Source organism: Pteronotus mesoamericanus, unplaced genomic scaffold (genome assembly GCF_021234165.1).
Source record: "Pteronotus mesoamericanus isolate MK-2021 breed Mesoamerican mustached bat unplaced genomic scaffold, CSHL_Meso_final contig_263, whole genome shotgun sequence".
Classification (NCBI taxonomy): Eukaryota; Metazoa; Chordata; class Mammalia; order Chiroptera; family Mormoopidae; genus Pteronotus; species Pteronotus mesoamericanus.
The window spans coordinates 21732-82679 of record NW_026555112.1 but is presented as its reverse complement, the minus strand read 5'-3'; the positions used below and the strand labels follow the sequence as shown (position 1 = coordinate 82679).

At 56.8% G+C, this 60948-nt stretch overlaps 8 protein-coding genes across 9 annotated transcripts in view; all 8 read left to right on the top strand.

Moving 5' to 3' along the window:
- Positions 1–672: 672 nt before the first annotated feature.
- Positions 673–3715, top strand: LOC129071245 (galectin-1-like). The gene is made up of 4 exons (XM_054574416.1): positions 673–733; positions 1878–1957; positions 3118–3289; positions 3560–3715. Exons 1-4 carry the CDS (start codon positions 722–724, stop codon positions 3704–3706), a joined length of 411 nt encoding a protein of 136 aa, XP_054430391.1. The 5' UTR covers positions 673–721; the 3' UTR covers positions 3707–3715.
- A 1378-nt stretch (positions 3716–5093) lies between these two features.
- LOC129071298 (galectin-1-like) lies at positions 5094–6633 on the top strand. Its single transcript, XM_054574493.1, has 3 exons — positions 5094–5110; positions 6044–6215; positions 6487–6633. The coding sequence occupies exons 1-3, from the start codon at positions 5094–5096 to the stop codon at positions 6631–6633; spliced, it is 336 nt and encodes a 111-aa protein (XP_054430468.1).
- A 359-nt stretch (positions 6634–6992) lies between these two features.
- Positions 6993–9563, top strand: LOC129071297 (galectin-1-like). Its single transcript, XM_054574492.1, has 3 exons — positions 6993–7099; positions 8974–9145; positions 9417–9563. Exons 1-3 carry the CDS (start codon positions 6993–6995, stop codon positions 9561–9563), a joined length of 426 nt encoding a protein of 141 aa, XP_054430467.1.
- A 2344-nt stretch (positions 9564–11907) lies between these two features.
- LOC129071295 (galectin-1-like) lies at positions 11908–17465 on the top strand. The gene is made up of 6 exons (XM_054574491.1): positions 11908–11992; positions 12192–12267; positions 14429–14495; positions 15641–15720; positions 16881–17052; positions 17319–17465. Exons 1-6 carry the CDS (start codon positions 11908–11910, stop codon positions 17463–17465), a joined length of 627 nt encoding a protein of 208 aa, XP_054430466.1.
- A 7599-nt stretch (positions 17466–25064) lies between these two features.
- Positions 25065–28406, top strand: LOC129071244 (galectin-1-like). The gene is made up of 4 exons (XM_054574415.1): positions 25065–25150; positions 26267–26346; positions 27766–27937; positions 28214–28406. The coding sequence occupies exons 1-4, from the start codon at positions 25139–25141 to the stop codon at positions 28358–28360; spliced, it is 411 nt and encodes a 136-aa protein (XP_054430390.1). The 5' UTR covers positions 25065–25138; the 3' UTR covers positions 28361–28406.
- Positions 28407–33847: 5441 nt separating this feature from the next.
- Positions 33848–37021, top strand: LOC129071294 (galectin-1-like). The gene is made up of 5 exons (XM_054574490.1): positions 33848–33859; positions 34259–34346; positions 34918–35083; positions 36432–36603; positions 36875–37021. The coding sequence occupies exons 1-5, from the start codon at positions 33848–33850 to the stop codon at positions 37019–37021; spliced, it is 585 nt and encodes a 194-aa protein (XP_054430465.1).
- Positions 37022–42309: 5288 nt separating this feature from the next.
- On the top strand, positions 42310–47367 carry NOL12 (nucleolar protein 12). 2 transcript variants are annotated; one of them, XM_054574414.1, is made up of 6 exons: positions 42310–42464; positions 43970–44075; positions 44348–44396; positions 44920–45062; positions 46256–46353; positions 46796–47360. In XM_054574414.1, exons 1-6 carry the CDS (start codon positions 42382–42384, stop codon positions 46959–46961), a joined length of 645 nt encoding a protein of 214 aa, XP_054430389.1. In that variant the 5' UTR covers positions 42310–42381; the 3' UTR covers positions 46962–47360. The 2 variants fall into 2 exon arrangements, with proteins under 2 accessions (XP_054430389.1, XP_054430386.1); XM_054574411.1 differs by lacking the exon at positions 42310–42464 and adding an exon at positions 42563–42636 and having other exon boundaries at positions 46796–47367.
- A 5851-nt stretch (positions 47368–53218) lies between these two features.
- The window catches only part of LOC129071293 (TRIO and F-actin-binding protein-like), a gene marked incomplete at its 3' end in the record, with an annotated part of 25483 nt that continues 17753 nt past the window's right edge, over positions 53219–60948 (top strand). The window contains exons 1-4 of the mRNA XM_054574489.1: positions 53219–53367; positions 58089–58228; positions 59539–59734; positions 60774–60942. Of these exons, the coding sequence (XP_054430464.1) occupies positions 53254–53367; positions 58089–58228; positions 59539–59734; positions 60774–60942 (619 nt within the window). The remainder of the gene's footprint in view (positions 53368–58088; positions 58229–59538; positions 59735–60773; positions 60943–60948) is intronic.

Here is a 60948-nt window from a genome sequence, read left to right as displayed (position 1 = left end):
CTTGGAAGACCCCATCAGGCCCCCCACTGGGGCCGAGGCCTGAGCCCTGAACCATGGCAGCAGCCTCAGACTTGGCGCCCGGCCCATCCTCTCTTTACCCTTAGTGAGAAGCATGCTCAGCTGCCAGTTGTGCTTCCCGATGAGGCCTTGAGGGGCCGGGGCTTTGTGGTTGGTGGCCCTGGGCCCTCTGCATAGGCCCCCAGAGGGACTCACTCCGGGGCCCTGTCAGGGTGCAGCTTCAGGACCCCGGCTCTAATTCCCGGGATGGCCCTCACCCCCTCGACGGTCATCCCTGGGCACGTCCTGAGCTCAGACTTCAGGCCCTAAGCCCCTTCCCACCGACTCGTGGGCCTAGCTCACCCTCCAACTCTTTTCCATTGGTTTTACCAGTCCTGGCCACAGCACAAGTATTCTTTTTTTCTTTTTAAGGGGGTGTGAGAGAGATGGAGGAGAATGAGAGAGGGAGCCAGGAACCTGGGGGAGGGGCTACGAAGCAATGGACCAGGGGTCACTAATCTATTGGTCAGGTCAACCCCAGAGCTGCCTCCAGAATTCCATTGATTCCGCCTCCAGCCCTGTCCTGACTTACAATTGGCTGAGCTTTCAGGGGCGGGACCTGCCTGGGTCTGGTCCAGTTTAAAGGGCCCATTGCCCTTCTCTCAGGTGAAATCTTAAGACAGCTGGTTGCTCAGCCCACAGGACCCTTCTCCTGTCCTAAGTCATGGCTCAGGCGGTGAGTGTGGGGACCCAGCCCCAAGGCTCTGGGTGGCGTAGGGGGTGACAGGCGAGTAGAGTGGGGGACAGATGCAGCTCTAGGTTCTACTCCTGGCGGTGTAGACTTGGGCAAGCATCTTCTCTCTCCTGGGCCTTAGTGACCACATCTCTAAGATGGGCGTAGGCACCGTGGTCCCCCAAGGCTTTCTCTGGGTTAAGAACTGTCTGGATTCCTCCAGGGTCTGCCAGCAGTTAGCTGTACCAAGGACTGACATTCTGCAGCTCTCTGAAAAGCTTGAGGGGGAAGGCTGTGCCCAGCTGGGGCGGGGCCATTCCGGTGACTCGGGCCACAGTCCCTTCCCTCTCTCCTCCACCCCAGGGAGCCTCCTGCCCCCTCCCCCATACTGCTGTCCCCAGTCACCGGGCCTGGCACTCACCCTGTGCTCTGGAGAGCTGTGGAACCTGCCAGGGCCTGAGACAGCCTGCCTGGGAGGGGTCTGCCTGGGTTAGTGCGTGGAGGGTGGTTCTGTCCAGGCTGGTCGGGTGGGGACGTGGCCTTTCTGCTGAGGGGGACAGAAGGAGGCAGGAATCTTCCTCAGGCCCCGAAGGAACGGGTTCAAGTTTCAGGCAGAAGGAAGGACTCACGTGCAGTTTACCTGTGCATTCAATCTTGTGGACCCAGGCAGCCACGCTGCCGATTCCGGCCGAGCCACTCTCCCTTCTGTGGAGGGGCCTGGCCCTGCACGGGGTCCCCCGCCCCTCTCTGCAGAAGGGCTGGACGGGGATAGGCCCCTTCCTCTCCAGCAGAGGGGATGACACCTCCATTCACCTTTTCTTTGCCATCATCTCCCTCACTCACAAAGAGTCTCCTTCTCTCCATCCATTACCTGGGGTAACAGGGCACTCTGAATCCCAGATCTCCAAGCCGAACCAAGAAAACTTTTAATCTTGGCTTCTGGAACCTCACTCATGTTACAGAGGGGAAACTGACAAGGTTGTGAGTAGGGACTTGACCGGGACAACACAGAGAAAGAAAGGCTAGAACTTTCCCCCGGGTTCCCCAGGGCTTGTCCAGGTCGGAGGGTCCAGGGTGGGGGCGACCCCACCCAACTTCAAAGTCACTGCCTCCAGGAAACCTCCTGGGTGGGGTCTTCTCCATACAGGGTGTGGCCTTCAACAACATTAAACTCCATCCAGGGCAGAGCGTTCGAGTGCAGTTGGAGGTGGACCGCAACCCTGAACAGTAAGGGGGCCAAGGCGGGATTAGCGGGGAAGGCGGGCTGCGGAGGCTGGGCTCGGGGCCCCAGGGTCCTTCCGGAGGTCCAGTAGCGGTCGCAGCCTGGCTGGCCAGGCCCCACTCCTCCCTGACTCTCAGGCGGTGGGTGGCAGAACTTATTCCGGCAGCCGCGAAAGCTACTTTTTCTGTAGGAGCCTCTTCCTCTGCGGAATCTGGATGCCCCTACACCATTATTATTCCCCTCTCCTCCCCTCCACGCTGGAGCCTCTGAAAGTAAACCAGCTGTGGCCCCATCACCTACCTCAGCTTGCGCCTGCCTCTCAGCTGAGGGTGGGACCCGAGGCTGCCAGGAGAGCTGGGAGAGGGAATGGGAGGGCTTGCCGTGCCTGAGGCTGTCTCTCCGAGGCCTCTTCTCTGAGGTTCCTCTTCTCCGGTTTCTTGACTCACTCAACCTTTCACTCCATTGGTCCTTCCTTCACTCATCATTCAGCTGGCCCGTCTGTTTTCTCAGCAGCGCTGGGACTGACATTGGACTAGTCAACCAATGGCATTGAGCCTCGGTTACTCAGGAAACCAAAATATTGGGGAGGGGTCTTGTGTGGAGTGTGCGAGAGGCTGGCTCTGTGAGGAGGAGCTGGAGGGCTGGCATTTTCAAGGAGCCACACCCTCCATGCACTATTCATTTCATTCTTTACAAATCCTCAGGGGCAAGGATTGCTGTGACCTCCACTTAGCAAAGTGTTATGATTCGTTATTCCCGCCACAGTGTTGAGAACCTATGGCCTGTGCTGCATCACGCGGGGCACCGCAGCTACACGGATATACAAGGCAGACTGAACCCTTGCACTCACAGAAGTCACCATCTGGAGGTGACCTCCGACTCTGACCAAGGGGCCTGGGCAAACACTACTGTCTACAAGGGTATTGGCTGTGCAGTCGAGATCCTTCATGTGCAGTCCACAGTGTACACATGAGGAAACTGCGACCCAGACAGGGCCAGGGACACAGCAAGGCAGCGGCAGGGCCAAGCGCTAAAATCAGGTTTCTGTCTCCCAGCTCAGCGAGTTCTCCCAGACAGGGGCTGCACTGAACGGCACAGACCGGTTAGGGGGAGGGCCTGCTTCTGGCGGAGGAGGCCTCAGCCGCTCCCACCTGATACCCGCTAGGTGGGCGGTGAACTTGGGCAAAGATATTGACAACCTGTGCCTGCACTTCAATCCTCGCTTCAAGGAACTGGCGGGCGTCGACGCCATTGTGTGCAACAGCCGGAGAGCAGGCGCCTGGGAGCAGGAGCAGTGGGAGCCTGTCTTCCCGTTCGAGCCCGGAAGCGTGGTAGAGGTGAGTGGGGAGAGGGGCAGGGCGCTGGGTGGTCTGGAGCAGAACTGGGCTTAGCATCTAGAGATTTAGGTCCCACCTTTACCTTCAACGCTGCCACATCCCCTCCCTCCATCACCTGCTGTGTCTTCTTCTTCCCAGCCCCATTCGCTTCACCAATGAGGAAGGGCTTTCGGGGTACAGGAGGGAAGGGCTCGGGAGGGCCCGTGGCTGTGGCTACGCTGTGGCTCCCACGTTGGGGAACACTGCTCACCGCCCTTCTCCGTCCCCAAGGTGTGCATCACCTTCGACAAGGCAGAGCTGACCATCAAGCTGCCAGATGGACACACATTCAAGTTTCCGAACCGTCTCAACATGGAGACCGTCGATTACGTGGGAGCAGGAGGTGACATCGAGATCAAGTCTGTGTCCTTTGAATGAAGCCAGTCAACAACCCATAGGCCCTAATAAAGGCAGCTGCCTCTGAACCGGCCTCATTTGTGTGTGTGTGTCTGTGAGAGGGACGGTGCCCCAACCCCCCAGCTCTGCCCCTTCCTTCACTTCTATTCACGTCCCTGAGGCACACCCACTGAGTGCCAGTGACATCTTCTTCCCCTGCATCTCCTGGGCCAGGAAGAGAGCTCAGTGCCCAGGAGGGCGCTTGGTCACCACTAAATGAGCCCTAGTCCCTGCCCTCAAACCGCTCCCAACCCGGAGGGCCCCAGCACACGGTAGCTGCTCCAAGGGTGCTGAAGAAACGTCACCCGGGGCAGAGGCAAGGACAGGCTGACTCATGCCATGGCGCCCGGGGCAGCACAGACACAAGAGTCACTGGGCCCCTCATTTGTTGTCATGAACCGGAAGGAGCTCGTCCCGACCCCCCGACGGAGGCGCGGGGCTCCCGCGGTGTGGCCTCGTGAGCAGGAGCTGACCTGAGCCTCGGTTGTGCGTGCGCGTGAGGGGACTCGGGGCGCGTGGCCTGCCGTGAGGGTTAAGTGAGATGTGTGGAGGAGGCCACGTTTCGTTGGCGACCCGTGGGAAACACTAGACAGTGGTGTCTCCTTCCTGCCGCACTACCTCTGGAGACGTTGCTACCCCAGTGTGAAGAGGAGGACGCAGGTTCTGAGTGACGGCGTGATGCCCTGGCCTGTCCCGGACTCAGCCGAGCCTGGGGAGGGGGGCCTGGAAAATCTCACTCTGCACGACAGCCAGGCGGCGGCGGCCGGCGCACCCTGGGGAGGCCTCTCTGTCTCCAACCGTCATCTCTTCATCTGAAAATGAGGGTCATTATTCACACGTCGGCCATCTCGGGGGGAAGACTGCCACCCCAGTGGGGCCCCGAGGGAGCCCGTGTCTGTGAGAGAGCCACGGAGGGTGGGGCACGCTTGCCAGGGCTCCGGTGACCCTCTCCCAGTCGCCCGGCTCTCCTAAGCCTCCGCAGCCACCAGCCAGAGGGAAAGCACTTCGCGGTCTGGCTGCGAGGGGCGAGGGATGCCCTCTGCCGGGCTGTGGAAAAGGGTCCGCCCCCTGCCCTTCTCTGGCCCTCAGAGTTCACCCGCATTGATTCTCCCGACACCGGCCGGACACCCACAACACACCAGAAACGGACTGTACCCAGCCCGAGGAAGGCCCGGGAAATGCAAGAACAAGACCAATGTGCATGGAGGAAGGAAACAGCTCAGATTAGACCCATGTTTGACTCCCACTCTATCGCGGTTTGCCCTCAGACCAGTTACTCAACCTCTCTGACCCTCAGTTTCTTCACATATGAATTTGCATCAATGCTGGTATCGATCCTGTGGGGTTGTTGCAAGGCTCAACTGAACTAATGCAGAAGAACCCGTGGTGCGTGCCACACAGTAAGGGCTCTGTGAATGCTGGGGTCCTTAGCCCCTTATTTTTAAACTTGATTTTAGAGAGGGCGGGTCGGGGGGAACGGAGAGAGAGAAACATTGATTTGTTGTTCCACCTATGTATGAATGCTTTGCTTGATTCTTATATGTGACCTAAAACCGACAAATTTGCAGTATTGGGACGATGCTGGAAACAACTGAGCCTGCCCACCCAGGGCTCCTGCGCCTCTCTTAAGACTCACTTACCGGTGAACGAGCCCTGACTGGTGTGGCTCAGCTGGTAGGTGTCCTTCCCCCAAGCAAGTGGTTGCAGCTTGGTTTTTGGTCATGCTCCTGCCCGCATTGCAGGCTGAGAGGCAGCTGACGGATGTTTCTCTCCCTCTCATTTCCCCCTCTTCCCCTCTCTCTCAACAAAAAGAAATAGCCCTGACCTTCGTCGTTCAGTGTGATGGGTATCATCCCGAAAAGTGAAAAGTTACTAGTTCGATTCCCCGTCGCGACACATGCCTGGGTTGCTGGCCCGGTCCCCTACGGAGGAGACTGCTTGCAACCATGCATTGATGTTTCTCTCCCTCTCTTTCTCTTTTCCTTCCGTTCTCTCTCAAAAGAAATAAATGAAATCTTTAAAAAAAAAAAACTGAAAAAAAGGGTCTCGGGTGTTAGCACAACTGGACCCACAGGGACCCCCCTCGGGCAGTCCACAGTGTGCAGATGAGGAAACGGAGACCCCGAGACGGGCAGGGACACAGCAAGGCGGCGGCAGGGCCAAGCGCGAAAATCAGGTTTCTGTCTCCCAGCTCAGTGAGTTCTCCCAGGCAGAGGCTGCACTGAATGTGAGAGGCTGCACTGAATGGTACAGACTGGGGAGGGGAGGTGCTGTAGCAGGCCCAGGAGGCCTCAGCCCCTCCCACCTGGTACCCGCTAGGTGGGCGGTGAACTTCGGCAAAGATATCGACAACCTGTGCCTGCACTTCAGTCCTCACTTCAAGGCACTGGCGGGCATTAACACCATTGAGTGCAGCAGCCGGAGAGCAGGTGCCTGGGAGCGGGAGCATCGGGAGTCTGCCTTCCCCTTCGAGCCCGGAAGCGTGGTAGAGGTGGGTGGGAAGTGGGGCAGGACGCAGGGTGGGCTGGAGCAGAGCTGGGCTTAGCATCTAGAGACCAGGTCCCACCTACCCCTTCCTCCTGGAGATATTCCCTCCCTCCCTCACCTGCTGAGTTGTCACCTTCCCAGCCGCATAGGCCTCACCCATGGAGAAGGGCTGTCGGGGCTACAGGAGGGAAGGGCTCGGGGAGCGCCCGTGGCTGTGGCTGCGCTGCGGCTCCCACGTTGGGGAACACTGCTCACCGCTCTTCTCTGCCCCCAAGGTGTGCATCACCTTCGACAAGGCAGAGCTGATCATCAAGCTGCCAAATGGACACATATTCAAGTTCCCCAACCGCGTCAAAGTGGAGACCGTCGATTATCTGGGAGCAGGAGGTGACATCGAGATCAAGTCTGTGTCCTTTGAATGAAGCCAGTCAACAACCCATAAGCCCTAATAAAGGCAGCTGCCTCTGAACCGGCCTCATTTGTGTGTGTGTGTGTCTGTGAGAGGGACGGTGCCCCAACCCCCCAGCTCTGCCCCTTCCTTCACTTCTATTCACGTCCCTGAGGCACACCCACTGAGTGCCAGTGACATCTTCTTCCCCTGCATCTCCTGGGCCAGGAAGAGAGCTCAGTGCCCAGGAGGGCGCTTGGTCACCACTAAATGAGCCCTAGTCCCTGCCCTCAAACCGCTCCCAACCCCGAGGGCCCCAGCACACGGTAGCTGCTCCAAGGGTGCTGAAGAAACGTCACCCGGGGCAGAGGCAAGGACAGGCTGACTCATGCCATGGCGCCCGGGGCAGCACAGACACAAGAGTCACTGGGCCCCTCATTTGTTGTCATGAACCGGAAGGAGCTCGTCCCGACCCCCGACGGAGGCGCGGGGCTCCCGCGGTGTGGCCTCGTGAGCAGGAGCTGACCTGAGCCTCGGTTGTGCGTGCGCGTGAGGGGACTCGGGGGCGCGTGGCCTGCCGGGAGGGTTAAGTGAGATGTGTGGAGGAGGCCACGTTTAGTTGGCGACCCGTGGGAAGCACTAGACAGTGGTGTCTCCTTCCTGCCGCACTACCTCTGGAGACGTTGCTACCCCAGTGTGAAGAGGAGGACGCAGGTTCTGAGTGACGGCGTGATGCCCTGGCCTGTCCCGGACTCAGCCGAGCCTGGGGAGGGGGGCCTGGAAAATCTCACTCTGCACGACAGCCAGGCGGCGGCGGCCGGCGCACCCCGGGGAGGCCTCTCTGTCTCCAACCGTCATCTCTTCATCTGAAAATGAGGGTCATTATTCACACGTCGGCCATCTCGGGGGGAAGACTGCCACCCCAGTGGGGCCCCGAGGGAGCCCGTGTCTGTGAGAGAGCCACGGAGGGTGGGGCACGCTTGCCAGGGCTCCGGTGACCCTCGCCCAGTCGCCCGGCTCTCCTACGCCTCCGCAGCCGCCAGCCAGAGGGAAAGCACTTCGCGGTCTGGCTGCGAGGGGCGAGGGATGCCCTCTGCCGGGCTGTGGAAAAGGGTCCGCCCCCTGCCCTTCTCTGGCCCTCAGAGTTCACCCGCATTGATTCTCCCGACACCGGCCGGACACCCACAACACACCAGAAACGGACTGCACCCAGCCCGAGGAAGGCCCGGGAAATGCAAGAACAAGACCAATGTGCATGGAGGAAGGAAACACCTCAGATTACACCCGTGTTTGATTCCCACTCTATCGCGGTTTGCCCTCAGACCAGTTACTCAACCTCTCTGACCCTCAGTTTCTTCACATATGAATTTGCATCAATGCTGGTATCGATCCTGTGGGGTTGTTGCAAGGCTCAACTGAAATAATGCAGAAGAACCCGTGGTGCGTGCCACACAGTAAGGGCTCTGTGAATGCTGGGGTCCTTAGCCCCTTATTTTTAAACTTGATTTTAGAGAGGGCGGGGCGGGGGAACGGAGAGAGAGAAACATTGATTTGTTGTTCCACCTATGTATGAATGCTTTGCTTGATTCTTATATGTGACCTCAAACCGACAAATTTGCAGTATTGGGACGATGCTGGAAGCAACTGAGCCTGCCCACCCAGGGCTCCTGCGCCTCTCTTAAGACTCACTATCCAGTGAACGAGCCCTGACTGGTGTGGCTCAGCTGGTAGGTGTCCTTCCCCCCGAGCAAGTGGTTGCAGCTTGGTTCCTGGTCATGCTCCTGCCCGCATTGCAGGCTGAGAGGCAGCTGACGGATGTTTCTCTCCCTCTCATTTCCCCCCTCTTCCCCTCTCTCTCAACAAAAAGAAATAGCCCTGACCTTCGTCGTTCAGTGTGATGGGTATCATCCCGAAAAGTGAAAAGTTACTAGTTCGATTCCCCGTCGCGACACATGCCTGGGTTGCTGGCCCGGTCCCCTACGGAGGAGACTGCTTGCAACCATGCATTGATGTTTCTCTCCCTCTCTTTCTCTTTTCCTTCCGTTCTCTCTCAAAAGAAATAAATGAAATCTTTAAAAAAAAAAAACTGAAAAAAAGGGTCTCGGGTGTTAGCACAACTGGACCCACAGGGACCCCCCTCGGGCAGTCCACAGTGTGCAGATGAGGAAACGGAGACCCCGAGACGGGCAGGGACACAGCAAGGCGGCGGCAGGGCCAAGCGCGAAAATCAGGTTTCTGTCTCCCAGCTCAGTGAGTTCTCCCAGGCAGAGGCTGCACTGAATGTGAGAGGCTGCACTGAATGGTACAGACTGGGGAGGGGAGGTGCTGTAGCAGGCCCAGGAGGCCTCAGCCCCTCCCACCTGGTACCCGCTAGGTGGGCGGTGAACTTGGGCAAAGATATTGACAACCTGTGCCTGCACTTCAGTCCTCACTTCAAGGCACTGGCGGGCGTTAACACCATTGAGTGCAGCAGCCGGAGAGCAGGTGCCTGGGAGCGGGAGCAGGTGGAGTCTGCCTTCCCCTTCGAGCCCGGAAGCGTGGTAGAGGTGGGTGGGGAGTGGGGCAGGACGCAGGGTGGGCTGGAGCAGAGCTGGGCTTAGCATCTAGAGACCAGGTCCCACCTATCCCTTCCTCCTGGAGATATTCCCTCCCTCCCTCACCTGATGAGTTGTCACCTTCCCAGCTGCATTGGCCTCACCCATGGAGAAGGGCTGTCGGGGCTACAGGAGGGAAGGGCTCGGGGAGCGCCCGTGGCTGTGGCTGCGCTGCGGCTCCCACGTTGGGGAACACTGCTCACCGCCCTTCTCTGCCCCCAAGGTGTGCATCACCTTCGACAAGGCAGAGCTGATCATCAAGCTGCCAAATGGACACATATTCAAGTTCCCCAACCGCGTCAAAGTGGAGACCGTCGATTACATGGGAGCAGGAGGTGACATCGAGATCAAGTCTGTGTCCTTTGAATGAAGCCAGTCAACAACCCATAAGCCCTAATACAGGCAGCTGCCTCTGAACCGGCCTCATTTGTGTGTGTGTGTGTGTCTGTGAGAGGGACGGTGCCCCAACCCCCCAGCTCTGCCCCTTCCTTCACTTCTATTCACGTCCCTGAGGCACACCCACTGAGTGCCAGTGACATCTTCTTCCCCTGCATCTCCTGGGCCAGGAAGAGAGCTCAGTGCCCAGGAGGGCGCTTGGTCACCACTAAATGAGCCCTAGTCCCTGCCCTCAAACCGCTCCCAACCCCGAGGGCCCCAGCACACGGTAGCTGCTCCAAGGGTGCTGAAGAAACGTCACCCGGGGCAGAGGCAAGGACAGGCTGACTCATGCCATGGCGCCCGGGGCAGCACAGACACAAGAGTCACTGGGCCCCTCATTTGTTGTCATGAACCGGAAGGAGCTCGTCCCGACCCCCCGACGGAGGCGCGGGGCTCCCGCGGTGTGGCCTCGTGAGCAGTAGCTGACCTGAGCCTCGGTTGTGCGTGCGCGTGAGGGGACTCGGGGCGCGTGGCCTGCCGTGAGGGTTAAGTGAGATGTGTGGAGGCGGCCACGTTTAGTTGGCGACCCGTGGGAAGCACTAGACAGTGGTGTCTCCTTCCTGCCGCACTACCTCTGGAGACGTTGCTACCCCAGTGTGAAGAGGAGGACGCAGGTTTGAGTGACGGCGTGATGCCCTGGCCTGTCCCGGACTCAGCCGAGCCTGGGGAGGGGGGCCTGGAAAATCTCACTCTGCACGACAGCCAGGCGGCGGCGGCCGGCGCACCCCGGGGAGGCCTCTCTGTCTCCAACCGTCATCTCTTCATCTGAAAATGAGGGTCATTATTCACACGTCGGCCATCTCGGGGGGAAGACAGCCACCCCAGTGGGGCCCCGAGGGAGCCCGTGTCTGTGAGAGAGCCACGGAGGGTGGGGCACGCTTGCCAGGGCTCCGGTGACCCTCGCCCAGTCGCCCGGCTCTCCTACGCCTCCGCAGCCGCCAGCCAGAGGGAAAGCACTTCGCGGTCTGGCTGCGAGGGGCGAGGGATGCCCTCTGCCGGGCTGTGGAAAAGGGTCCGCCCCCTGCCCTTCTCTGGCCCTCAGAGTTCACCCGCATTGATTCTCCCGACACCGGCCGGACACCCACAACACACCAGAAACGGACTGTACCCAGCCCGAGGAAGGCCCGGGAAATGCAAGAACAAGACCAATGTGCATGGAGGAAGGAAACACCTCAGATTAGACCCGTGTTTGACTCCCACTCTATCGCGGTTTGCCCTCAGACCAGTTACTCAACCTCTCTGACCCTCAGTTTCTTCACATATGAATTTGCATCAATGCTGGTATCGATCCTGTGGGGTTGTTGCAAGGCTCAACTGAAATAATGCAGAAGAACCCGTGGTGCGTGCCACACAGTAAGGGCTCTGTGAATGCTGGGGTCCTTAGCCCCTTATTTTTAAACTTGATTTTAGAGAGGGCGGGGCGGGGGGAACGGAGAGAGAGAAACATTGATTTGTTGTTCCACCTATGTATGAATGCTTTGCTTGATTCTTATATGTGACCTCATACCGAAAATTTGCAGTATTGGGACGATGCTGGAAGCAACTGAGCCTGCCCACCCAGGGCTCCTGCGCCTCTCTTAAGACTCACTATCCAGTGAACGAGCCCTGACTGGTGTGGCTCAGCTGGTAGGTGTCCTTCCCCCAAGCAAGTGGTTGCAGCTTGGTTCCTGGTCATGCTCCTGCCCGCATTGCAGGCTGAGAGGCAGCTGACGGATGTTTCTCTCCCTCTCATTTCCCCCTCTTCCCCTCTCTCTCAACAAAAAGAAATAGCCCTGACCTTCGTCGTTCAGTGTGATGGGTATCATCCCGAATAGTGAAAAGTTACTAGTTCAATTCCCAGTCGCAACACATGCCTGGGTTGCTGGCCCGGTCCCCTACGGAGGAGACTGCTTGCAACCATGCATTGATGTTTCTCTCCCTCTCTCTTTTCCTTCCGTTCTCTCTCAAAAGAAATAAATGAAATCTTTTAAAAAAAAAAAACAACTGAAAAAAAGAGTCTCGGGTGTTAGCACAACTGGACCCTCAGGGACCCCCCTCGGGCAGTCCACAGTGTGCAGATGAGGAAACGGAGACCCCAAGAGGGGCAGGGACACAGCAATGTGGCGGCAGGGCCAAGCGCAAAAATCAGGTTTCTGTCTCCCAGCTCAGTGAGTTCTCCCAGGCATAGGCTGCACTGAATGGCAAGACTGGGGAGGGGAGGGGCTGTAGCAGGCCCAGGAGGCCTCAGCCCCACCCACCTGGTACCCCCTGGGTGGGCAGTGAACTTGGGCAAAGGTATGGACAACCTGTGCCTGCACTTCAGTCCTCGCTTCAAGACGCTGGCGGGCGTCAACACCATTGAGTGCAGCAGCAGGAGAGCAGGTGCCTGTTAGCGGGAGCAGGTGGAGTCTGGCTTCCCCTTCCAGCCCAAAGCGTGGTAGAGGTGGGTGGGGAGAGGGGCAGGGCGCAGGGTGGGCTGGAGCAGAGCTGGGCTTAGCATCTAGAGACCAAGGTCCCACCTACCCCTTCCTCCCAGAGATATCCCCTCCCTCCCTCACCTGCTGTGTCTCCTCCTTCCCAGCCCCAATTGTCTCTCCCGTGGAGAAGGGCGGCCAGGAATATAGGAGGAAACGGCTCCGGGAGGGCCCCCGGCTGTGGTGGGCTGAAGCTTCCATGAGAGTTGTACTTCATCCCGCAGTCTCCTCCCATCCGTTGCGGATGAAGAGATAAATTGTACCAGCCACTATTTGCCTGTCACGAAGAGGCGGTGGCGAACCCTTGTCGTGGAGAATGACCCGAACCCTTCTCTGCGATGGCTTTATTGAGAATGATATGTGCAGGGGTGCACAGCGTACTTGCAAAGTTCATCCATCCAGGTCAGAAGGCTATACAGGAAGACAAAAGGATCACGTAGAGCAGTCTTGGGTTGGGTTCTGTCAGATTTATTCTGCCAGATGGTCTCTAAGCCAAAGTTCAGGGCCTCAGGGATCTTTTCCCCTGCCTTCAAGTCAGGCACCCGATCTTTCCTTATCCGGGCAGTGCTAAGCAAAGCACGCTGCCGTAAAACTAATGCACTCTTAGGCTAGATATCCCCCTGGAACTCTTGGTTCTACTATCGGGTCATGCGCCTCCCGGCATTCCTGGCTTTCCCCTGGAGGCTTGCAGGCAGGGCGTGTCTCGTCCGGGGCTACAGTTCCTGATACCAGGCAAAGCAGTCCCTAACATCTCCCCCGTTTTTGTTTGTTAAGGCAGACCCGTTAGGAAGTCCGATGAAGCTTGCTCCCTTCTTTTCATGTACTCGATCCCTGGAGAACAATTTGCAAATGCTTCTCAAAGCACAAAAGACAACAGTCAGGAGGCATCCTGTGGCCCCCGTGATCCAAACACATAAATTCATTCCCTCTAACCGGTTTTTCTGATTGAGACATCGGAGGATGTCATGCAGGATCTGAAAGACCTTCTGTTCAATGAGCCATTTAATGTCCTGGAGCTGTTGGCACATTTCAAGCTGGAGCTGATCCATTTGTCCCTTAAGGTTAGCAGAAAAGGCCCCATAAGGCAATGGTGAAGCTCCTCCCAAGAGTGCTGGAGAAAGTTCTGTTCCAGGGGGTCACGCACAGTTTAGACAAACCTGGGTCCCACATAAGCTGTTGACAAGTGACAAGAGCACCCTGCCGTTCTCCCAGCCATATTGCGGCCGATTCTATGGCTGAGAGCCTGGAAAGGGTCTCTTGGTCAATACGGGTTTGCTGGATCATTCTGAGTGGCGTTGGTGAGAAGGACATCATCAGAGTGGGCGGTTAGGGCAGACCCTGTTAGGGCAGTGGCAGCTGCTGCCGCGGAGGCAGCTGTGATGGTAGCAGGAACAATGCAGGCGATGAGGGTTCCTAGGAAGCCCCGCACCCTCTCTTGGAAGGGGGCACGGTAGAGGGCGGCCAGGCCTCCTGGGTCTTCCCATTCATGGGTGACATTAGCTGGGAGCCAGATTTCTGTTTGTCTGCGAGATTGAGTTGAGTAACATTAGCATGGGTGAGACAGCTAACCTGGATAGAGCCAGGGGGGGCCTAGAGAGTGTATATCAGAGAATCATCATCATAGGTCCGGTGCGGCACCCCCTTAATACTCAGGAGCCCACTAGTAGTTCACAGGGCGTCCGCCATCTCCCCGCAGCACCAGCGGGGAGTGAGCTGGGCCGTAGGCTGAGGTCACAGGCTCAGGCTTCAGGCGCAGCAGTTAGTGAGAAGCCTGTGCAGCTGCCACAGTCCTGGCTTCCGGAGCTAGGGGAGGGAGGCCTGGGAGGGGCTGGGGCTTTGTGGTTGGTGGCCCCGGGCCCTCTGCATAGGCCCCCAGAGGGACTCACTCCGGGGCCCTGTCAAGGTGCAGCTTCAGGAACCCCAGCTCTAATTTCCTGAGGGGCCCTCGTCTCCTCTGCAGTCTTCCCTAGGCACGTCCTGAGCTCAGACTTCAGGCCCTAAGCCCCTTCTCACCGACTCGTGGGCCTAGCTCACCCTCCCACTCTTTTCCATTGGTTTTACCAGTCCTGGCCACAGCACAAGTATTCTTTTTTTCTTTTTAAGGGGGTGTGAGAGAGATGGAGGAGAATGAGAGAGGGAGCCAGGAACCTGGGGGAGGGGCTACGAAGCAATGGAACAGGGGTCACTAATCATCCATCAGTTCCACTGAGGAGCTGTCTTCAAAATTAGTGACTCCGCCTCCAGCGGGTCCCAGCCCTGTCCTGACTAACAATTGGCTGAGCTTTCAGGGGCGGGACCTGCCTGGGTCTGGTCCAGTTTAAAGGGCCCATTGCCCTTCTCTCAGGTGGAATCTTCAGACAGTTGGTCACTCAGTCCACACGACCCTCCTGTCCTCAGCCATGGCTCAGGCGGTGAGTGTGGGGACCCAGCCCCAAGGCTCTGGGTGGCGTAGAGGGTGACAGGCGAGTAGAGTGGGGGACAGATGCAGCTCTAGGTTCTACTCCTGGCGGTGTAGACTTGGGCAAGCATCTTCTCTCTCCTGGGCCTTAGTGACCACATCTCTAAGATGGGCGTAGGCACCGTGGTCCCCCAAGGCTTTCTCTGGGTTAAGAACTGTCTGGATTCCTCCAGGGTCTGCCAGCAGTTAGCTGTACCAAGGACTGACATTCTGCAGCTCTCTGAAAAGCTTGAGGGGGAAGGCTGTGCCCAGCTGGGGCGGGGCCATTCCGGTGACTCGGGCCACAGTCCCTTCCCCCTCTCCTCCACCCCAGGGAGCCTCCTGCCCCCTCCCCCATACTGCTGTCCCCAGTCACCGGGCCTGGCACTCACCCTGTGCTCTGGAGAGCTGTGGAACCTGCCAGGGCCTGAGACAGCCTGCCTGGGAGGGGTCTGCCTGGGTTAGTGCGTGGAGGGTGGTTCTGTCCAGGCTGGTCGGGTGGGGACGTGGCCTTTCTGCTGAGGGGGACAGAAGGAGGCAGGAATCTTCCTCAGGCCCCAAGGGAACGGGTTCAAGTTTCAGGCAGAAGGAAGGACTCACGTGCAGTTTACCTGTGCATTCAATCTTGTGGACCCAGGCAGCCACGCTGCCGATTCCGGCCGAGGCCACTCTCCCTTCTGTGGAGGGGCCTGGCCCTGCACGGGGTCCCCCGCCCCTCTCTGCAGAAGGGCTGGACGGGGATAGGCCCCTTCCTCTCCAGCAGAGGGGATGACACCTCCATTCACCTTTTCTTTGCCATCATCTCCCTCCCTCACAAAGAGTCTCCTTCTCTCCATCCATTACCTGGGGTAACAGGGCACTCTGAATCCCAGATCTCCAAGCCGAACCAAGAAAACTTCTAATCTTGGCTTCTGGAACCTCACTCATGTTACAGAGGGGAAACTGACAAGGTTGTGAGTAGGGACTTGACCGGGACCACACAGAGAAGGAAAGGCTAGAACTTTCCCCCGAGTTCCCCAGGGCTTGTCCAGGTCAGAGGGTCCAGGGTGGGGGCGACCCCACCCCACTCTCATGTCACTGCCTCCTGTAAACGTCCTGGGTGGGGTCTTCTCCATGCAGAGTATGATCATCAACAACATTAAACTCCATCCAGGGCAGAGCGTTCGAGTGCAGTTGGAGGTGGACCGCAACCCTAAACAGTAAGAGGACCAAGGCGGGATTAGCGGGGAAGGCGGGCTGCGTAGGTTGGGCTCGGGGCCCCAGGGTCCTTCCGGAGGTCCAGTAGCGGTCGCAGCCTGGCTGGCCAGGCCCCACTCCTCCCTGACTCTCAGGCGGTGGGTGGCAGGACTTATTCCGGCAGCCGCGAAAGCTACTTTTTCTGTAGGAGCCTCTTCCTCTGCGGAATCTGGATGCCCCTACACCATTATTATTCCCCTCTCCTCCCCTCCACGCTGGAGCCTCTGAAAGTAAACCAGCTGTGGCCCCATCACCTACCTCAGCTTGCGCCTGCCTCTCAGCTGAGGGTGGGACCCGAGGCTGCCAGGAGAGCTGGGAGAGGGAATGGGAGGGCTTGCCGTGCCTGAGGCTGTCTCTCCGAGGCCTCTTCTCTGAGGTTCCTCTTCTCTGGTTTCTTGACTCACTCAACCTTTCACTCCATGGGTCCTTCCTTCGCTCATCATTCAGCTCGCCGGTCTGTTTTCTCAGCAGCGCTGGGACTGACATTGGACTAGTCAACCAATGGCATTGAGCCTCGGTTACTCAGGAAACCAAAATATTGGGGAGGGGTCTTGTGTGGAGTGTGCGAGAGGCTGGCTCTGTGAGGAGGAGCTGGAGGGCTGGCATTTTCAAGGAGCCACACCCTCCATGCACTATTCATTTCACTCTTTACAAATCCTCAGGGGCAAGGATTGCTGTGACCTCCACTTAGCAAAGTGTTATGATTCGTTATTCCCGCCACAGTGTTGAGAACCTATGGCCTGTGCTGCATCACGCGGGGCACCGCAGCTACACGGATATACAAGGCAGACTGAACCCTTGCACTCACAGAAGTCACCATCTGGAGGTGACCTCCGACTCTGACCAAGGGGCCTGGGCAAACACTACTGTCTACAAGGGTATTGGCTGTGCAGTCGAGATCCTTCATGTGCAGTCCACAGTGTACACATGAGGAAACTGCGACCCAGAGAGGGGCAGGGACACAAAAAGGCAGCGGCAGGGCCAAGAACTAAAATCAGGTTTCTGTCTCCCAGCTCAGCGAGTTCTCCCAGACTGGGGCTGCACTGAACGGCACAGACCGGTTAGGGGGAGGGCCTGCTGCTGGCCAAGGAGGCCTCAGCCTCTCCGACCTGTTACCCCCTAGGTGGGCGGTGAACTTGGGCAAAGATATCAACAACCTGTGCCTGCACTTCAATCCTCGCTCCAAGGTAGTGGCGGGCGTCGACACCATTGTGTGCAACAGCCGGAGAGCAGGCAACTGGGAGCAGGAGCATCGGGAGCCTGTCTTTCCCTTCGAGCCCGGATGTGATCTAGAGGTGGGTGGGGAGAGGGGCAGGGCTCAGGGTGGGCTGAAGCACAGCTCGGCTTAGCATCTAGGTCTGACCATTCCCTTCGTTCCTGCCACATCCCATCGCTCCCTCACCTGCTGTGATATCCGTGGCCTTCCCAGCCTCATTGGCCTCACCGATGGAGAAGGGCTGTCGGGGCTACAGGAGGGAAGGGCTGAGAGGGCCCGTGGCTCTGGCTGCGCTGCGGCTCTCACGTGGGGGAACACTGCTCACCGCCCTTCTCCGTCCCCAAGGTGTGCTTCACGTTCGACAGAGCAGAGCTGACCATCATGCTGCCAAATGGACACATATTCAAGTTCCCCAACCGCCTCAACATGGATACCGTTGATTATGTGGGAGCAGGAGGTGACATCAAGATCAAGTCTGTGTCTTTTGAATGAAGCCAGTCAACAACCCATAAGCCCTAATAAAGGCAGCTGCCTCTGAACCAGCCTCATTTGTGTGTGTGTGTGTCTGTGAGAGGGACGGTGCCCCAACCCCCCAGCTCTGCCCCTTCCTTCACTTCTATTCACGTCCCTGAGGCACACCCACTGAGTGCCAGTGACATCTTCTTCCCCTGCATCTCCTGGGCCAGGAAGAGAGCTCAGTGCCCAGGAGGGCGCTTGGTCACCACTAAATGAGCCCTAGTCCCTGCCCTCAAACCGCTCCCAACCCGGAGGGCCCCAGCACACGGTAGCTGCTCCAAGGGTGCTGAAGAAACGTCACCCGGGGCAGAGGCAAGGACAGGCTGACTCATGCCATGGCGCCCGGGGCAGCACAGACACAAGAGTCACTGGGCCCCTCATTTGTTGTCATGAACCGGAAGGAGCTCGTCCCGACCCCCGACGGAGGCGCGGGGCTCCCGCGGTGTGGCCTCGTGAGCAGGAGCTGACCTGAGCCTCGGTTGTGCGTGCGCGTGAGGGGACTCGGGGCGCGTGGCCTGCCGGGAGGGTTAAGTGAGATGTGTGGAGGAGGCCACGTTTAGTTGGCGACCCGTGGGAAACACTAGACAGTGGTGTCTCCTTCCTGCCGCATTACCTCTGGAGACGTTGCTACCCCAGTGTGAAGAGGAGGACGCAGGTTCTGAGTGACGGCGTGATGCCCTGGCCTGTCCCGGACTCAGCCGAGCCTGGGGAGGGGGGCCTGGAAAATCTCACTCTGCACGACAGCCAGGCGGCGGCGGCCGGCGCACCCTGGGGAGGCCTCTCTGTCTCCAACCGTCATCTCTTCATCTGAAAATGAGGGTCATTATTCACACGTCGGCCATCTCGGGGGGAAGACTGCCACCCCAGTGGGGCCCCGAGGGAGCCCGTGTCTGGGAGAGAGCCACGGAGGGTGGGGCACGCTTGCCAGGGCTCCGGTGACCCTCGCCCAGTCACCAGGCTCTCCTAAGCCTCCGCAGCCACCAGCCAGAGGGAAAGAGCTTTGCGGTCTGGCTGCGAGGGGCGAGGGATGCCCTCTGCCGGGCTGTGGAAAAGGGTCCGCCCCCTGCCCTTCTCTGGCCCTCAGAGTTCACCCGCATTGATTCTCCCGACACCGGCCGGACACCCACAACACACCAGAAACGGACTGCACCCAGCCCGAGGAAGGCCCGGGAAATGCAAGAACAAGACCAATGTGCATGGAGGAAGGAAACACCTCAGATTAGACCCGTGTTTGACTCCCACTCTATCGCGGTTTGCCCTCAGACCAGTTACTCAACCTCTCTGACCCTCAGTTTCTTCACATATGAATTTGCATCAATGCTGGTATCGATCCTGTGGGGTTGTTGCAAGGCTCAACTGAAATAATGCAGAAGAACCCGTGGTGCGTGCCACACAGTAAGGGCTCTGTGAATGCTGGGGTCCTTAGCCCCTTATTTTTAAACTTGATTTTAGAGAGGGCGGGGCGGGGGAACGGAGAGAGAGAAACATTGATTTGTTGTTCCACCTATGTATGAATGCTTTGCTTGATTCTTATATGTGACCTCAAACCGACAAATTTGCAGTATTGGGACGATGCTGGAAGCAACTGAGCCTGCCCACCCAGGGCTCCTGCGCCTCTCTTAAGACTCACTATCCAGTGAACGAGCCCTGACTGGTGTGGCTCAGCTGGTAGGTGTCCTTCCCCCGAGCAAGTGGTTGCAGCTTGGTTCCTGGTCATGCTCCTGCCCGCATTGCAGGCTGAGAGGCAGCTGACGGATGTTTCTCTCCCTCTCATTTCCCCCTCTTCCCCTCTCTCTCAACAAAAAGAAATAGCCCTGACCTTCGTCGTTCAGTGTGATGGGTATCATCCCGAATAGTGAAAAGTTACTAGTTCCATTCCCAGTCGCGACACATGCCTGGGTTGCTGGCCCGGTCCCCTACGGAGGAGACTGCTTGCAACCATGCATTGATGTTTCTCTCCCTCTCTTTCTCTTTTCCTTCCGTTCTCTCTCAAAAGAAATAAATGAAATCTTTAAAAAAATAAAAACTGAAAAAAAGAGTCTCGTGTGTTAGCACAACTGGACCCACAGGGACCCCCCTCGGGCAGTCCACAGTGTGCAGATGAGGAAACAGAGACCCCGAGAGGGGCAGGGACACAGCAAGGCCGCGGCAGGGCCAAGCGCGAAAATCAGGTTTCTGTCTCCCAGCTCAGTGAGTTCTCCCAGGCAGAGGCTGCACTGAATGGCAAGACTGGGGAGGGGAGGGGCTGTAGCAGGCCCAGGAGGCCTCAGCCCCACCCACCTGGTACCCCCTAGGTGGGCAGTGAACTTGGGCAAAGGTATGGACAACCTGTGCCTGCACTTCAGTCCTCGCTTCAAGACGCTGGCTGGCGTCAAGACCACTGAGTGCAGCAGCAGGAGAGCAGGTGCCTGGGAGCGGGAGCCGGTGGAGTCTGGCTTCCCCTTCCAGCCCCGAAGCGTGGTAGAGGTGGGTGGGGAGAGGGGCAGGGCGCAGGGTGGGCTGGAGCAGAGCTGGGCTTAGCATCTAGAGACCAAGGTCCCACCTACCCCTTCCTTCCAGAGATATCCCCTCCCTCCCTCACCTGCTGTGTCTCCTCCTTCCCAGCCCCATTGGTCTCTCCCGTGGAGAAGGGCGGCCAGGAATATAGGAGGAAAGGGCTCCGGGAGGGCCCCTGGCTGTGGCTGGGCTGAAGCTTCCATGAGAGTTTTACTTCATCCCGCAGTGTCCTCCCAGCTGTTGCGGATGAAGAGATAAATTGTACCAGCCACTATTTGCCTGTCACGAAGAGGCGGTGGCGAACCCGTGTCGTGGAGATTGGCCCGAGCCCTTCTCTGCGATGGCTTTATTGAGAATGATATGTGCAGGGGTGCACAGCGTACTTGCAAAGTTCATCCATCCAGGTCAGAAGGCTATACAGGAAGACAAAAGGATCACGTAGAGCAGTCTTGGGTTGGGTTCTGTCAGATTTATTCTGCCAGATGGTCTCTAAGCCAAAGTTCAGGGCCTCAGGGATCTTTTCCCCTGCCTTCAAGTCAGGCACCTGATCTTTCCTTATCCGGGCAGTGCTAAGCAAAGCACGCTGCCGTAAAACTAATGCACTCTTAGGCTAGATATCCCCCTGGAACTCTTGGTTCTACTATCGGGTCATGCGCCTCCCAGCATTCCTGGCTTTCCCCTGGAGGCTTGCAGGCAGGGCGTGTCTCGTCCGGGGCTACAGTTCCTGATACCAGGCATAGCAGTCCCTAACATCTCCCCCGTTTTTGTTTGTTGAGGCAGACCTGTTAGGAAGTCCGATGAAGCTTGCTCCCTTCTTTTCATGTACTCGATCCCAGAGAACAATTTCCAAATGTTATCAAAGCACAAAAGACAACAACAATCAGCAGGTATCCTATGGCTCCCATGGCCTCACAGGTATGTTGACCTTAGAAATGAAATCAGCCTAGGAAAAGAAGCGAAGACCTTCTGAGACAAAAGGAAAAGAAAAAAGCTACTTAGCTGAGAACTCCGCCTGTACCGACCTGGAGCAGGAGAGCAGGGTTTCACCTCTCCGGTACGCGGATGCGGAGACTGAGGCAAGCCGAGAGACGGAACTTGCCAGGGTGCCTTTCGGAGGGCACGGCAGGGCTCACGCTGACACCCAGTCGGCCCGCTCCAAAGCGGCCCCTCCCGGCTCCTAGTCCCCCTGCCACACGCGTCTCGCTGAGACCTCGGCTGGCCAGAGGCTGACAAGGACTGAAGCAGCCCCTCGTCCAGCACAAACCCTCCCTGGTGCCGGCCATGCCTCCCCGGCGGGGGAAGGATGGAGGATGCAGAAGCAGCGCCCAGGCCCGGAGACCTAACCACGTGGCTGGAAGAGCCACCAGGCCCCCCGGGGGCAGGCAGGCCAGGACTGGGCCTGAAGCGCCTCTGTCCTGGGTTAGGGCTCCTGCTGGAGGGCCCTGGTTCCTTGACCAGGCACACAGGGTACCAGTGCCCTTGGAGGGGAAGCCCAGCAGAGAGGCGGCGCCTCTGGGCCCCCACCCCGCCCAGGTGGAGGTTCCGGAGGCCCTGCAGGAAACGGTGCAGCTGCTGTGGCCGGTGTCTGAGCCGCCCGCTTAGCCTGCCGCGAGGGGCACGGGGCTCTCCGTGGGCGTGGCCCGGCCTCCTCTCCGGGCCCTGCCACCCCGAGTATTCCCCGGTCCTCCTGTGCCAGCGTGGGCTTCAGTCATCTGGAGCCAGGTGACCTGTGCGGACTGGGGAGGCACCGGCGGGACAGCGGGCCAGGAGTGCTGGCCTGACCTGCCGACGGGGGGCGCTCCTGCTCCACATCTTTCCCCTTTGCTGCTGCCCATTTCAGGAGGAAGCCCGCGATGTGGACACGCAGGGCCATGGACAACTTCTTGCAGCCTCCACCCTTGTCAGTGCTCCCCACACCCTCCTCTCCTCCTGGTCTCGGTCTAAGGGAGCAGCCCTCCACCTCACTACCCCCTCCCCGCCCCCCGCCGCCCCGCTGCTACAGTGACCTCCCCTGAAGCCCAGTGCTGGCCTCATACTCACCTTCCGGGTCACCTTCTGTGGTCCCCAGCACCCGCAGATGAAACACGTCCAAGCCCCTCCACGAGGCCTTTCGTGGTCCCTGCCGGCCTCCGGCCTCACGCCCCGTTTCCCCGCAACACACCCCCCTACCCCGCCGTGCCCTGACGCTCGCTCTTCCCCGGGTCTGGGCTTCCTCACTCCAGACCTCCTGCTCAGGCTGGAAGGCCGGCCCTGCTTCTTCGCCCATCCTTCAAGACCCACCTTCAGCCCTGCCGGTGTGGCTCAGTCGACTGAGCACCGGCCTGCAAACCAAAGGCCGCCAGTTGGATTCCCATCGGGGCACATGCCTGGCTGTGGGCCAGGTCCCCAGTTGGGGGCGCTGTGAGAGGAAACCGATCACTGTATCTCGCACACATGGATGCTTCTCTCCCACTCTTTCTCCCTCCCTTCCTCGCTCTCTAGAAGTCAGGAAATTACATCTTTTCTAGAAAACTTAACAAGACTCACCATCACATTCCGGGCAGCGTCCGCCCCACCGTGGAGCTTGCCCGTGACTCCCCTGAGAGCCGGCGCCATGCTACTCCGCCCTGAGGTCATGGTCAGAGTCTGCCCGAACCGTGGGCTGCCTGGGAGCAGGGCCTGGGAAGCTTGCCTCATTGAATCCTCCAGACCAGCTCAGGGCCAGGCCCATTGTGGCTGTTCACTAAAATATCTGCTAAACAAATGGGGAAAGGCGAGGCTCTGCCTGGTCTCGGAGGGAGGAACGTGAAGAGAGCGCAGGAACCCTCACCCCTCAGGGCCTGGCTCAGCCTGGTCCCTCCCAGGCCTGCCCCTCCCAGACAGGCCAGAGGCTGTCCAGCAGGGAGTCTTGGAAGACCCCATCAGGCCCCCCACTGGGGCCGAGGCCTGAGCCCTGAACCCTGGCAGCAGCCTTAGACTTGGTGCCCGGCCCGACCTCTCTTTGGTGTTATTTGAGGCGGTACTCTGTTCCACAGGGTCCACCTTGCTCTATGCATGAAGAAATGAATTCTACCAGGAATGATTTGCCTGTCAGGAAAAGTGGGTGGTGATCCTCTTTAGTGGAGAATGCCCCGAGCTACTCTCTCAAAAGGATTTTATTGAAATTTGTGCAGGGGTATACAGCAAAGATACGTAGCTCATTAATCAATGTCAGAGGGCTACAGATAACAAATAAAGGAACACATAGATCAGCCTTTCATTAGGGTCTGTCAGTCATACTGATGACAGTTAGTCATTACAGCAGGGTCCATTGACTCAGGAATTGTTTCCTGCCTTGAAGCCTGCACCTGGCTTTTCCTTATCACAGCAGTGCTAAGCAGAGCAAACTTCAGTGAATACAACACACTCTTTAAGCCAGACTTCCCACGGGAACCATGGGTGTTGGAATAGGGTCATGTGCCTCCCGGCATTCCTGGCTTTCCACTAGAGGCTTGCAGGCAGGGCGTGTCTCGTCAGGGGCTACAGTTCCTGATACCGGACAAAGTAGTCCCTAACATCTCCCCCTTTTTTGTTTGTTAAGGCAGACCCGTTAGGAAGTCCGATGAAGCTTCCTCTCTGCTTTTCATGTACTCGATCCCTGGAGAACAATTTGCAAATGCTTCTCAAAGCACAAAAGACAACAGTCAGGAGGCATCCTGTGGCCCCCGTGATCCAAACACATAAATTCATTCCCTCTAACCGGTTTTTCTGATTGAGACATCGGAGGATGTCATGCAGGATCTGAAAGACCTTCTGTTCAATGAGCCATTTAATGTCCTGGAGCTGTTGGCACATTTCAAGCTGGAGCTGATCCATTTGTCCCTTAAGGTTAGCAGAAAAGGCCCCCTGAGGCTGGAGAACATTCCGTTCCAGGGGGTCACACACAGTTTAGACCAACCTGGGTCCCACATAAGCTGTTGACGAGTGACAAGAGCACCCTGCCGTTCTCCCAGCCATATTGCGGCCGATTCTATGGCTGAGAACCTGGAAAGGGTCTCCTGGTCAATACGGGTTTGCTGGATCATTCTGAGTGGCGTTGGTGAGAAGGACATCATCAGTTGGGCGGTTAGGGCAGACCCTGTTAGGGCAGTGGCAGCTGCTGCCGTGGAGGCAGCTGTGATGGTAGCAGGAACAATGCAGGCGATGAGGGTTCCTAGGAAGCCCCGCACCCTCTCCTGGGAGGGGGCACGGTAGAGGGCGGCCAGGCCTCCTGGGTCTTCCCATTCATGGGTGACATTAGCTGGGAGCCAGATTTCTGTTTGTCTGCGAGATTGAGTTGAGTAACATTAGCATGGGTGAGACAGCTAACCTGGATAGAGCCAGGGGGGGCCTAGAGAGTGTATATCAGAGAATCATCATCATAGGTCCGGTGCGGCACCCCCTTAATACTCAGGAGCCCACTAGTAGTTCACAGGGCGTCCGCCATCTCCCCGCAGCACCAGCAGGGAGTGAGCTGGGCCGTAGGCTGAGGTCACAGGCTCAGGCTTCAGGCGCAGCAGTTAGTGAGAAGCCTGTGCAGCTGCCACAGTCCTGGCTTCCGGAGCTAGGGGAGGGAGGCCTGGGAGGGGCTGGGGCTTTGTGGTTGGTGGCCCCGGGCCCTCTGCATAGGCCCCCAGAGGGACTCACTCCGGGGCCCTGTCAGGGTGCAGCTTCAGGAACCCAGCTCTAATTTCCTGAGGGGCCTTCGTCTCCTCTGCAGTCTTCCCTAGGCACGTCCTGAGCTCAGCCTTCTGGCCCTAAGCCACGTCCCATCAATCTGGGCTTAACTCATCCTCCAACTATTTTCCATTGGCTTTCTCCATCCCTGCCACAGCACAACAGCTTTTTCTTTTTAAGGCGGAATGAGAGGGATGGAGGAGAATGAGAGGAGGAGCCCGGACCCTGGGGGAGAGGCTTCGAAGCAATGGAGCAGAGTCAGTAATCTATTGGTCTGTTCCACTACAGAGCTGCCTTCAAAATTCAACTGACTCCGCCTCCAGTGGTCCCTAGCCCTGTCCTGCCTTACAATTGGTCAAGTTTCCAGGGGCGGGGCTCACCCGGGTCTGGTCCAGTTAAAAGGACCCATTGCACTTCTCTAGGTGGAGTCTGAGACTGCTGGTCCCTCAGTCCCCAGGACCCTCCTCCTGTCCTCAGTCATGGCTCAGGCGGTGAGTGTGGGGACTTGGCCCCAAGGGTGAGGGCGGTGTTGGGGAGACAGCCGAGGAGAGTTGGGGGCAGATGCAGCTCTAGGTTCTACTCCTGGCGGTGTGGACTTGGGCAAACACCTTTTCTTTCCTGCCTTAGTGACCACATCTCTAAGATGGGCGTAGGCACCGTGGTCCCCCAAGGCTTTCTCTGGGTTAAGAACTGTCTGGATTCCTCCAGGGTCTGCCAGCAGTTAGCTGTACCAAGGACTGACATTCTGCAGCTCTCTGAAAAGCTTGAGGGGGAAGGCTGTGCCCAGCTGGGGCGGGGCCATTCCGGTGACTCGGGCCACAGTCCCTTCCCCCTCTCCTCCACCCCAGGGAGCCTCCTGCCCCCTCCCCCATACCCCAGTTACCAGGTCAGAGCACTAACCCTGCGCTCTAGAGAAGTTGACAGGGCCTGCGACACGCTGCCTGGGAGGGGTCTGCCTGGGTTAGTGCGTGGAGGGTGGTTCTGTCCAGGCTGGTCGGGTGGGGACGTGGCCTTTCTGCTGAGGGGGACAGAAGGAGGCAGGAATCTTCCTCAGGCCCCGAAGGAACGGGTTCAAGTTTCAGGCAGAAGGAAGGACTCACGTGCAGTTTACCTGTGCATTCAATCTTGTGGACCCAGGCAGCCACGCTGCCGATTCCGGCCGAGCCACTCTCCCTTCTGTGGAGGGGCCTGGCCCTGCACGGGGTCCCCCGCCCCTCTCTGCAGAAGGGCTGGACGGGGATAGGCCCCTTCCTCTCCAGTGGAGGGGATGACGCCTCCAATCACCCTTTCTTTGCCATCATCTCCCGCACTCAGAAGAGTCTCACTCTCTCCATCTAAAGGGCACTGTGAATCCCAAATCTCCACACTAAACCGCAAAACCTTCTCATCTTGGCTTCCAGAACCTTAGTCATGTTACACAGAGAGGAAACTGACAGGGTTGTGAGTAGGGAGTTGACCGGGACCACACAGAGAAGGAAAGGCTAGAACTTTCCCCCGGCTTTCTCAGGGCTTGGCCAGGTCAGAGGGTTCAGGAAGGGGACGACCCCACCCCCATTTCCACAGACACTGGATCCCCTAAACCACCTGGATGTGCTTTCTCTGCACAGGGCATGTGCGCCAACAACCTGAATCTCAAACCCGGGGAGTGCCTTCGAGTGCGGGGCGAGCTGGCCCCCGACGCAAAAGAGTAAGGGGGCCAAGGCGGGGAAGCGGGGCTGCAGCAGCTGAGCTCGGGGCCCCAGGGTCCTGCGGGAGATGTGGTAGCGGTAGCAGCCATGGCTGGCCAGGCCCAACTCCTCCCTGACCCTCAGGGCAAGTGGGGGGGGGGGCGGGGGGAGGGAGGGGGGCGGCACTTATTCCTGAGCAGCTGAAGCTGCATTTTCTGTATGAGTCACTTCCTCTGCGGGATCTGGATGCCCCTACAGCAATGTCGCTCTCCTCCCCTCTGGGCTGGAGCCTCTTAAACGAAACCAGCTGTGGCCCCAGGCCTCCCTCTGCTAGCCTGGGCTTCCAGGCTCTGGGTGAGCCCTGAAGCGGCCAGGGGACGTGGTCAGAGGAAAAAGGAGGGGGTGCCACGCCCTGTGCTGTCTCTCTGTCTCTCTGACGTCCCTCTTGTCTGAGTTCCCTGGTCCCTGTCTGGTTTCTTTCCTTTTTTTTTAGATTTTATTTATTGAGGGGAAGAGAGTAAGTAAGAGAGGAAGAGAAACATAAATGTGTGAGCGCCTCTCACACCACCCCCTAGTCCCCTCCTTCACACAGGACCTGGCCTGCACGCCAGGCATGTGCCTTCAACTGGGAACTGAATCGGGGAAGCTTTGGTTAGGAGGCCAGCACTCAGTCCACTGAGACATCAGCCAGGACATGGTTTCTTCACTCGCTCAACCTTTCACTCTGTTGGTCCTTCCTTCACTCATCATTCAGCTGGCCGCTCTGATTTCTCAACAGCCATGTGACTGACCTGGGACTGGTCAACTAATGGCATTGAGCCTCAGTTTGCTACTCAGGAAAGCAAAACAAGGGAGACAGGTGGTTGTGTGGAGGGTGCGAGAGGCTGGCTCTGTGTGAGGAGGAGCTGGAGGGCTGGCATTTTCAAGGAGCCACACCCTCCATGCACTATTCATTTCATTCTTTACAAATCCTCAGGGGCAAGGATTGCTGTGACCTCCACTTAGCAAAGTGTTATGATTCGTTATTTGCCCCCACATTTTTTGAGTACCTATTGCGTGTCATGCCTCAGTCTGGGCACAAGGGCTACACAGATATACAAGGCAGACTGAACCCTTGCACTCGCAGAGGTCACCATCTGGAGGGAGCCTCTGACCTTGACCAAAGGGGCTGAGACACAAGCTACTGTCTACAAGGGTATTGGCTGTCCAGTAGAGATCCTTCATGTGCAGTCCACAGTGTGCCGATGAGGAAACTGAGACCCCGAGAGGGGCAGGGACTCAGCAAGGGGGTGGCAGGGCCAAGCGCTAAAATCAGGTTTCTGCCTCCCAGCTCAGTGAGTTCTCCCAGGCACAGGCTGCACAGAATGGCTCAGACTGGTTAGGGGAGGGGCTGCAGCTGACCGAGGAGGCCTCAGCCCCTCCCACCTTTTACCCCCTAGCTTCACGCTGAACCTGGGCAAAGATGGCGAAAACCTGTGCCTGCACTTCAACCCTCGCTTCCAGCAGCACGGGGACGTCAACACCATTGTGTGCAACAGCAGGAGAGCAGGCGCCTGGGAGCAGGAGCATCGGGAGTCTGCCTTCCCCTTCCAGCCCGGAAGCGTGGTAGAGGTGGGTGGGGAGAGGGGCAGGCCGCTGGGTGGGCTGAAGCACAGCTCGGCTTAGCATCTAGAGACCTAGGTCCCACCTTTCCCTTCGTCCCTTCCACCTCCCCTCCCTCCATCACCTGCTGTGTCGTCTGCTGCCTTCCCAGCCCCATTGGCCTCACCCATGGAGAAGGGCTGTCGGGGCTACAGGAGGGAAGGGCTCGGGGAGCGCCCGTGGCTGTGGCTGCGCTGTGGCACCCACGTGGGGGAACACTGCTCACCGCCCTTCTCCGTCCCCAAGGTGTGCATCACCTTTGACAAGGCAGAGATGACCATCAAGCTGCCAGATGGACACACATTCAAGTTCCCCAACCGCCTCAACATGGAGACCGTTGATTACCTGGGAGCAGAAGGTGACATCAAGATCAAGTGTGTGTCCTTTGAATGAAGCCAGTCAACAACCCATAAGCCCTAATAAAGGCAGCTGCCTCTGAACCGGCCTCATTTGTGTGTGTGTGTGTGTGTGTGTCTGTGAGAGGGACGGTACCCCAACCCCCCAGCTCTGCCCCTTCCTTCACTTCTATTGACGTCCCTGAGGCACACCCACTGAGTGCCAGTGACATCTTCTTCCCCTGCATCTCCTGGGCCAGGAAGAGAGCTCAGTGCCCAGAAGGGCGCTTGGTCACCACTAAATGAGCCCTAGTCCCTGCCCTCAAACCGCTCCCAACCCCGAGGGCCCCAGCACACGGTAGCTGCTCCAAGGGTGCTGAAGAAACGTCACCCGGGGCAGAGGCAAGGACAGGCTGACTCATGCCATGGCGCCCGGGGCAGCACAGACACAAGAGTCACTGGGCCCCTCATTTGTTGTCATGAACCGGAAGGAGCTCGTCCCGACCCCCGACGGAGGCGCGGGGCTCCCGCGGTGTGGCCTCGTGAGCAGTAGCTGACCTGAGCCTCGGTTGTGCGTGCGCGTGAGGGGACTCGGGGCGCGTGGCCTGCCGGGAGGGTTAAGTGAGATGTGTGGAGGAGGCCACGTTTAGTTGGCGACCCGTGGGAAACACTAGACAGTGGTGTCTCCTTCCTGCCGCACTACCTCTGGAGACGTTGCTACCCCAGTGTGAAGAGGAGGACGCAGGTTCTGAGTGACGGCGTGATGCCCTGGCCTGTCCCGGACTCAGCCGAGCCTGGGGAGGGGGGCCTGGAAAATCTCACTCTGCACGACAGCCAGGCGGCGGCGGCCGGCGCACCCTGGGGAGGCCTCTCTGTCTCCAACCGTCATCTCTTCATCTGAAAATGAGGGTCATTATTCACACGTCGGCCATCTCGGGGGGAAGACTGCCACCCCAGTGGGGCCCCGAGGGAGCCCGTGTCTGTGAGAGAGCCACGGAGGGTGGGGCACGCTTGCCAGGGCTCCGGTGACCCTCTCCCAGTCGCCCGGCTCTCCTAAGCCTCCGCAGTCGCCAGCCAGAGGGAAAGCACTTCGCGGTCTGGCTGCGAGGGGCGAGGGATGCCCTCTGCCGGGCTGTGGAAAAGGGTCCGCCCCCTGCCCTTCTCTGGCCCTCAGAGTTCACCCGCATTGATTCTCCCGACACCGGCCGGACACCCACAACACACCAGAAACGGACTGCACCCAGCCCGAGGAAGGCCCGGGAAATGCAAGAACAAGACCAATGTGCATGGAAGCAGGAAACAGCTCAGATTAGACCCGTGTTTGACTCCCACTCTATCGCAGTTTGCCCTCAGACCAGTTACTCAACTCTCTGTCCCTCAGAGTCTTCCTCTGTGAAATAGCATTGATACTAGTATTGAGCCTGTGGGGTTGTTGCAAGGCTTAATTGAGATAATGTAGAGGAACCCGTGGTGCGTGGCACACAGTAAAAGCTCTGTGAATGCTGGGGTCCTTTGCCTCTTTTTTAAAAATATTTTTTAGAGAGAGAGGGGGGAGGGAGAGAGAGAAACATCGATTTGTTGAATCACTCATTTTTGCATGCCTTGGTTGATTCTTCTATGTTCTCTCAAATCAACAAAATTGCAGTATGGACATGATGTTGTCACCCACTGAGCCAACCCTGTCCAGGCTCCAGTGCCTGTCCTGAGGCTCGCTGTGTGTCACAAGTGTATCAGCCCTGACGGGTGGCTCTGCTGCTTGGGTTTCATTCCCCAAAGCAAGCGGTTGCTATGTGATTCCTGGTCAGGGCACCGGCCCACATTGCAGGCTGAGAGGTGGCTGATGGAAGTTTCTCTCTTTCTCATTTCCCTCCATTGCCCTCTGTCTACAAATAATGAAATAAAACTCTTTAAACAGAAAACAAAACAAATAAAAAAGATCATTGTATGTCGTCCCAGTACACCAGGCCCACTGAGTTCTTTCCTTGACTCAGCAGAGAAACCGGCTCCCGTGTGACCCTGGTCAGGCTGCCAGCCTCGCTGGGTGGTGGCTCCATTGTCAAATGAGGGAGCGGCACCTGGCGTCCCTCCCCGCTCTGACTTCCACGACTCCTGGCTCTGGTCACCGCACCTCCTGCTCCCCCCGGGCCCAGCGGGTTGGCAGGGGGTGTGCACGGTGTCCCAGGGGCCCAGCAGCCACCTCCAGCTCTGCCAGCCGGAGGCGGCCCACCCTCACCAGGGCAGGGCAGGCTGGCGGGGGCCGCCCTGCTGGGCAGCTGTCTGGGCGAGCTGAGCCCCTCTCCCGCAGCCAGCAGGGCAGGCCCTCAGGGCGGAGGAAGTCCAGAGCAGGGAGGGGAGGCCGGGAAGAGGGGCTTGGCCTGGGCCGGAGCAGGAGAGAGAATGGCGTGGGCCCTCACGCACCCCTCCCGTCATCCCCCAGCCAGCCGGTGACTGGGTGACGTTCCCTTCGCAGGCCTGGAAGCGAGTTCCGAGGCATCGAGGACGGCTCCAGTCACAGCCAGGCAGCCCCACACCAGGCCGTGCCTCGCTTTCCCGGGTTCTAACATCAGCGTCAGGGCTCAGAGCAGCTTCCCTGTGCGGCTCAGCCCAGTCATTAGACAAGAAGAGGTGAGGGGAAGCTGGAACAAAATCACGTATGATGCGCGGCGCCGGGCAGAGGGCCTGGCAGATAAATGGGCGCTGCCACACAGTGCACCCTGACCCACACCGTCCTGTTAGAGGGGACACTGGCATCTGCAGAGACCCCCTGCCTCAGCCTCGGCAGGGTGGCACTGAGGGGGACGAGGAGGGCGTGGAGGGCCTCGTAGGCCTCTTGACCTCAGGAGGGGAAACAGCCTGGGAAAGGAAGCAAAGACCTTCTGAGACCTGAGGGGAACAAAAGCTACTGAGCTGAGAACTCCACCCAGTACCGACCTGGAGCAGGAGAGCAGGGTTTCCCCTCTCCGGTACGCGGATGCGGAGACCGAGGCAAGCCGAGAGAAGGGACTTGCCAGGGTGCCTTTCGGAGGGCACGGCAGGGCTCACGCTGACACCCAGTCGGCCCGCTCCAAAGCGGCCCCTCCCGGCTCCTAGTCCCCCTGCCACACGCGTCTCGCTGAGACCTCGGCTGGCCAGAGGCTGACAAGGGCTGAAGCAGCCCCTTGTCCAGCACAAACCCTCCCTGGTGCCGGCCATGCCTCCCCGGCGGGGGACGGATGGAGAGGCAGTGCCCAGGCCCCGAGACCTAACCACGCGGCTGGAAGAGCCACCAGGCCCCCCGGGGGCAGGCAGGCCAGGACTGGGCCTGAAGCGCCTCTGTCCTGGGTTAGGGCTCCTGCTGGAGGGCCCTGGTTCCTTGACCAGGCACACAGGGTACCAGTGCCCTTGGAGGGGAAGCCCAGCAGAGAGGCGGCGCCTCTGGGCCCCCACCCCGCCCAGGTGGAGGTTCCAGAAGGCCCTGCAGGAAACGGTGCAGCTGCTGTGGCCGGTGTCTGAGCCGCCCGCTTAGCCTGCCGCGAGGGGCACGGGGCTCTCCGTGGGCGTGGCCCGGCCTCCTCTCCGGGCCCTGCCACCCCGAGTATTCCCCGGTCCTCCTGTGCCAGCGTGGGCTTCAGTCATCTGGAGCCAGGTGACCTGTGCGGACTGGGGAGGCACCGGCCGGACAGTGGGCCTGGCGAGCTGGCCTGACCTGCTGACGGAGGACGCTCCTGCTCCACATCTTTCCCCTTTGCTGCTGCCCATTTCAGGAGGAAGCCCGCGATGTGGACACGCAGGGCCATGGACAACTTCTTGCAGCCTCCGCCCTTGCCAGTGCTCCCCACCCCCTCCTCTCCCCCTGGATCTCGGTCTAAGGGAGCAGCCCTCCACCTCACTCCCACCCTGCCCCCCGCCGCCCCGCTGCTACAGTGACCTCCCCTGAAGCCCAAAGCTGGCCTCATACTCACCTTCCGGGTCACCTTCTGTGGTCCCCAGCACCCGCAGATGAAACACGTCCAAGCCCCTCCACGAGGCCTTTCGTGGTCCCTGCCGGCCTCCGGCCTCACGCCCCGTTTCCCCGCAACACACCCCCTACCCCGCCGTGCCCTGACGCTCGCTCTTCCCCGGGTCTGGGCTTCCTCACTCCAGACCTCCTGCTCAGGCTGGAAGGCCGGCCCTGCTTCTTCGCCCATCCTTCAAGACCCACCTTCAGCCCTGCCGGTGTGGCTCAGTCGACTGAGCACCGGCCTGCAAACCAAAGGCCGCCAGTTGGATTCCCATCGGGGCACATGCCTGGCTGTGGGCCAGGTCCCCAGTTGGGGGCGCTGTGAGAGGAAACCGATCACTGTGTCTCGCACACATGGATGCTTCTCTCCCACTCTTTCTCCCTCCCTTCCTCGCTCTCTAGAAGTCAGGAAATTACATCTTTTCTAGAAAACTTAGCAAGACTCACCATCACATTCCGGGCAGCGTCCGCCCCACCGTGGAGCTTGCCCGTGACTCCCCTGAGAGCCGGCGCCATGCTACTCCGCCCTGAGGTCATGGTCAGAGTCTGCCCGAACCGTGGGCTGCCTGGGAGCAGGGCCTGGGAAGCTTGCCTCATTGAATCCTCCAGACCAGCTCAGGGCCAGGCCCATTGTGGCTGTTCACTAAAATATCTGCTAAACAAATGGGGAAAGGCGAGGCTCTGCCTGGCCTCGGAGGGAGGGATGCGAGGAGAGCAGACGGGGGTGCACAGAGCAGGAAACCTCACCCCTCAGGGCCTGGCTCAGCCTGGCCCCTCCCGTGCCTACCCTTCCCAGACAGGCCAGAGGCTGTCCAGCAGGGAGTCTTGGAAGACCCCATCAGGCCCCCCACTGGGGCCGAGGCCTGAGCCCTGAACCATGGCAGCAGCCTCAGACTTGGCGCCCGGCCCATCCTCTCTTTGCCCTTAGTGAGAAGCATGCGCAGCTGCCAGTTGTGCTTTCCGTTGAGGCCTTGGTGGGGCCGGGGCTTTGTGGTTGGTGGCCCCGGGCCCTCTGCATAGGCCCACAGAGGGACTCACTCCGGGGCCCTGTCAGGGCGCAGCTTCAGAACCCCAGCTCTAATTCCCAGGAGGGCCCTCACCCCCTCGACGGTCTTCCCTGGGCCCGTGCTGAGCTCAGCCTTCTGACCCTAAGTCCCTTCCTACCGACTCGTGGGCCTAGCTAACGTTCCAACTCTTTTCCATTGGTTTTACCAGTCCCAGCCACAGCTCAAGGGTTATTTTTTCTTTTTTCTTTTCTTTTTTTTTTTTATTTTAAGAGGGTGTAAGAGGGATGGAGGAGAATGAGAGAGGGAGCCAGGAACCTGGGGGAGAGGCTACGAAGCAATGGAACAGGGGTCACTAATCTATTGGTCAGTTCAACCCCAGAGCTGCCTCCAGAATTCCATTGACTCCGCCTCCAGCCCTGTCCTGACTTACAATTGGTCTAGCTTCCAGGGGCGGGTCTCTCCTTGGTCTGGTCCTGTTTAAAGGACCTATTGCTCTTCTCTCAGGTGGAATCTTCAGACAGTTGGTCACTCAGTCCACACGACCCTCCTGTCCTAAGCCATGGCTCAGGCGGTGAGTGTGGGGACCCAGCCCCAAGGCTCTGGGTGGCGTAGAGGGTGACAGGCGAGTAGAGTGGGGGACAGATGCAGCTCTAGGTTCTACTCCTGGCGGTGTAGACTTGGGCAAGCATCTTCTCTCTCCTGGGCCTTAGTGACCACATCTCTAAGATGGGCGTAGGCACCGTGGTCCCCCAAGGCTTTCTCTGGGTTAAGAACTGTCTGGATTCCTCCAGGGTCTGCCAGCAGTTAGCTGTACCAAGGACTGACATTCTGCAGCTTTCTGAAAAGCTTGAGGGGGGAAGGCTGTGCCCAGCTGGGGCGGGGCCATTCCGGTGACTCGGGCCACAGTCCCTTCCCTCTCTCCTCCACCCCAGGGAGCCTCCTGCCCCCTCCCCCATACTGCTGTCCCCAGTCACCGGGCCTGGCACTCACCCTGTGCTCTGGAGAGCTGTGGAACCTGCCAGGGCCTGAGACAGCCTGCCTGGGAGGGGTCTGCCTGGGTTAGTGCGTGGAGGGTGGTTCTGTCCAGGCTGGTCGGGTGGGGACGTGGCCTTTCTGCTGAGGGGGACAGAAGGAGGCAGGAATCTTCCTCAGGCCCCGAAGGAACGGGTTCAAGTTTCAGGCAGAAGGAAGGACTCACGTGCAGTTTACCTGTGCATTCAATCTTGTGGACCCAGGCAGCCACGCTGCCGATTCCGGCCGAGGCCACTCTCCCTTCTGTGGAGGGGCCTGGCCCTGCACGGGGTCCCCCGCCCCTCTCTGCAGAAGGGCTGGACGGGGATAGGCCCCTTCCTCTCCAGCAGAGGGGATGATGCCTCCATTCACCCTTTTTTTGCCACCATCTCCCTCACTCACAAGGAGTTTCTTTCTCTCCATCCATTACCTGGGGTAACAGGGCACTCTGAATCCCAGATCTCCAAGCCGAACCACGAAAACTTCTAATCTTGGCTTCTGGAACCTCAGTCATGTTACAGAGGGGAAACTGACAGGGTTGTGAGTAGGGACTTGACTGGGACCACACAGAGAAGGAAAGGCTAGAACTTTCCCCCGGGTTCCCCAGGGCTTGTCCAGGTCAGAGGTTCCAGGGTGGGGGCGACCACCCCCACTACCACGTCACTGCCTTCTCTAAACTGCCTCATTGTTCTTTGTCTGCACAGGGAATGTTCGTCAGCAACATGAATCTCAAACTCAGGGAGCTCCTTCGAGTGCAGGTCGAGGTGGCTCCCGATGCTAAAGGGTAAGGGTCCATAGCGGGTGGCAGGCTACAGCGGCTGGCTCAGGGCCCTAGGGTCCTGGCGGAGGTCCAGTAGTGGCATGGCTGGCCAGGCTCCATTCCTCCCTGACCTCCCTCCTGCAGGTGGCAGGGCTTATTCCAGGGGCCACCAAAGCTGTGTTTTCTGCAGGAGCCACTTCCTCCCAGGGACCTGGATGCCTCTACACCATTGTCACTCCCTTCTCCTCCCATCCCTGCTGGAGCCTCTGAAACTAAACCAGCTGTGGTCCCAAGCCTACCTCGGCAGTCCCTCACTTTCCCGCTCTGGGCAGTCCCTGAGGTGCCAGGGGAGTGGGGATGAGGAATGGGAGGGGACATCTCACCCTGTGATGTCTCTCTAAGGCCTCTTCTCTGAGATCCCTGTCTGGTTTCTTTCTTTTCTTTTAAGGTTTTATTTATTGACGAGAAGAGAGGGATTAAGAGAGGGAGAGAAACATCAATGTGTGGTTGCTTCTCCCATGCACCCCACTGGGGACCTGGCCTGCAACCCAGGCCTGTGCCCTCAACTGAATCGGGGAAGCTTTGGTTAGGAGGCCGGCACTCAGTCCACTGAGACACCAGCCAGGACATGGTTTCTTCACTCGCTCAACCTTTCACTCCGTTGGTCCTTCCTTCACTCATCATTCAGCTGGCCGCTCTGATTTCTCAACAGCCATGTGACTGACCTGGGACTGGTCAACCAATGGCATTGACCTCAGTTTGCTACTCAGGAAAGCAAAACAAGGGAGACAGGTGGTTGTGTGGAGGGTGCGAGAGGCTGGCTCTGTGTGAGGAGGAGCTGGAGGGCTGGCATTTTCAAGGAGCCACACCCTCCATGCACTATTCATTTCATTCTTTACAAATCCTCAGGGGCAAGGATTGCTGTGACCTCCACTTAGCAAAGTGTTATGATTCGTTATTTGCCCCCACATTTTTTGAGTACCTATTGCGTGTCATGCCTCAGTCTGGGCACAAGGGCTACACAGATATACAAGGCAGACTGAACCCTTGCACTCGCAGAGGTCACCATCTGGAGGAAGCCTCTGACCTTGACCAAAGGGGCTGAGACACAAGCTACTGTCTACAAGGGTATTGGCTGTCCAGTAGAGATCCTTCATGTGCAGTCCACAGTGTGCCGATGAGGAAACTGAGACCCCGAGAGGGGCAGGGACACAGCAAGGGGGTGGCAGGGCCAAGCGCTAAAATCAGGTTTCTGCCTCCCAGCTCAGTGAGTTCTCCCAGGCACAGGCTGCACAGAATGGCTCAGACCGGTTAGGGGAGGGGCTGCAGCTGACCGAGGAGGCCTCAGCCCCTCCCACCTGGTACCCCCCAGCTTCAGGTTGAACCTGGGCAAAGATGTCGACAACCTGTGCCTGCACTTCAACCCTCGCTTCCAGCAGCACGGGGACGTCAACACCATTGTGTGCAACTCGAAGAAAGCAGGGGTGTGGGACCGGGAACATCGGGAGTCTGCCTTCCCCTTCCAGCTTGGAAGTGTGGTAGAGGTGAGGGGGAAAACGTGAAGAGCGCTGGGTGGTCTGGAGCAGAGCTGGGCTTAGCATCTAGAGACCTAGGTCCCACCTTTCCCTTCGTCCCTTCCACCTCCCCTCCCTCCATCACCTGTTGTGTCTTCTCCTTCCCAGCCCCATTCGCCTCACCCATGAGGAAGGGCTGTCGGAGCTACAGGAGGGAAGGGCTCGGGAGGGCCCGTGGCTGTGGCTGCGCTGCGGCTCCCACGTGGGGGAACACTGCTCACCGCCCTTCTCCGTCCCCAAGGTGTGCATCGCCTTCGACAAGGCAGAGATGACCATCAAGCTGCCAGATGGACACACATTCAAGTTCCCCAACCGCCTCAACATGGAGACCATCGATTACATGGCAATAGATGGTGACATCAAGATCAAGTCTGTGTCCTTTGAATGAAGCCAGTCAACAACCCATAAGCCCTAATAAAGGCAGCTGCCTCTGAACCAGCCTCATTTGTGTGTGTGTGTGTGTCTGTGAGAGGGACGGTGCCCCAACCCCCCAGCTCTGCCCCTTCCTTCACTTCTATTGACGTCCCTGAGGCACACCCACTGAGTGCCAGTGACATCTTCTTCCCCTGCATCTCCTGGGCCAGGAAGAGAGCTCAGTGCCCAGGAGGGCGCTTGGTCACCACTAAATGAGCCCTAGTCCCTGCCCTCAAACCGCTCCCAACCCGGAGGGCCCCAGCACACGGTAGCTGCTCCAAGGGTGCTGAACAAACGTCACCCGGGGCAGAGGCAAGAACAGGCTGACTCATGCCATGGCGCCCGGGGCAGCACAGACACAAGAGTCACTGGGCCCCTCATTTGTTGTCATGAACCGGAAGGAGCTCGTCCCGACCCCCGACGGAGGCGCGGGGCTCCCGCGGTGTGGCCTCGTGAGCAGTAGCTGACCTGAGCCTCGGTTGTGCGTGCGCGTGAGGGGACTCGGGGCGCGTGGCCTGCCGTGAGGGTTAAGTGAGATGTGTGGAGGAGGCCACGTTTAGTTGGCGACCCGTGGGAAGCACTAGACAGTGGTGTCTCCTTCCTGCCGCACTACCTCTGGAGACGTTGCTACCCCAGTGTGAAGAGGAGGACGCAGGTTCTGAGTGACGGCGTGATGCCCTGGCCTGTCCCGGACTCAGCCGAGCCTGGGGAGGGGGGCCTGGAAAATCTCACTCTGCACGACAGCCAGGCGGCGGCGGCCGGCGCACCCTGGGGAGGCCTCTCTGTCTCCAACCGTCATCTCTTCATCTGAAAATGAGGGTCATTATTCACACGTCGGCCATCTCGGGGGGAAGACTGCCCCCCGAGGGAGCCCGTGTCTGTGAGAGAGCCACGGAGGGTGGGGCACGCTTGCCAGGGCTCCGGTGACCCTCTCCCAGTCGCCCGGCTCTCCTAAGCCTCCGCAGCCGCCAGCCAGAGGGAAAGAGCTTTGCGGTCTGGCTGCGAGGGGCGAGGGATGCCCTCTGCCGGGCTGTGGAAAAGGGTCCGCCCCCTGCCCTTCTCTGGCCCTCAGAGTTCGCCCGCATTGATTCTCCCGACACCGGCCGGACACCCACAACACACCAGAAACGGACTGCACCCAGCCCGAGGAAGGCCCGGGAAATGCAAGAACAAGACCAATGTGCATGGAGGCAGGAAACAGCTCAGATTAGACCCATGTTTGACTCCCACTCTATCGCGGTTTGCCCTCAGACCAGTTACTCAACCTCTCTGACCCTCAGTTTCTTCACATATGAATTTGCATCAATGCTGGTATCGATCCTGTGGGGTTGTTGCAAGGCTCAACTGAAATAATGCAGAAGAACCCGTGGTGCATGCCACACAGTAAGGGCTCTGTGAATGCTGGGGTCCTTTGCCCCTTATTTTTAAACTTGATTTTAGAGAGGGTGGGGGCGGGGAACAGAGAGAGAGAAACATTGATTTGTTGTTTACTTATGTATGAATGCTTTGCTTGATTCTTATATGTGACCTCAAACCGACAAATTTGCAGTATTGGGACGATGCTGGAAACAACGGAGCCTGCCCACCCAGGGCTCCTGCGCCTCTTTTAAGACTCACTGTGTATCAGGAGTGTATGAGCCCTGACTGGTGTGGCTCAGTTGGTTGTGATTCATTCCCTTAAACAAGTGGTCACAGTTTGCGTCCTGGTCAGGGCTTATGCCCACCTTGCAGGCTGTGAGAGCCAGCGCGTGGATGTTTTTCTCCCTCTCATTCTTCCTACCTTCCCCTCTCTCTAAACATAAAGGTCTAAACTTGACCTTCACGGTTCAGTATGTTGGAGATCACCCGAAAAAGTGAAAGATCACTGGTTCAATTCTGCATCAGGGCATATGCCTGGGTTATGGGCCACGTCACCAGTTGAGCGCTTTTGAGAAGCTACCGATTGATGTTTTTCTCCACCTCTTTCTCCCTCCCTTACCCTCTCTCTGAAAATAAATAAAATCTTTATAAAAAGATAAGTAAATTAAATCTTTTTTTAAAAGCCTATGAAATTACTGTCATTGACACACGCTGTTCTCATAAAAATAAATAAATAAAATAAAAGTCCTATAAAACTAAGTCCAGAGAATTTAAATAGCACCCTGCCCTTAGCTCCACCCTCAGCACTTGCTCTTCTTGCCTGTATGACCTCGGGCAAGTGACCACACCTCTCCAAGCCTCAGTAGAATAGGGCTCATACCTAAAAAAAAAATGATTGTGTAAAAAGCTAAATAAATAGGAAAATTCATTTTGCTCATCACCTTTATGAGTTTGATTAAGAGAATGTGTCATCTCTTGCTGTGTCTGGCACACAGTAGGTGCTCAAGACACATAAAAATTTCAAAAAAATGTCAGAAAGGGTATTTGGTGTTATAGACCTTGAGGTGTAGTAAAGGGCTCTCAGGCTTTTGAAGTCTCGGCGAGGTTGCCAGTTCCTTGTGTCCTTTCCTGGGGCAAGGGGACCTGAAACTCCCAAGGAAAAGTCTGGAACAAAAGCTCCTGCCAGAGGTGGCGGATTCAGTCTGCATGGGGAGCTTGGCAGGCGAGGCCTTTCCAAGCACCGCACGGGCTGGCAGCTAGAGCTGGGTTGGCTGCAAGAGCCAACTACACAGAGTTCCCCACACAAGGTCCCACACGAGCAGCTGTCTCCTTATGCGGTCCGTCTGCCTCTGCACCAGACCGGAAGCTCCAAAGGGCAGAACCACTCCACATCTGGGGCAGCAGTCGGGGAGTGGGTCTGTGCACCACTTACTAACTGGGTGCCTTTGGTCATGTCACTTTCCCTCTCTGAACCTCTGATTCCTCACCTGTATAAGGAGACGAAGCAGCACCAACCTCATAAAGAGACTGTGAGGACTGAGATAATCCACGAGTGACCCTGAGAACATCCTTCAGCACAGTGGGAGACTGAACGACCGAACCATGGAGAGGGAAGAAGCCTGCGAAGGTTTATATTTTATCAAGTCCAGCAGCAGACCCATCACTTTCCATCTACAGCCAGTCTGGGTCAGGGTGGAGCCTGGGAAACAGCAGGCAGCAGCCCTGAGGCCCGGTACCTGCGGCTCACAGGAGGCAGCCCAGCTGCAGAAGGCAGCTCTCTAGGCATCTCTGGGTCGAGGACATCATTGCAGTCAGGGCAATGCTTCTACACAGAGGGAGGATGGCAAGGGGGACAGCAGGGCACGACCGCCAGGCAACAGGGGGTCAAAGGGGCAATTGTTAATCACCCTGAAGCCCCACCATTCAGGTCAGCCCCGCTGTGTCCTGAATTTAAGGACAGCTTCCTCTCAGCACCGACATGGAATCCCCCAGGCAGAGGGCCCTTGCTGAACGGGTATAACATTCATGAACAGATGCACCTACTACGTGCCTAGCTCCTTTCAAAACTCAGGGTCTACATCTTGTTTATTTATTTTTTATTGATTTTTGAAGAGAGAGACATCAATTTTTTGTTCCACTTATTTATGCATCCATTGGTTGCTTTCTTGTACATGCCCTGACCAGAGGTCAAACCCACAATGTTGGCATATGGGGGTGATGCTCAAACCAACTGAGCTACCTGGCGAGGGCCTCGGGGTCTGCACCTTGCCCTCCAAAAGGGCCATGCTATATACTAGGGGAGTGATCCCTCTGGCCAGTGAACCAGGTTCAAGTCCTAGCTTTGCCACAGAGTAGCAGTGTAACCCCGGACAAGTCACTTCCCCTTTCTGAGATGATGTAGCTCTGTTCCCTTGTGTGCCTGGCACTCAACAGGCACTCAATGCATGTGTGCTTAATTGTTCTCTGGGATCCAGTCACTTATATAAGGAGAAGGTGGGATTCTAAGAGTCTTTTATTCCTCTGTTATTCCCCACCTCGGCCAGTTCTAGGGTCACCTCCTCTGGGAAGCGCTCCACACTGGAGCCAACCCTGAACTTCTGCAGTCTCCTGTGCTTCTTCTGCAGAGGTGTCATTCCCTGGAATGTAATGGTCATTGACCTGCAGGTCCACCCAGCACAAATAAGTTGAGAATAGAATACTAACCTAAGAATAAAAGGGCCTTTCAAAGTGAGAAGCAAACAAACATTTGAGACTATTAAGGACAGCTATTCAAGAATCATTAATTCAGGCAGAAGCCCAAATAACATTCTGCTCAGAGACAAAGACAAGGGATATTTATGAGAATGGAAAGGGGAACAATTACATCAGTAGAAGGAAGGCATTTCATTGGTGCAGGTAACATAACACAGAGATACTAAATGTTTGAAATTTTCTGTTCAGTGATCATCATTCCATTAGTCATGACAATTGCTTTCTTGTTACCTTTGCCAACAGTTCTTTGGGAAACAAGGTTGCTGAGGCCCTGTCCAAAGGTTATTTTGCCCTGTTTTAACATTCCAAAGATTTGAGGCATAAGGCAGTCCTTCTGGGATGGCAGCTCTGGTGCCATTTTAATGTGGCTCTGTATATATTGCTGTTTACAGGGCAATTCAGGCATGCAATCCGTTTCGAAAATTCCCCTTCAGGTGTTGTTTTACTGAGTGCCTTCACATTAGTGCCCTCATTTTCAGTAGAAGATGAGTTATTACACTCCCATTTCACACTTGGCTATCTCTGAGGGGAGATAGCTTATGCAGGAAACACGTTACACAACTTATTTATTCTTCACAATCATGTTCTCAAATTTTGGTCGGTGGATCAGCAATATCAGCATCACCTAAAAACGTGTTAGAAATGCAAATTCTGGGGCTCATTCCAGACCTGCTGAATCAGAAACTCTGGAGTGGTGCCAAGTGACCTGGGTTCCAGCAAGCTCTCCAGGGGATTCGGGTGCCCGACAAAGTTTGTAAACCACTGCCTTACAATAACGCTACAAAGTCAGCATAATTATCTCCATTTTACAGGGTAATTCAGGCACAGCAAAGGCAACTGGTCCAGCACTACACAGGTGTAATTGGGATACCAGGATTCTGATCCAGGTAGCTTGCTTCCAGAAACGTGACCTTGGAGAGCACCACCAAGTTAACATTAGAAGCAGAAGTGGGATCATGAGCCGTGCTAGGCGCTGGGACCTCGGGCACTCGCTCTGACCGTTGCTCTAGAAGAAGGAATGGGACTGGGGGTCTCCGGCTAGAGATATGCTGGTTACACCCAGAAAGGATGGGCGGGGAGACAGGCTGGGGAGGTCCCTTTAAAAGATTGAGCCTGGTGAGCGGAACTGTGGAGCACGGTTGGGAGGCGCGCCCGGAAGGCCGAAAACGCTGCACCGGAAGTGTGTTAGTAGAGGGGGAACCGCAACGCCCAGGCCTCACGGTTATGGGCCGCAACAAGAAGAAGAAGCGAGATGGCGACAACCGACGGCAGCGGCTCATTCTCAGCTTCGACGAGGAGAAGCGGCGGTGAGTGCTAAGGCTGGACCACATACCCTCCGGCTACCGGGCAAGGCCTACGACAAGTCCCGGCCGCGCACGCTCACGCAGAGGGCCCTTCCGGCCCCGCCCTCTTGGCGTGCTGAGGAGCTCCGCTTGCACTCCCTCTGGTGGAATGGAAGGGGCCGCTTTCGACCCCAAGGTTGTGGAGTGGAATCGCCCGCCCTGCCCTCCCTTTGCTCTCTGGGCACCCCAAATTGCCGGGGATCTGCTGTGTGCGCGACCAGAGAGCTGGGAGTTAGGGTTTCAGAGCAATGGCTTTGACCTCTGTAGCCCAGCCCAACTTCCCCTCACGTAGTACTCTCAGCGGTTGGTGATAAATGATGAATTAAATGAGTGGCTTAAATTCATTTATTCACTCAGCAGGCATTTACTCCCTCGGTGGCATATGGTGATGGGCCGACGAGAAACCTAGTGTTGGAACCCGGAATGGATGGAAATGGTGCAGTCAGTGCTACAGAGCGGCGAAGGGGCTGAGATCAGATAGACAGAGGGAGGAAGGGAAAAATGCTGGGGCATCCACAGGCCCTACACAGATGGGTTCAGGGGCAAGTGTCCCGGGGAAATGCAGTGTTGGTCCAGCAGAAAGTGTAGAGGTCTGGATAGGGTGGCCTTGAAAGTCCTACTAGGCGTGGCTTAATTCACTGGGGAATGGAATTCAACAGTTTAAAAGAGGCCTCACATGTTTTAGGTTCAAAGGCCCACAATTTATGCTCATCACCTGGACTGGACCTATTGCTTGAAGCTGAGAGCCCTGGAAGGTAGTAGGTAGAAAGAGGCAGCATCTCCCTCATTTTCCTAACCTCACACTCAGTGACCTTGGGCAAGTAACCCAGCCTCTGTGTGCCTCCGACCCTATCTGTAAAACAGGGACTGGTACTTACTGTTAGGGTGGTGGATGACATGGGCTGTTAAAGAGTTCACAAAGAGAAGGAAAGGCAGAGAGCAGAGTTTTATTCACTTTTCAAGAAGGGAAAGGGGCAAGGTGTGGAGAGAGACACCTGCACTGAGAGGTGAAGGCTTTGAGTTTTTACTGGGTTACAAATGGATTATAAAAAGGTGGGGTGTTGTTATTGTGTGGCCCCTGGGCTGTTAGGGGCGTTGTAACAAAAGTTTCCATTGGTTTTGTGAAAGCTGCAGTTTGCTCCAGTGTTATCTTCTGCCTGTGGCTCTGGGGGCTGGTCAGTCATGTTCTATCCTTGCTGTCCAGTAATTCCCGGTCCTGGGGACATAAGATCAGAAGAGTAAAATAGCAGTCATGTTTAACATGGCCATGGCCCTTGCTCGGCAAATGGTGCCGTGACAGCAAATGGCATTGGCTTTGTCCTTTCACTACCGCTTGTGAGGATTACATGAGTTAACACATGTACATATTTGGAATGGTGCCTGGCACATCATGAGTGCAATTTAGCTATTTCTAGAGCTAGTCTTTCTTTCCCTCCGTCTCCTGACTCTCCCTTGCCTCTTTCCTGTAGGGAGTACCTCACAGGCTTCCACAAGAGGAAGATGGAGCGGAAGAAGGCAGCCATAGAAGAGATCAAGCAGCGGCTCAAGAAGGAACAGAAGAAGCTCCGGGAGGAGGTACAGAGGGGGAGGGCAGGAGAGTCTCTGATTCCTAGGGGACCTGCAGCCTTGCATGGCCTGAATGGCGGATCTGCAGGGGTGAGGGGAGGTGTGAGCAGGCCTGGGAAGCAGATTGTACAGGCAGAGACACTGGGCCCAGGTCTAGGGAAGGTTTAGGATGGAACCTCCTGGTCTTTCATTCACTCGCCCTGGAGGCAAGCAGTGCCCCTCCCTGACGTGGGCCCGAAAGGCCATCAGACTCACTGTGTTCCTTTCCCTTTTGGTTTCAGCGCCACCAGGAATACTTGAAGATGTTGGCAGAGAGAGAGGAGGCGCTGGGTAAGTCCTGTCCGTGGCTTTACCTGGATAATAGCCAACAGGCCTGGGTTTATTTATCCCTTAGTAAGTGGGAGGGTAGGAGTGTGGGGACTGCACAGAAGTTGATTTCCTTAAGGGGTCTTGGTGATGACCTAGGGGTCAGGGGTGGTCCTTGGGTACCTCTAAATGTGAGTGGATCAGAGACAAGGAGGAGGCCCAAACCTCTTGGTAAAACAACCCTGAGCAAACAGCCCAGTTTCTGGGGCCTGGAGGGACTAGGGGTAGAGGGGGAGGGGCAGCTGCAGCTCCTGGTGTCACACTGGGCTTATCTTAGGTGAGGAGCAGGTGATCTGAGGTTTTCCCTGAACACAAAAGGAGGAGTTGGGTCATTTACACTTATTGGCAGGCAGGCTCTGGAGCCAGCGACTTTCCGGTGGTCTCCCGTAGAGTAGAGAGGGCCACTGCACTCCAGGATTGGGAGGGGCTAGAGCCTGTTTACTGATGCCCTGGGACTGAGGCCTGGCTCTGCTCCCGCCCTCCACAGAGGAGGCGGATGAACTGGACCAGCTGGTGACGACAAAGACAGAGTCAGTGCAGTACGACCATCCCAACCACACAGTTACCGTGACCACCGTCAGCGACCTGGACCTGTCCCGGGCCCGGCTGCTTGGACTGCCCCCACCTGAGGTGAGTGTCACTCCCAGCCCTGGGGAAGAAGGGGCTCGGGGCAGCCTGGCTTATCAGGGATTGCTAAGTGCTGGTCCATGCCATGGAGATTCCAATGCAAGGAGCTCCTTCCCTCCTGTGTCTGGACAAAATCCTGGAGCACTGGGGATTCAGAGGCCAGTTCCACCACCAAGCAGTTATGGCAGCCTGCACATCTCTTTGCCTTCCCTCTTCCCTTCATTGGTAAACTGGAGTTCGCTGATGGTAGAACCTGCCTTGTGGAATTGCTGTGAGGTCAAGAGTGAACCCACGAGAAGCACTGAACATAGTTGTTTACTGTGATCACATCTGTGTGTGCTGACAGTGAGTTTTCAACCAATGGGGTGTGAGTTATTAGTGGGTTACAACCAGAATTTTAAAAAGAGAGAAAAATAGCCCTGGCCTGTGTGACTCAGTGGTTGGAGCGTCATCCCGTAACCGAGGGGTTGCGGGTTTGATTTCCAGTCAGGGCACATATCTAGGTTTCGGGTTCATCCCTGGTTCAGTCGCGGGTGTGTGTGCGACGCCTGGTCCAGACATTAAAAATCCCTGGTGCCTGTGTGGATCCCTAGTCTGGGTGCGTATGAAGGCAACTGATGGATGCTTCTCTCACATCCATGTTTCTCTGTCTCCCTTCCTTTCTCTAAAAAAGCAAATGAAAATGTCCTCAGGGGAGGATAAAAAAAGAGAGAGAGAGAGAGAATTATCATTGAAAATATTGAGAAGCATCACAGTAAGTTTGTTTCAGTTAAAGTCGTGTCTGTGTGGGTGGCGTAGGAATTTATGTACATGTACTGTATATCCACAGTTACAAGGTAAACCACATTTCCTACCGTGGGTTACAGTGTGCTTAAGTCCCAGAGCTGCTGCTTTATCACATCTTATGTGCATCCTCTATTTTGTGCTCCATCTTCTGAAAGGTTTGATGCAAAGACAAGTCTTGCCCCGCTTTTAGAGTTCTCCCATCTGTGAGTGCTGAGGGGACGCCGAGGCAGTGGAAGACCGACACACAGCTCGCCCCGGCGTAACCCCCGTCTCAGGCACACACCGCCTTCCTCGAGCCCCAGCCAGGGCCTGGGAGGCTGCGGATCAGGACTCCGCTCTGCAGAGCCACGATTGCCCAGGCCTCCGAATCCACTGCTCTCTGATAGTCTTTTTTTCCTATGCTTCTTTAGCAAGGGGCTGGGCCCGTGTCTGAGGAGGAGGTGTCATCCATGGAGAAGCCGACCAAATCCTTACCCAGGAAGTCCAGAGACCCCCTACTATCCCAGCGGTGAGCCCCGGCCTGTTCTCCCCTCTGACCCTGCTCTGCATGGCTGGCATTGGTGACCCAGTCTGCAGAGCCACCTCCTGCTGGCTTGTGCGGGGTGGCATGGGGCAGGTGTGGGGCCCAGAGCAGCCCTCTCCTTTGCCTGTCAGGTGGTCCTCAGCTCCTCCTCATTGTCCCTCACCCCCACCCCCCAAGAACGGCCGGCCCTAGGGCCCTTTGTGTCTGGGGTGAGGGCCTTTCTCTCCCTGAGCTAAGGAGCTGACAGGCCCCCTGGGTCAAAGCAGGCTGCCTCTGGAGTGGGCTCGGTACTCCAAGATTCAGGGCTTGTCCTGATTTCCCTTCCGTGAGCTGGGCTGTCAGTCACCCCAACCCAACCTTTTACTCATGCCCTGTTCCCCAGGGTAAACTGAGGCCCCAGCATCACTAGCCTTCTACCCTTCCACAGGATTTCCTCTCTCACAGCATCGTTGCACGCACACAGTCACAAAAAAGTCAAGAGGAAACGTCCCCAACGGGCCCAGGACTCTACCAAGAAGCCCCCAAGTGCCACACGTACCAGCAAGACCCAGCGCCGCCGGCTGACTGGCAAAGCCCAGCACAGCGGAGAGTGAGCCCGAGCACCAGGCTGGGCCCCAGCCTAGGCTGCAAGGGATCTGCACTGTTTCCGCTTGGCTGTCCCCTCAGCCCAGCCTGCACAGAGGCCTGGGGCTTTTACCCCAGAAGTAGCAGGCAGCTGAGAACTAGCCTCCCTCAGGAGGAATCTTCAGGGCCAAATTTGGAGCATCTTCCCAAATGTATACCCCACTGGGCCTTCATCAGATTTGCAAAACTAAGCACAGTGTGGTTTGTTTATCTTTGGCCTTGATGCCACACACTGATGGTAGGCTTCTAGGGTGGTGGGCATGGTCGTGGAGTTGGATGCACCCTCGTCCTCCAACAGTTGTCCCTGTGGGTGGGAAAAGGCAGCGTCAGCTCTGGGCCCCTTAATCAAGGGTGCAGATCAGCATAACCACTGGTAGAATCCAGAGTGCACCTGCTGCGCTGAAAAGCGGGCTGCTGGGGCAGGTGGGTGAGCTGTGCCAAGCTCTGCCCTTTACTGGCTGAGATGTAGGGCCTGTCCCTTCTTAGTTTCCTTCATCTCCTCAGCTGAAATTGAAATGGTGGAAGCAGGCGAATTGGGGAACATTCCCCACCTCCCAAACTGGGGCAGCTCCCAGGCTTCCAGCAGCTCCCAGGTGCAAGGAGTGATTAATCCTTAAAGAAAATGCATCTTGCCTGAAAGTGTGACCCTTTGCAAGGTGTTCTGCAAGGCTGCCATTTCTTTCCACCCCCTCCAGTACTTCAGGTTTGGCTTCAGAGCTGTTGAAAACCAGCCTTGTCCCTTCTTGCCCCAACTTATTAGTGACCTACCTCACATACCCTGCTGTTCCCCTGACCAAGAAGGGCCCTTGGCAGAATCCACCTGCAAAAGGTAAGACGTGGTACCATCAGGGACAACCAGAGTGCTGTCCTGGAGCATTCTCAGACTCCTCCCTTGCCACTTCTGGTTCCTGTGATTCCTGGCTGGAGCACAGGGATTCCATGTGGAACGCTGGTTAGGACACCCATGCTGGGATGCTGGGCCTTAACACTAGGACTGAAAGGGGACTAAGATGTGCTCTCATCCCCGGCGAAGTTCATGAACATGGAAGAGATTGTCTAGAGCGGGAGAGTGCTGTGACGGGGGTGCTGGAGCCCCTCCCCGCAGGCCCGTCCCCTACATTGTGCACACCCAGGAGCGGTGGCTGTTAGGCTGTGCCGGGGGTGGGGTGGGGGGCGCAGGTGCTTTCCCATGTCACCATTAAAACCTGCCCCGATACTATCTGATGACGGTGGATGCAGGTCTGAAGGCCACACCTGGGCATGGGAATGCAAAGCCCAGGGCTTGTGGCCAGGAGGCCTTATGAACTGGCTTCTCAGATCCTTCCACCTGCTCTTCGTGCTGCCTTCCAGTTGTCCTCCTCAATGCTTGGGTCACATGCCTCACCCCGCTGGATTGCCTCCACCCAGGGAAGAGCCCGTTGCCAGGCTCTAGGCGGTTCTGGTCCCCAGCCCAGGAGAGCTGAGTGAGAGCCTTGCCCTCACAGGCCCTTGTGGGCAGGAACAGAGCAGGGCCTGGGGGATCAGTGCACACAGCAGGGCTTGGGTTTGAATCTTGGCTCTGCCGCTTGACCACTATCTGAGCTCCTCATTGTGCTAACTTCTCTGGGTCGATATCCTGCTCCTCGGATGACAAAAAACAACTACCACTTAGGGCTGCCCATAAGAGGCTAACATGAGCCCATGTGGGTGAACCAGTTCCCGTAGCACCTGGCATTCTCTGGTGTGACTTCAATGTATGTGCGGCTGCTGCTGACTGCTGAGACATTTGACCTGGGTCTCTTCCCATCCCCAGTGACATGGGGTCAATTACAACTTATATCTACAATTTGTAATGTCTACTGGTATTTGACGTTGCTCTCCTATTCGTTCCACCAGCTCTTCCAGCAGACCAAAGAAACTGAGTCCCGGGGGTTTTGCCAGTCCCAGGTGGGAGTGGTGGAGTCAGAACCCTCCAGGGAATGTGTCTTCTCCCAGGAGCTCCTCTCTCCATGCTCCACTTCTGGATCCCTGACCCCTGCTGCTCCCCAGCGTGGCGGCCTTGTGGGTTGAGGACTCGAGGGGCTTTATCAAGGCATGAAGGGGTCAGTAACAGCAAGCCTGGCTGCTTTGGGTCATCACAGTGCAAGGTAACCCCAGACTGTAGCCAGCACCGATGACCCTTTTAGAGCCTTGTGCCTTCTTGCCCCCGCCCCACGGCCCCCTGCGTCTCCATCTTGCCCCCCAGAGCATGTGATTCTCCATCCAGCCCGCAGGCAGGGAGGGCTGGGATGACCAATTCCCCTTGAGTGAGAGGAAGCTGAGGCTCAGTGGGGTTGAGCGGGACAGAACTGCCTGGTCATTCTGCTTCCTCAGATCTCTGAAGAGGGTGTCCCAGTCACAGGAAATGGCCAGGCAGACGTGGAGGTGAGCAGGCACAGACTTCAGGGAGTAGAAAGGGGATGTGAGGCTAGGACTAAATGATGACAAGTGGTGGCTGCTGCCCCCGCTGCCACTGTTAGGTCCCTGGCACTGAGCCATCCCACAGAGGGCGCAGCCAGGCAGCTCCACATCTGGGGAGAGTGCTCAGGACCACCTGGTGCCCTGCCTCTGGCTCCTGCCCTCCCTCGTTCTTTCCACTCCAGCCTCTCAGCGGCGTCGGTCCCCTCAACTAAAAACGCCCTTCTCGGGGACCTGCGTGCTCACTGCCACACCATCTCCAGCTCTCTGCTCGCGTGTTGCCGTCTCAGTGCGGCCTTCCCTGACCACACCAGCCACTTCCAACCTGCTCCCTGCTCCATTTTTCTCCTTAGCACCCATCACCTGCAAACATAATCTACATATCGCTTATTTGTCTGGTTTGCAGTCTGTCTCCACTAAAATGTAAGCATTACAAAACCAAGGAGATGTGATCTTTTGTTCACTGATGTATCCTCAGCACACACAACTGACAAACATAGGGTTTCCTAAGTATTTAATGAATTGTCAGGAGGGCTCCCAGAGTTGGCTTCCAGTTTTACTGATGGGTGGGGGCTAGAGGACTGGGACCATACCCTGAGCTCACACACCCAAGATCACACAGCCAGGGAGTGCTAGAGCCATGTAGTGAACATGAGTCTCACTACTTGTTTTGCTTACAGAAATTGGGACCAAACGGAAAGCTCATTATTTTTGTTACGAAGCTATATCTTTGCCTGTTCCATCCTGGCCAGGATGACCTATTCAGGGGTTGCGTCTCCCACTGGTCAGTGGACTCCTCACCTCAGAAGGAGCCACATTTTATTCATTACTACCTCCCCAGGACCCAGTTCAGGCATGGCTGTACCAGTTACATGTGAATGACTGAATTAGTGAAGATTCTCTGTGGCTGCCAGTTGGAGGCAGATGCACAGGGTTTTAGTCTTGCCCCTGCCATTTATTAGCTGTATGACACTGGAAAGTTAGTGAAATGAAGATCTTTGTACTTAATCCTTCACATTACCATGTCTTCATGACTGTAAAGATTTTCAACTAGGAGCTGGTACATAGTGCAGAATAAATGTTAGCTTTAAAAATACTAGATTATGCCCTGGCTGGTGTGCTCAGTGGATTGAGTGCCGACCTGTGAACCAAAGGGTTGCTGGTTCGATTCCCAGTCAGGGCACATGCCTGGGTTAGAGGCCAGGTCCCCAGTTGGGGTGCGTGAAGGGCAACCACATATTGATGCTTCCCTCTCTCCTCCTTCCTCTAAAAATAAATAAATATTTTTTTAAGTTAGATTATTGATTTAGGGAAGAAGGGAGAGAGGGGGAGAAACATCGATTTGTTGTTTCACTTATTTATGCATTAATTGGTTGCTTCTTGTATTTGCCCTGATTGGAGATTGACCCCGTAACCTTGGCGTATTGGATGATGCTCTAACCAACTGAGCTACCCAAAAAGGGTGAAGATGTTACACTTTTTAAAAGGGGAGAACTGGCCCTGGCCAGGGTGGCTCAGTTGGTTGGAGCGTCGTCCCTTAACTGAAAGATTTCAGGTTTGATTCCCAATCAGGGCACATGCCTAAGTTATGAGTTCAATCCCTGGTCCAGGCGTACCTGACGCAACCAATTGATGTTTCTCTCGCATCGATATTTCTCTTTTCCTTCCTCTCACTCTAAAAGCAGTGAAAAAATGTCCTTGGGTGAGGATTAAAAAAAATTAAAAGGGGGAGAGCTCTGCATTTGAGTGAGCATTACATCAGTGGAAGTGTGCAAATAGAGGTTGAAAACCCCTGGGCAGTTAATTTCATCCTCAGATAATATTGCTACCCATATTTTACAAATTAGAAAACTAAGGCACAGAGCGGTTAAGACCCTTGCCCAAAGTCTAGGCAATAGCCAGGTTAGGGCACCGAAGCGGGAATGAATCAGCGGGAAAGAGATCAGAAGGAGACAGAGTCACTAATGCTGGCCCTCTGGAAGGCCCGCGGAGAATCGGTCTGCTGAGGCTATAAACGTGCTGTGGGTCCCGCGCTCAGAGGCGTCTGGGCACCGCCCGCCTCCGCCCCTCCCCTTAAAATCAGAGCGCCCAATCTCACAGCCTACATGTAAATGAAATACCTAGAAAGAGCCTATGAGAGAGTAGCAGGGGCGTGGCCTTCGTCCACCTCCCGGGTGGTATTCTGATTCATTGTTAAAATAAAGAGGCTGTGACCTCGGCACCCAACCTCGGCACCCCCTGTGTGTGGAAACCCGAGCCGAGGTTAGTACTGCGCAGTGGAAAGGGTGAAGGGGAGGAGAAGGGAGAAAAGGTAGAGGAGTGAAGGATACGGGGCGGGACAGGCCGACTGACTGGATGGAGAGAGGTCCAGTGGTCCATTCTCCGGGTGGGGCATCCGTGTCCTCTGCAGATTTTTCGTTGTTATATCCACACCTGAAGTGCATTTCGGAGGATTCTACCACTTGAGTTGGGGAGGAGGAAGCGGGAGCTGTGAGAGGGACCCGGAGTAGAGCCCTCCACATCCGCCCCCAGGGAAATGAGCGGAGGTCTCCATCCGAGGAGACAGTTACTCCCCTTTGTGGCCGGACTGGGAAAGAACTGCTCAGGCTGGGCGGGATGGATTCACTCCCTTTCTACCACTGGGAGCTTGGAACGATGCCTGACGCCCGGTGAAGAGCACAGACAGGATCAGAGACCCCGGGGGCCAGTGGGTGCCCCCCCTCCAAGACCATGCCCTGCCAGCTCCCTAGGTCCCATGGAGAAGCCAGGAACCTTCATCCTGGCTGACCCTGGGGAGGATGTGAAATTCCCCAGCTCTCAGGTAAGATTGGCAAGGAAGGCCTGATCCCCTGGGACGCTGTGGAGGAAATTCTCAAGGTGAGGAAAGACATCGAAGGGACCTGGGGGCACCATAAGGGGCTTGTGTGTTTGGGAATATGGATTCCTCTCACCCTGATCCCCTCCCGGGGCTCTATGTGGGTTAGGAGGGTGTCTTCAAGTTCTCTTCGGTTGGAGCCCACACCCCCACCCCAGGGCATGATGTTGGAGCTCTCAGTGGCAGGGAAAGGACAGCCATGCACTTAAGTCAGAACACCAGGTTTTCTCTTCAGCCAAGCTCTGCCACAAACTTGCTGTGTGCCTTTAGATTGTTCACGACTCTGTCCTCAACTCTGAAAATACCTGGCCAGCCTTTTGCCTCTCCCCCCCAGTATTTCCCCAGGAACCTGCGTAAGTTGGCAGTGGGATCCAGTGTCCCTCACTTCCACCTCCTGGCACACAGACCTGGGTTGAATCCAGTTCAGGCACTGGGACCTTGCAAGTTATGGAACCTATGTGAGCCTTCCTTGCCTCATCTGAAACTGACATTAATTTTATCCAGAATGCAGGATAGTTGGAAGGCAAAGGCACTCCAACTAGGGGCTGCACAAGTCCCCTAGGAGGCTTGTTTAAAATGCACACCCCCAGGTCTCACCTATATGGATCTGGGGAGGGAACTGGGAATATACATTTTATAAGCAGCTCAACTGTGTCTAATGCAGGGTCCTCAGAACACACTTGGAAAATTGCTGCGGTCATGGCTAGGAATCACAGTTAAATGCTTGGCAGAATTCCTGGTGCTTAATGAGTGTTTGTTGAGTGAATAAATGAGCAGATGAATAAATGGATGAATAACCTTATTTCCTTGGTCTTTATCTGTCCAGGGGCAACTTGGGGCTGGGGTCCGGGTGTGCTGCCCGCCAGACACCTGGTCCTTGCCTCCCCCCTCCATTCTCCCCAGGCCCCACCATTGGATTGCAGAAGCTGCCCTGGCCTGGCTCACCTAATATGGAGGGGGAAGCCGGGGATGCCCCCTGTGGACACTTTGAGGCCAATGTGCTTGCCCAGAACAGCTGTCAAAATTGCTTCCATCCTGAGGAGGCCCACAGAGCAAGACACCAGGTGGGCTAGCTTTCCTGAGGGGTCAGGGTGGCTTGTGATACAGAGTCTGTGATGGGACAGAGCCTTGCAGTTGAACCCAGACACTGGTCTTCCTCCTGGGCAGAGCCTAAGTTTTCCATTCTGTACAACGAAGTAATGGGACCTTGTGGGTGTTTCCCAGATGCCAGTCATTCTCCTCCTGGTTCTATGTGGTTGTTTGTTTGTTTGTTTTTGCCATAACCTCCTGTGATCTCTTACTTACCTTATTCTTTAAATTATTTATTCTTTTTTTTCACATATACTAAAACAGGACTTTACATCACCACCACAAATAGAAAACTAGGATCGTATCCTTTATATAGAAGGTTAAAAAGAAATAAAAAGACAAAAAATAGAAGTGTCGTTCAATTCTAACTAGATAGTATTGTTGGCTGAAGGCTCTGACCCTGTGTCCTGCTGTCTCTCTGTTAAAAAGGGAGATTGGCAGGTGTTAGAGGGGCATTAAAGATACCCTAGCAACCCCCTGGAAACTTTCTCTTTGAAGGTGTTGAGGGAGTGAAGCATTTTCTCACTTCAGGATCGATGAGATCTTAGGCCAAGTCCTGTACACATAAACCCAGAGCTCCTGATACACACGCCTTATGAGAAGCATGGGACCTGTGACTCTCCCTGGGCCCTTCCTGCCTTGATCGTCATGGCTCTGTCACTCCCAGAGGGCCCTGAGGCTCCTAAGACTGGCAGTCAGCACCATGCAGGGGGTTAGGCTCCAAGAGGTGACCACTGTAAGGGAGTCACTGTTCAGCTTTGGAGCCACGCAGGCCAGAGCTCCAGGGCACCGTTTGCTTTTCCCTGCTGTGTGACCTTGGGTCATTTACCCTGTCTGTCTGCACTCTCCTAAGAGCAAAGTTGGGCAGCAGGGCTTCTCATTCAGGGCATCTAGCATTGCTTAGCTTAAGTCACATGTGGCTAATTCAATACTCGTTAGTTTCCTCTCCCTCCTTCCTGATCAGGAAAACAAACCTGAGAGATTCCTTTCTATCTGTCTTGATACCTATGGTAACAGCTACCCTACCCCCAAGTTCGGGGAACAGATGCCTGAGAGCTCAGTGAGTCCATCTCCCATGCAAATGACCTTCTCTGAATGGGTGGGGCAGTGGCAAGTGAGGAGCAGAAAAAGAAGTTTGGATTCAGACAGGTTTGAATTCTAGTCTCAGTCCTACCGCTCCCCAGCTGAGACCTTGGGCCAGCTCACATGTGCACACATACTGAATAGATGCTTTTAACATGTGCCAGGCATCATGCTAAAAGTTGGGCAAACAGTGATAAGTGACACAGGCCCAGTCCCTGGTTCATGGGGTTTATAGTCTGGCAAGAGAAATGCAAACTAAGAGATTAATCATACAAATAATTATGGTTGTGGTAAAAGGTGTAAGTAGTAGCAAGTGGCATAAAGGTAAATAATAGGTTTCTCCAAGAAAATGACACTTCAGCTGCCTGGTAAAGACTAAGGGGACATTGGCCAGTGAAGTTGGGAGAAGGAGAGAGGAAGGGAACTATAGGTACAAAGGTCCTGAGGCAGAAAGGAGGAGGCTCATTGGCAGGTGAAGAAGGGCCACTGAGAGGGAGGGGACGGGAACTCCAGGGCAAGGATGGAGAGCGGGGCGGGGGCTGGTCTCACCAGGCCTTGCGGGGCCTTACAGGCGTGCTGGCTTTAGACTTCTTTCTGAGGCATGGGAGCCACTGAAGATTTTAAGGAGGAGTGATGCGATCAGATTTGAATTTTCCAAAGTCACTTTGACTGCAAGGCAGAGAATGGAGTACAGGGAGTGAGAGTAAATCAAGGTGCTCAGTGAGGAAAAGGTGCAATTATTCACGCCGGAAATAATAGAGACTCTGAGACGTAGAGAAATGGACACCTTTCAGAGCTAATGGAGCAGGAGAATCTAAAGGGTTTAGATTGTGTACCCGAGGTACAGGGAGGGGGTGGAACATGGCTGACTTCTGAGTTATTTCCTGAGGCAGGTACTTGGGATGGGAAGTCCATGTGGAGGTGCATGCAGCGGTGGGTGAGAGGTGCCCGTGGGCCACGCTGGAGGTGAGGGGAGTTAGGGAGTCACTGAGCTGAGGAGCCAGCCCTCAGTGGGAGATAAAGGCTCTTGAGTCATCAGGATCTGATGCTGATGAAGTCTTGCTCGTGGATGAGCAGTTTCAAACATGGAGAGTCACAAAATCTGTGCTAAAGAAGCATGCCCCAGCCTGGATGGGACCTTGCAGTTCTCGACTGGATCCCTCATTGCACCTGGGCTCAAACTCTCCCCAGGGGCCTGGCAAAGGGATCTCCTGGCAAACCGGTTCTGACGTCCTCACCTACTTTGGAATACGCAGGAATGGTCCAGGTTCCTCCTGGAAGCTTGCTCGGCTCCCCTGGGACCCTGGCTCCGGATATGTCTGTTCTATCCTCAGCTGAGTCTACCACAGGCTGGGGGAGGGAAGAGCCCTGGCAACCGCATGGCCTTGATGAGGTCATGGCCAGGTTCTGGATGAAGGGAGGGAGCCTAGGAGGTGAGAGGGTCGTGATGTACGCCTGGCACCACGCATTCCTTTTTATGTGTTTATTCTTCAAAAAAAAATTGTTTAAATCCTCACCGGAGGATATGTTTATTGATTTTTAAAGCGAGAGGAAGGAAGGGAGAGAGAGAGAGAGAGAGGAACATCGATGTGAGGGAGAGACATCAATGGGTTGCCTTCTGTACAAGCCCCGACCGAGGATCGAACCCACAACCTTTTGGTGTATGGGACGATGCTCCAAGCAACTGAGCCACCTGGCCAGGGCTAATGTATTTATTCTTCAGAATATTTAACACTCTCGATTTAATGCTAATACAATTCTATTTAATCTTTTTACTTTATCTATTATATTTAAGATGGCCAGACCAGGCAGTGTCCTAAGCCTTTTACAAATATTAACTCATTTAATTCTCATAACACCCGTAGGAGGCAGGTCCTTTATCATCCCAGTTTCGTAGATGAGAAAACCAGGCTCAGAGCGGGGAAGCTACGGGGCTGAGGTCACCCAGCTGGGAAGTGGAGGCGCCAGGATTGGGTCTGATGTCTGCCTGAAGCCAGAGCCCGTGCTGACCCGCCAGACAGGAAATCAGAGCCAGGGACTGGCTCCTGGTCCTGCTCCTGTGGGCGCTGGGTAGTGACGAGGGCTGGGGGTGACAGCAGAAAAGAGAGGCCCTGACTGGCTGGGGGGTTTCTCGGGCCCAGCTTGGTGTCTTGTTGGGTCCAGCTGGGCTGGGACCCCTTAGCAATGCCCAGCGAGCTGCTCTCTCCTCATTCATGCCGCAAGGTCCCCAGGGCAGCCAAGGCGCCAGGCCAGGCTGTGGATCTGACACCTCCCGCTGTGGAGCGCTGATCAGAATCTTGCTCCAGGGCAGGGGGCGAAACCGAACCCAGACAGGCTCCTCTGGCTTGGATGGCACAGCAGACACCCCGGCCCCACTCCTTGGCCTTGCCCAGGTTCCGCTAGTAGCCACCTTCTTGGAACCCAGAGAGTCTGCGCCCACCCTGGGACTATGGCCAGCCTGCGGCCTCAGCCCTGAGCTCTGGGCTCCAGGATCCCCAGGGAGCCCAGGCCCAGGCCCCCGCCCTGCCGGCTCTCAGGTGAGCTGTGGGGATCAAGTTCCTGTGGTTTCATGTCCTGCATTGTTCTTGGCTGGGCCCCGGCTTATGAAACAGTAATGAGGGGCCCCTGCTCCTGCAGCCGGCCCCTCTAAGGTTTCTGCTGCTCCGGCCGCCGCCGCCACGGCCCAGAATCGGGGCCTGGGAGGGCGGCAGCGTGGGGGCCTGAGCCGGAGCCCCCCGGGGACGAGGGTGCTGACAGCCGCCAGCCGCCAGCTCCGGAGCCCGCTGCCCAGGTAACCCGAGAGGAGGCGGGGTGCAGGGTGCCGTGGCCGTTGTCCCCCACCACCAGGGGAGGGCCCTGCCACCCTAGGAGGTGGGGAGGAATGGGGGGGCCTTCCCGGAGATGAGCAGCCGTTCCCCCTGGGTGAGCCCAGCGGCAGCCTTCACAGGTGTGGCTGTGCTGAGGGTGGAGGGAGAGAGAGGCGAGCAGTCAGCTCAGGGCCTCCGCCTCCACCCCAGGGGCCTTGACCCTCCAGCCCAGGAGCCCCTGCCCTCCCCCCTTTAGAGGGGCAAACCTCTTCTTTCCTCCAAGGCGTTCTTTTCTCATGGCCTCCTCCCTCAGATTACCTCTTCCTCCCTCCCTCTCCAGGCTGACTTAATTCTTCTTCCTCACCCTCCTTCCTTATCCGTGTCTTCCAGCTACAGAAAACCCTTCTGGGTCCTTCTGTGCACTTCATATCCTCAAGCACACACACCTACATATGTGCCAACACACACACAAATGAACTGGCATGCACTTATGCAAACATATGCTCTAGTGTGTCCCCCCCGACTTGCATGCACATGCACAAACAGTTGCACACACACAGGCCTTTATATGCACACATACCTGTACACACGTAGGCACACACATACCCTGTACCTCGGCCAGCCCTCAGCTTGGGTCCCCAGGGGCGCTTCCAGCCTGATGGACAGCTCTCCTTGAGAAGTCTATGATCCCAGGAGGAGATGCCTGGAGACTCTCCCACACCCCCTAGTGGGGGGAGGGGCCGCGCAGGGGGAGGGGAGCCCCCACGTGGGCATTGAGGTGCCTCCTCTCTCCAACTCTGTCCCAGGAGCCCGGGAGCCCTCCAAGTGCGGAGGCACCCTACTGCGACCTGCCCCGCCGCCCGCCTGCCTCTGAGGACCCGCACAGTGCTTCGACCTCTGGGTGCCAGTCTGTGGTGGGCCTGGGCCTTGGGCCAGGGTCTGAGAGGTGGGTAGAGCTCCAGGGCCTGGGGAGGGGCTCCCCGGGGTAGCCCTCCCCTACCCCACCCCACACCCCCTCACGATGGCAGAGTCTGATGGCTGCTGGCTTGGGTCACATGGCCAGTCCATACAGCTGGGCACAGAGGGCATGTGCCTTGGCCCTAGCTCAGCTTCGATCACAGAGCACCCATGTACCCATCTGCCGTGGGCATGGCTCACAGCCCACTCACATTTCCTTGGTCCCTTTGCACAGCTTTAAAAAATTAAAGAGGTTTAACACCCACCTACCTGACGGTGCAGGCTCTGGGCTTCCCTCCACCCCTGACCGAGCTGAACCGAAGTCCCCGTCTGTGGCTGAGACGCTTTGCGGGGGCATGGCTGAGGGTCTGGAAACCCGGGGTCCAGCTTCCGCTTCATCCCTATTGGGCTGTGGGAACTTGGACAAGTTATTCTCTCTTTTTGTACCTCGGTTTGCCCCTTTAAAAAATAAGAAGTATTGAATCCAATCAGCATTACTTTGGGAACATGTGTTCATCACTTGCCTTATTTTTTAAAAAACCAAAAGCTCTGCCATCACATACGTTTCAGGAAGCCGGGGATAAGCAAGGCCGGCACCCTTCTCTCAGGACCTGTCAAAGCCTTCGTTCGCAGGCCTGCATTGTGCTTTTGGGTGGGGGAGGCAGCCGTGCGTGGTGTGTCTCAAGACTCATCTGATGACAGACGTGTTTTTCAGGGGCCAGCACCCATTTTCCTCTTGCAGGCCCATCTGTGGGTTGCTCTTTGTGGGGACCACCAGCCCTAAGCCTACCTGGGCCCATGGCCACCCTGTCCGGCTCCCCTGAAGCAGGGCTTTCTCTGCAGCTCCCTCCCACGGCACCCCGACTGGCGACTGTGTCGCTGCCCCTGGAGCTCTGCCACCTCTCAGAGCCCCCGCTTCAGTTCAGCGTAATCATGGCTCAGGCTCACTGAGCTTGGGCCGCCACTTCTGCTCCAGGGACAGGGGGCCGGGGCCACGGCCACAGCCCTGGTCCACAGTGCAGCTCTGCCCTTTCCTAGCTCTGTGACCTCGGCTAGTCCCCTGCCCTCTCTGAGCTTCAGTTTCTTCATCTGTGAAATGGAAATCACTACACTCACTTCAAAGGAAGGCCGTTGGAGCTAAACCAGGCAGGCCACGGAGAAAGGCCCACATGGAGGGGCCTCGGTGTCCGCTCCCTCTTCCCCCGTAACATGCGGGGCTGTGTATACCTGGGTGGGGGTCTGACTCCTTAATTCCCGTGACTTTTGGGGAAAATGTCACGGGTCTGTCTCCTCCGTCAGGGGCCCATCAGCAGGGCTCCCTGCAGGGGGCCCCGTGGTCACCCCCAGGAGCGGGAGCCAGGATCCCGAGGCAGTGCCCTATCTGGAGGGCCTGGCCTCCTCCCCGCGTGGCAGCTTCGACGAAGATCGTGACTCTGGCACCAGCTCCAGCCCTGACTCCAGCACCCCTGATGATACCAGCAACTCGTCCTCTGTGGTGAGCCGGGGCCAGAAGGCCGAGGGCAGGAGCGGACCAACCCTACTTCCAGAAGAGGGCTGAGCCTCTCACACCAAAGAGCTGGGCCAAGGGCTCCAGAGACAGCGGGCACCTCAGGCTTCCCAGACCACCCCCCTGGGAGGGGGAGGGGCCTCTGTGGGGCGGCCCTTGAGGCCTGGGAGTCTGCCTACAAACAGATAGAGGAAGGAGTTTCAGTGGACGGGGAGCTCCACGTGAATCACCAGGTCCCCATCAATGCTCAGGTCACAGGTCACAGAGGGCCCGGATGTTGGGTGTGTTGCCCAGAGCAAGTATGGGATTGGTCCTGAGCCCTGCCTTGGTCAGACACCACCGAGTGCCCTGAGCAGCCGGAGCAGAGGGCAGAAGGAAGGGAGCAGGCGGGGCGGGGGACTGGCCAGGGCTGGGGGCCGTTTAGCTGCGAGAACAGGAGACTCGGGGGAACTTCCTGGGCATTCACCGCTCCAAGGGCTGTCACAGGGCAGAAGGGGCAGACTACCCTTGAGAGCTCCAGGGGGAAGTGACGGGGAAGTGACAAGACATGGGCTCAGAAGGGCTCACCAGCCTCCTCTACGGGCCTGTTTTAGGTTGCGAAAACTGAGATTCAGAGAAGGGAGACAACCTAGTGGAAGCCGTACAGCTGGGAAATGGAAGGGCAAGGCCTTGACCCTACTTCTCTCTGGATCCTGAGGGTGTCTCTGGGGCGCGGCACTGCTATGCCAAGGCCCTCCTACCACACTGTGTTCAACTGCCCTGGGTCCAAGCCCCCTCTCATGTAAACCATTTCCCAGCTGTGTGATTTGGGGCAAGTTCTTAGCTCTGCAGGCTGCCCACCTCATGGGGCTGATTGAAGCTGAGCTGAGTTTATACCTGCAAGGAGCTCAGCACAGTGCTGGGTATACAGCACGTGCTCTTTCAATGTCAGCTCCTTTCTCTTCTACCTGTTTCACTCTGGGAGCACCGGCCAGGGGGTCTCTCTTCTTAATCTCCAAGCACGCTTTCTCCTTTCCTTCCCTGGCAGGACTGGGACATCTTCAAAAGGCAGGAGGAGGCCCCCAGCTGGGACGAGTTCGCTGTGATGATCCCTCGGAAGTTGCAGGAGGGGTCAAGAGCTGACAGTGCCCAAAGGGCTCCGCCTGTCCTCACCCGGTCACCGGTGGGAGGAGACACTGCAAGCCAGAGAAAGGAGGGTGAGT

What these genes read in the sequence shown, in the direction of transcription:
- LOC129071245 (XM_054574416.1), top strand. An exon ending in GTGGACCGCAACCCTGAACA is followed by an intron (nt 1,958 to 3,117) that starts GTAAGGGGGCCA and finishes GATACCCGCTAG; the next exon opens with GTGGGCGGTGAACTTGGGCA. An exon ending in AGCCCGGAAGCGTGGTAGAG is followed by an intron (nt 3,290 to 3,559) that starts GTGAGTGGGGAG and finishes TCCGTCCCCAAG; the next exon opens with GTGTGCATCACCTTCGACAA.
- LOC129071298 (XM_054574493.1), top strand. An exon ending in AGCCCGGAAGCGTGGTAGAG is followed by an intron (nt 6,216 to 6,486) that starts GTGGGTGGGAAG and finishes TCTGCCCCCAAG; the next exon opens with GTGTGCATCACCTTCGACAA.
- LOC129071297 (XM_054574492.1), top strand. Translation starts at nt 6,993, where the DNA reads ATGGCGCCCGGGGCAGCACAGACACAAGAGTCACTGGGCCCCTCATTT. An exon ending in GGAGGCGCGGGGCTCCCGCG is followed by an intron (nt 7,100 to 8,973) that starts GTGTGGCCTCGT and finishes GGTACCCGCTAG; the next exon opens with GTGGGCGGTGAACTTGGGCA. An exon ending in AGCCCGGAAGCGTGGTAGAG is followed by an intron (nt 9,146 to 9,416) that starts GTGGGTGGGGAG and finishes TCTGCCCCCAAG; the next exon opens with GTGTGCATCACCTTCGACAA.
- LOC129071295 (XM_054574491.1), top strand. Translation starts at nt 11,908, where the DNA reads ATGGACAACCTGTGCCTGCACTTCAGTCCTCGCTTCAAGACGCTGGCG. An exon ending in CCTCAGCCATGGCTCAGGCG is followed by an intron (nt 14,496 to 15,640) that starts GTGAGTGTGGGG and finishes TTCTCCATGCAG; the next exon opens with AGTATGATCATCAACAACAT. An exon ending in GTGGACCGCAACCCTAAACA is followed by an intron (nt 15,721 to 16,880) that starts GTAAGAGGACCA and finishes GTTACCCCCTAG; the next exon opens with GTGGGCGGTGAACTTGGGCA.
- LOC129071244 (XM_054574415.1), top strand. An exon ending in CTGGCCCCCGACGCAAAAGA is followed by an intron (nt 26,347 to 27,765) that starts GTAAGGGGGCCA and finishes TTTACCCCCTAG; the next exon opens with CTTCACGCTGAACCTGGGCA. An exon ending in AGCCCGGAAGCGTGGTAGAG is followed by an intron (nt 27,938 to 28,213) that starts GTGGGTGGGGAG and finishes TCCGTCCCCAAG; the next exon opens with GTGTGCATCACCTTTGACAA.
- LOC129071294 (XM_054574490.1), top strand. An exon ending in CCTGGGAGGGGTCTGCCTGG is followed by an intron (nt 34,347 to 34,917) that starts GTTAGTGCGTGG and finishes GGGCTTGTCCAG; the next exon opens with GTCAGAGGTTCCAGGGTGGG. An exon ending in AGCTTGGAAGTGTGGTAGAG is followed by an intron (nt 36,604 to 36,874) that starts GTGAGGGGGAAA and finishes TCCGTCCCCAAG; the next exon opens with GTGTGCATCGCCTTCGACAA.
- NOL12 (XM_054574414.1), top strand. Translation starts at nt 42,382, where the DNA reads ATGGGCCGCAACAAGAAGAAGAAGCGAGATGGCGACAACCGACGGCAG. An exon ending in AGAGAGAGAGGAGGCGCTGG is followed by an intron (nt 44,397 to 44,919) that starts GTAAGTCCTGTC and finishes CGCCCTCCACAG; the next exon opens with AGGAGGCGGATGAACTGGAC. An exon ending in TTGGACTGCCCCCACCTGAG is followed by an intron (nt 45,063 to 46,255) that starts GTGAGTGTCACT and finishes ATGCTTCTTTAG; the next exon opens with CAAGGGGCTGGGCCCGTGTC.